Genomic DNA, 72,089 nt, shown 5'->3' on the forward strand with positions numbered 1-72,089 from the left:
TTACTTGGGCATTTTTTTTTCACCCAGAATACGGGTGCGCTGAACGGCTAATTTGAAGTGACATCGCTTTTTTTCGTCTTGCACGATGGCGGTTCACTTTTCAGCGATATTTCAAAACCACCAGTGCACAACTTTAGCCAATTTAGGTAAACACCTTTTTCCGTCAAAAAAAGCGAAATATCACAAAAAAAACGGGCGCAAGGCTGGCCAATTTCTAACCCCTAATATTTACTGAGTGAAAGGAACCTTAAAGGACGTTGGAAAAGTTTTCAGTTTGCGTGGAAAATGTGCGTTTGTAATGAAACTTACCGGTTGTGAAGATTTGGGGAGTTGATGGAATTTCAGTTTGTGTGAAAGTCTGTCTTTCAAAGAAAATGCTTGTTATGTTTCTATAGCTCCACCCACCTTTCTGTGCAAAAGCTGATTAACCATAACAAAGCAGTGTCTTTTAAATTTGGTTACTGAAAGTCCATGACACCCACTCTCTGAGTTTTGACAAGTGAGAAGTAATATAAATGAGATGTTCACTGTAAAGCTAAAAAATAAAATATGGGAATTCTAAGCATATATCATAGGAAAGTGTTAAAAACTGCAGGAGGCAACAGGTTTTGTTTGCAGAAAGAAAGGAGAAAGGGAACGTATCTGTCTTTGCATGGTGTCCCTTTAAAATAATCATTAAATTGGAGTTATTGAGGTTAATTAACCTATGAAAACCCGACTTTCATTGTGACCACAGTGAAATTCTGGTTATTTTAAGTTGTGAATGTCTCTAGTTCCAGACATGAGACTTTCACATTGAGGGAACAAGAAAAAGGAAGACAGCCAATGTTGATAATGATTTTTGCGAGGAAAAATAAAAAGACGGCGTTTGATTGTTTGGAAAAGTTTTCTTAAATTTACGTGAAGTGACGCAATGACATCAGATAATGCTGCCTTCTTATAAACCTAGAAAGAAGTTAACCCTTTCCGCTGACAGGTGTTTTCTTAATTCAGCAAGGAACAACTTTTGAATTGCTGAATGAAATTTTGAAGATATTGGACATTATTAAACAAAAGTTTCTTAATTTTAAGTGAATATTTGCCCATGGAGCAGAAGGAATTTTATGATTTGACAAATTAACCCCTTGGGCTCTTAAGCAGAGTCACAATGGATTCTCTGTTTCTTTTGTTTTAAGTAGGTGACCATCAGGAAGAAGGGGTGGAATTGGCAATGGGGGCTGAACATTTCAGACCAGAAGCAACTTGTAAGTGAGAAGACTAGGTGGGATGGTGGCCCCATTTGAGGGAAGATGTTGGGGATTACTGTAAAACCTGTTTGGTGTGTGCAGCTAACAATCCTGACCCACACAAAAGAAAAGTTCCCCGGGTCATTCCCGTCGACCAGAGGGAACGTGGTAGTGTGTGCAGGTGATTTTATCGGACATCTGCCCACCTCTAAGAAGGGCAATAAATACTGTTTGGTTTTAGTGGACAATTTCACAAAATTGGTTCCCACTTTAACTGACAAACAAAGTAAGGAAGTGACTCGGGACAAGTTCCTGAATGACGTTGGGAAACTTTAAAGAACTGAATCTCGGGACTACCCATAACATTGGGAGTACACGCCAACACAACCGACTACACCTGGCCCCGAGTAAGCCTCAGGAGTGGGAGGTAGGAAGTTAGGTAATGGTACAAACCTATGCAAAGGTGGGAGTATTTGAACTCCTGTACAAGAGACTATATAATATCATTGATAAAGATAGACCCATGGTATACACAGTCCGATTACCTTATAGAACTAAATGGTCTCATATTAACCAGATGCTTTTTCAGCCCACGAGCAGGTCACCAAGACAACAAGAAACGATTCTGAGCATGGTGAGCCGGATTCATCCTCTCCAGTGGGATGAGGGGGAAGGGATGCCCGATGGGATACCCCCACCTAATCAGGTACAGTATGATTCAAATGAAAGTGGACAGGACATGGGAGCTGTAAGAACCTCCCTGTCCCCAGATCCAGAACCACTTCCTAGCCACAGACAAGCCCCACAGATCCCATAACCCATGACACAGTAAAAGAAAGAGTAGGAGGTGTGGTGTATGCAGCACTCAAATCACTGACTCCACACAGTGTTGAGGTAACAGCTGTGACCTTGGTCCTTTATTGTGTAACTCCAGGGTACCTCTCATGTGTGGTGGACAGCCTTTTATACTCTGTCTTGCAGGTACTTCCATCTCTCCTACCATAGCGCCCTCTGTGGCGCACCATTGTAACCATACATTTAATGAACCTGGACAATACATAACATCTCACTCCTCCCCACCAGTTCCAAAAGCCATTGCCGGTAACCTCGGCCTTGTTCGTCCTGGTTGATTTGTGAGTGTGAGTCCATGACCATCCACTTCCCTCTTCTCCCCCATGTAGAGATTATGCTTGCGATCCGGTGCAAGCATATGGTATTTGCAGTCCTTACATGGGTGATAAAGTACACGAGCATAACCTCCAACAGAAAGCAGGTAAACATAGACACTGCATTTGTATGGTACATATAGATGCATTGAAGAATTATAACACAAGGTTGCAGGTACACTGAACAGTTATTTAATCCCAGCTCCACTGGGTGAGGTATGGTGGCGGTATACAGCCCCTTTTTGCCCGAGGTAATGGGCTGCGCTGAGACAGGGTATCGCAACTGGTGCGTTGCCTCTGTTCTCAGAAAGTAGTCGCCTTTGCGGCTCATCTGCCGCCGCTGAACCATTGCATGAATCACATAAAATCGGAAATCGCATTAGTCCAATAGTCATGTTAGTCACAGGTCCATTAACCCTTTTACTTGTACCTCGTGGTATTAACTCTTTTCGTAAATCGCCCATCATTTTAAACACAGTAATCATTTCAGCATCAAAATATTAACTCCTGTCTTAAATCACGTCATCATACAAATTACATTACTCATTCAGACTCGCTCTTGCCTTACAAAAGTCTCTTTGTGGGAACCGCCAATGGTGTAAGGCCCTTTTAGACTCCCAGGTACATTTCCCTTTTAAGACGCCATCTTGTTGTTCCAATGAGACTTCCACTGGGTGCCACCATTTTAGTTGCCCTGCTTGCCTTTCTCTGACTTCTGCTGCCATGAGGCTCGCCACCATCTTGAGCTCGCTGTGCCCCTTTACATTGAAACAACTCCGCTAACAGTTGCAGCCGATTACAGAAAGAGACGTAGTGTACCTGGAGAGCACTTCTTCCAGGGCCTGCTCATCTGTGTCGAGATTTAGACCACCGATGAACAGCTTTCCTTCTCTGGACCCTTTTGCGAGGTTGGTTTCCCTGCTGAACTCTAGCCTGTTGCTGCCTACCAGTTCGCTCTCAACTCTCTCTTGGGACCCACCACACTTCGACCGCACCCAGAAGCCACAACGCACCTGCCCCCGCACCGCCGCATCCTCCGGAGCTGGCCTCTGCCTGCGGGCCGGCGGTGCCTGCTGGAGCAGCCCGTCGAAGCCCTTCTTTCTCCTCCAGCTCAGTCGGCGTTGCTCTTTGGGAACCCCGGGGACAGCGGTCTGTGGAGGAATGAAGTCTTCCCAGCTCCCACGGACCTTCCCCATCCACCTCCTGCCGAGTAGCGTCGGCCCATCGCCTGCAATGATCCACAAAGGTAAACCGTGCGTCTCGCCACCGTGAGATACCTGCACATCCGCTCTGCCAAGAACAGGTATCAGTTCCTTGGTGTAGGTGTGCAGCTTCGCCGTGACCGGGACCAGCTTGGGTCGTGCAGCTGGGTTGATCCATAGTTTATCGAAAGTTTTCTGACTCATCAGCGACTGACCCTATCCAGTGTCCACTTCCATATTCCGTTAATCTTGACTTCCAAAACCACTGCGGCTGAATCGTCGGTACAAGTATACAGTACAAACGCCTCATCTTCTTCTGCCTGCTCCTCGCTGGATGGTGGATCCTCTACCATCTCCTCAGCCAGACGGTGAGTCAGGTTCCTTTTGCACATACACTGAAGGTGGCCTTTCGTGTGGCAGGTATTGCACGTATACTCCGCAAACCTGCACCGGTGAGCCCCATGGCTTCCTCCGCAGCGCCAGCATGGTGCTACTCGATTAGCCCCCCTCGGTGGACTCTGAGTTCCCGAACCCCGAGGTCTGTGCTCTCTGCCCTGGGCAGAGCCACGTTCTGCAGTTTTGTCCGTGACGGGTGCTATCCTGTGGACCTTGTCTGCCGGGTTCGAGACTGTGTGGGGGATCATTTGCTTGGTGCTGCAAGTCGAGGTCATAAATGCCCGGCTGATGGTGATGGCTTGCTTCAGGGTGACTGTAGGTTCAGAGAATAGCAGCTTGTGAAGGAGACCCTCATGGCCAATCCCCATAACAAAAACGTCTCGCAACGCCTCGTCAAGGTGTGTGCCAAAATCACACGACGCCGCAAGTCTCCTGATATCCGCAGCATATTTGGTGACATCCTGGCCCTCAGGTCTGCAGTGGTGGTAGAATTTATGCAGGCCGTGAGGATGCTCTCCTTCGGTTTCAGTTGGTCATGAATGAGTTCAATCAGCTCCTCATATGACTTATCCTTGGCGCTCGCGGGTGCCAGCAAAACACTGATGAGACAGTAAACCTCATCGCCACAACTGGACAGCAATATCGCCTTACGCTTCTCTCTCAGTGCGTTCGTGTCCTCCGTCAGGTCGTTTGCTATAAAGTAGTACTTTAGCCTTTCCGTAAAGGCCTCCCAATCATTGCCCACTGTAAAACCCTTTAGCAAGCACAGAGTAGCCATGGTTGCGTGAAGCTTGTCCGTGTCCTAGTCGCCAATGTGGTGTATGTAGCACTCAAATCACTGACTTCACACAGTCTGGTGTTGTAGTAACTGCTGTGACCTTGGTCCTTTATTGTGTAACTCCAGAGTGCCTCTCAGGTGTGGTGGGTAGCCTTTTATACTCTTTCTTGCAGGTACTTTCAGGTCTCCCACCACAGCACCCTCTGTGGCGCACCATTGTAACATACATTTAATGTACCTGGACAATACCTAACAGGACGCCCCTTAGATATCGTGAATGGGAGAAGTAGGGGTGGCCGGAGGTATAGGACCTGGGTACATTTCTACAGGTATGGTAACCGTATCACTGTAATCGTCCATTATATCAAGGGATGCCAGGAAGGGAGCGCAGTTGTACAAGCAGTTGTACAAGAATTAAAAACTCATCCAAAGGTTCCTCCTCCTATGAATTAAACAGATATGTGGGAAAAGCCGATTGTTTGTCCTAAACACATCCCAAGACTAACAAACAGGCTAGTGGGAATCCCAACTCGGACGATATTGTACCATGATGTGCATCATGAAGTGGTGCCTGTAACACTGAATCTGACCGAAGTGGGACTGCTTGGTTGGTGTAAGCCTGAAACAGCGTGGTTATATAGGAGAATGATACGGGAATTAATCAAGGGATGTTGGCAGAGGGCCAGTACAACCTTAACGGAATCAGAATTAGAACAGTTATATTACACCGAATCCAAGGAAAGTAATAAGCTCAATCATACCCTCAAAAAGAATGGTACAGAATCTAGTAAAGAGAATCCGAATAGAAGGCCTAATCAATAATGCCACAACTGTTTTTAATACAGGAACCTCCCTCGTTAGCATTCTGGATTTGGCTAGCCCAAACTGTCCGTAAGCACAGTCAGGAATCAATTAAAGAAAATTTTGAGTGAAATGAATGGTCAGGAGCAAAAGGAATTGGGGGAGGACCAAATCAAAACCATTCATTTGCAGGACGTTGTTAAACATTTAGAATCTCATGCTAAAAAAGTAAACCAGATTACAGAAGAGAATAAAAAGGGCTTTGATGAAACTGCTCGAAATGATAAGAACCTAAGAAATAGGAACAGGAGTAGGCCATACGGCCCCTCGAGCCTGCTCCGCCATTCAATAAGATAATGGCTGATCTAATCATGGACTCAGCTCCACTCCCCCGCCCGCTGCCCATAACCCCTTATACTCTTATCGTTCAAGAAACTGTCTATTTCTGTCTTAAATTTATTCAATGTCCCAGCTTCCTTAGCTCTCTGAGGCAGCGAATTCCACAGATTTACAACCCTCTGAGAGAAGAAATTCCCCCTCATCTCTGTTTTAAATGGGCGGCCCCTTATTCTAAGATCATGACCTCGAGTTCTAGTCTCCCCCATCAGTGGAAACATCCTCACTGCATCCATCTTGTCAAGCCCCCTCATAATCTTATACATTTCGGTAAAATCATCTCTCATTCTTCTGAATTCCAATGAGTAGAGGCCCAACCTACTCAACCTTTCCTCATAAGTCAACCCCCTCACCTCCGGAATCAACCTAGTGAACCTTCTCTGAACTGCCTCCAAAGCAAGTATATCCTTTCGTAAATATGGAAACCAAAACTGCATGCAGTATTCCAGGTGTGGCCTCACCAATACCCTGTATAGCTGTAGCAAGACTTCCCTGCTTTTATACCCCATCCCCTTTGCAATAAAGGCCAAGATTCCATTGGCCGTCCTGATCACTTGCTGTACCTGCATACTATCCTTTTGTGTTTCATGCACAAGTAACCCCAGGTCCCGCTGTACTGTGGCACTTTGCAATCTTTCTCCATTTAAATAATAACTTGCTCTTTGATTTTTTTTCTGCCAAAGTGCATGACCTCACACTTTCCAACATTATACTCCATCTGCAAAATTTTTGCCCACTCACTTAGCCTGTCTATGTCCTTTTGAAAATTTTTTGTGTCCTCCTCACACATTGCTTTTCCTCCCATTTTTGTATTATCAGCAAACTTGGCTACGTTACACTCAGTCCCTTCTTCCAAGTCGTTAATATAGATTGTAACTAGTTGGGGTCCCAGCACTGATCCCTGCGGCACCCCATTAGTTGCTGGTTGCCAACCAGAGAATGAACCATTTATTCCGACTCTCTGTTCTCTATTAGTTAGCCAATCCTCTATCCATGCTAATATATTACCCCCAACCCCGTGAACTTTTATCTTGTGCAGTAACCTTTTATGTGGCACCTTGTCAAATGCCTTCTGGAAGTCCAAATACACCACATCCACTGGTTCGCCTTTATCCACCCTCTTCGTTACATCCTCAAAGAACTCCAGCAAATTTTTCAAACATGACTTCCCCTTCGTAAATCCATGCTGACTCTATCTGACCGAATTTTGCTTATCCAAATGTCCTGTTACTGCTTCTTTAATAATGGACTCCAACATTTTCCCAACCACAGATGTTAGGCTAACTGGTCTATAGTTTCATGCTTTTTGTCTGCCTCCTTTTTTTAAATAGGGGCATTACATTTGCAGTTTTCCAATCTGCTGGGACCTCCCCAGAATCCAGGGAATTTTGGTAAATTACAACCAATGCATTCACAATCACTGCCGTTACTTCTCTTAAGAAGCTAGAGTGCAAGCCATCAGGTCCAGGGGATTTATCTGCCTTTCGTCCCATTATCTTACTGAGTACCACCTCCTTAGTGATTGTAATTGTGTTAAGTTCCTCCCCTGCTATAGCCCTTTGACTATCCACTGTTGGAATATTGTTAGTGTCCTCTACTGTAAAGACTGATACAAAATATTTGTTCAGAGTTTCTTCCATCTCCATGTTCCCCATTACTAGTTTCCCGGTCTCGTCCTCTAAGGGACCAACATTTACTTTAGCCACTCTTTTCCTCTTGCTATCTGTTTTTATATTTTGTGCTAGTTTACTTTCATAGTCTATCTTCCCTTAATCATTTCTTTGGTCCTTCTTTGCTGGCTTTTAAAAGTTTCCCAGTCTTCTGTCCTCCCACTAGTTTTCGCCACTTTGTATGACTTTTTTTTAATTGGATACTGTCCTTTATTTCTTTAGTTAGCCACGGATGGCTATCTTTTCTCTTACACCTTTTCCTCCTGACTGGAATATATTTTTCTTGAGAGTTGTGAAATATCTCCTTAAATGTACACCACTATTCATCAATCGTCCTACACTTTAATCTATTTTTCCAGTCCACTTTTCCCAACTCTGCCCCTCAGACTTTCATACTCTCTTTTTTTTTAAGCTTAGTACGCTGGTTAGAGATCCAACTTTCTCACCCTCCATCTGAATTTGAAATTCAATCATGCTGTACTCATTTTGAGGGAATTGTTTACTAGGAGATTGTTTATTAATCCTGTCTCATTACACAGGACCAGATCTAAGATAGCCTGCCCCCTGGTTGGTTCCGTTACATACTGCTCAAGGAACCTGTCCCTTATGCACTCAATGAACTACTCCTCAGGGCTAACCTGACCAACTTGATTTGTCCAATCAATATGGAGGTTAAAATCACCCATGATCATTGCTGTTCCCTTTTTACAAGCCCCCACTATTTCCTGGTTTATTCTCCAACCAACAGAGTTGCTACTGTTAGGGGGCCTATAGACTATGCCGAGCAGTGACTTTTTCACTTATTTTTCCTTATCTCTACCCAAATTGTTTCAACACCCTTATCATTTGAGCCAATATCGTTTCTGACTATTGCAGTGATTCCATCCTTTATCAATAGAGCTACCCCACCTCCTTTTCCTTTCTGACTGTCCTTCCGAATTGTCAAGTACCCCTGAATATTTAATTCCCAATCCTGGTCACCTTGCAACCACACCTCTGTAATGGATATCAGATCATACCCATTTGTCTCAATTTGTGCCATCAACTCATCTATTTTGTTACAAATGCTACGTGCATTTAGACAAAAAGTTTGTTTTTTTACCCTTTTTTCCTGCTTGTTTCCTCTCTCCTTCAAACTCACTTTCTTTATTTTTGCTTTCTAATTCCAGCTTTACTCCCCTCCCTACTGAATCTATTTTCAGTTTCCATCACCCTGCCAAGCTAGTTTAAACCCTCCCCAACAGCACTAGCAAACCTCCCTGCGAGGATATTGGTCTCGGCTCTGTTGAGGTGCAACCCGTCCGACTTGTACACGTCCCACCTCCCTCAGAAGCGGTCCCAATGTCTCAGGAAACTAAAGCCCTCCTGCCTGCACCATTTCTCCAGCCACATATTCATCTGCCCTATCCTCCTATTTCTGTACTCACCAGCTCGTGGCACTGGAAGCAATCCAGAGATTACTACCTTTGCTGTCCAGCTTTTTAATCTCTCTCCTAGCTCACTAAACTCTCCCTGCAGGACCTCATCCCGCTTCCTACCTATGTCATTGGTGCCGATGTGGACCACAACCTCTGGCTGTTTACCCTCTCCCCCCCAAAATGCCCTGCAGCTGCTCGGTGACATCCTTGACCTTGGCACTAGAAACATAGAAACATAGAAACATAGAAAATAGGTACAGGAGTAGGCATTCGGCCCTTCGAGCCTGCACCAGCATTCAATAAGATCATGGCTGATCATTCACTCAGTACCCCTTTCCTGCTTTCTCTCCACACCCCTTGATCCCTTTAGTCGTAAGGGTCATATCTAATTCCCTCTTGAATATATCCAATGAACTGGCATCAACAACTCTCTGCGGCAGGGAATTCCACAAGTTAACAACTCTGTGAGTGAAGAAGTTTCTCCTCATCTCAGTCCTAAATGGCTTACCCCTTATTCTAAGACTGTGTCCCCTGGTTCTGGACTTCCCCAACATCGGGAACATTCTTCCCGCATCTAACCTGTCCAGTCCCATCAGAATCTTATATGTTTCTATGAGATCCCCTCTCATCCTTCTAAACTCTAGTGCATAAAGGCCCAGTTGATCCAGTCTCTCCTCATATGTCAGTCCAACCATCCCGGGAATCAGTCTGGTGAACCTTCGCTGCACTCCCTCAATAGCAAGAACATCCTTCCTCAGATTAGGAGACCAAAACTGAATACAATATTCCAGGTGAGGCCTCACCAAGGCTCTGTACAACTGCAGTAAACCTCCCTGCTCCTATACTCAAGTCCCCTAGCTATGAAGGCCAACATACCATTTGCCTTCTTCACTGTCCGCTGTACCTGCATGCCAACTTTCAATGACTGATGAACCATGATGCCCAGGTCACGTTGCACCTCCCCTTTTCCTAATCTGCCGCCATTCAGATAATATTCTGCCATCATGTTTTTGTCCCCAAAGTGGATAACCTCACATTTATCCACATTATACTGTATCTGCCATGCATTTGCCCACTCACCTGACTTGTCCAAATCACCCTGCAGCCTTTTAGCATCCTCCTCACAGCTCACACCGCCACCCAGTTTAGTGTCGACTGCAAACCTGGAGATATTACACTCAATTCCTTCATCTGAATCATTGATGTATATTGTAAAGAGCTGTGGTCCCAGCACTGAGCCCTGCAGCACTCCACTAGTAACTGCCTGCCATTCTGAAAAAGACCCGTTTATCCTGACTCTCTGCTTCCTGTCTGCCAACCAGTTCTCTATCCACATCGGTACATTATCCCCAATACCATGTGCTTTGATTTTGCACATCAATCTCTTGTGTGGGACCTTATCAAAAGCCTTTTGAAAGTTCAAATACACCACATCCACTGGTTCTCCCTTGTCCACTCTACTAGTTACATCCTCAAAAAATTCTAGAAGATTTATCAAGCATGATTTCCCTTTCATAAATCCATGCTGACTTGGACCGATCCTGTCACTGCTTTCCAAATGCGCTGCTATTTCATCGTTAATAATGAATTCCAACATTTTCCCCACGACTGATGTCAGGCTAACCAGTCTATAATTATCCATTTTCTCTCTCCCTCCTTTTTTAAAAAGTGGTGTTACATTAGCTACCCTCCAGTCCATAGGAACTGATCCGGAGTCGATAGACTAGGGAGGCAACATACCATCCTGGAGTCACGTATGTGTATGTATGTGTAATGTATGGATCTTGGTTAGTGGAACAAGTCCAAGAAAACCTGCAGCATATTGCAGAGGGAAAACTCCCCTCGTGGGTAACTGATCGAGACCTGGGGGCAATGTCCACTTACCAACTTACTAAGATGCTGTACCAAGTCAGATGGGTGGTACAGTTGTTAATGGTGAAGCATGAGTGTCATCTACAGGAACAGAATTACATCACCCATGTTAGGGATAGTATTGTATTATGCCTGAGAAAATAACCCCAAGTCCTTTGTTCCAAGTATAGAACATAGGAGTTCTTCAGAGAGGCCATTTAGTAGGGTACAATAAACCCTTGAAGTATGTGACCCAGGTGGATGGGATAACGTGGGGATCCCCAGACCTAACTGGGTGTGCTCAAGCTCGGGACACATTCATTTGCCCCTACAATGTGAGAGAACATGCAATCCCTGCATGCAAGTTTAATTGGGATGGGATAGCATGGAACTGCACAGTGAAGGTAATTGCGGGACAGCATTTTCCCGTACTATCTGCATACAGAGGGAAGGGTGAATATTTTGTCACCACCATATACCGGGAATACCAGTATGGTACCAACCTGACTTTTTGCTTTAACCCAGTCCAAACTGTGAGACTTGGGGCGCGGCTTTTATTGAGCATTTATTCGCATAGGCAAGTAGATATTGCTGTAGAAGTTGAGTTAAAAGAGCAATTGCACCAGCATATGGCTCACGATTCAGCCATAAATTTTCACCTCTACCAGAACACTTGGTAGAGTTGATGAGACGTGTTAAACAGTCCCAAAAGCACTATTATACCTTGGCCCAGAAAAACCGTGAACTACGTAAAGAAGTGTCTAAGATTGGGGACATCGTCATAAATATCGAAATTCCTCCTTCGATACGGGTTGTCTCGCATGTGTTGGTCATTGTTCAGTTAGTGATTGTGTTGTATATCTTGATAATAACATGTGTTAACAGAAGATGTAGGCAACCTGAGTGGCTCAAGCTGTTACAGAAGACACCGAAGAAAGAAGATGCCTACAAGCTGTAAGTGTCTGTCATTCAAAGATTCGAGTCCAGTCACATAAGGATGGATTTGTAAGAATACACCATTTTAAAATGGCCAAACTTTAAAATTAACCAAATGTTGTAACCAGCAGACCTTGCGAAGCCAAGAAGCTACTGTGGTAATTGTTAGTTAAGCAAAAGCTGTGCTTTCTCACAGGTAGAAGGAGTAACGAAACTTGGACAGACAGTGCAGATATCCCGAGGAATTGATAAGACCATCTGTGGACAATGATGTCTTTAAAGGAACATTTTTAACAAATGGATTATTGATAAGGACATTGAAAAAACATCACACATTGAATTAACTATCTGCTGAAGAGACAAAAACAACTCTGGCCTTACAGAGTGGGCCGCTTGCCAATTTCTTAAGTATAATTACAGTGCGAGAACACAGTACCTGGCTGCAGTCGAGAAGGGCTACTTGGTCAGTTGCCAACCGAAGAGCCACTGACTAATTACTAGGCATTTGACCACCAGTAGTATTAGTTACGTGTGAGTTTTTGCTTAGAATTGCTTAAGTATAAAGTAAATAAACCATAAGTAAGACTTACAGGGTAGGTCTATACAGGAACTGTTATGTATTGATGCTATTAGATTGTTACTTGTACTCTGCTTGTTTGTATAGTCTTGTCTTGATAATGTTTATGTGTTGCAGTTACATTCGGTGCCTGGTAAGGAGCCTGCGGGCTACCCAGGTATGAATGGAAATTATGAAATTTCTATACTCTTCGGGAGTAAATTGTAATGCGTGACTTTGTTTGAGCTACCTAGTTGCCAATGAACATGCCTGCCCTGACTTTTAGTCATTAAAGGCATGTGAGGGGGGACATGTAAGATGGCTGCAATAATTTGGGACATGTAAGATTGATGCCATAATTTGAGACATGTAAGATGGATGCTATCATTTGGGACATGAACTGCTATAATGACAAAAAAGTGCTTAGAAAAGCAAAAGGTAAGAGCCTTGCAAAACTAAAGTCGGAAAACCCAACAAGAAAATACAAGGCCACAACATCCCTGAGAACTGCTGTGGGAGCAGGCTGATTAATGAAAGAATGTGCCTTGAGAGTTCCGTAAAACAAACAAGCAGTCTTCGGCCAAGGGGCCACTGATCAAGTGAGATTAGCACACAATTGACCATCTGATAATTCAGCACATAAATATGAGGGTAGGAATAAATAACTTTTACTGCAGTCAAGAACAAGCCTTGGTTGGTCACCAAGGTGAGGTTACCCACGACAAGGTAAGCCTGACCAGCACTTGGATCTGGGAAGCATAAAAAGGGAGCACTTAAGTATTTACTTTGTATATGTTGTGCTGAATTGTGTTTATCTAAGTATAATCATTGCCTCTATAAGATTTAACTTTAGTTATACAAATAAAAGTATTCACGGTTAATCCAACATTGTGTGTATGTGTCCATAATTCCCAGTGTCCCGAATACTGTAGGGTAAAGGCACATTCCTTTTTACCTACAGAATTGGCGACCTGCGGCAGGACTCTGAGATCAGATTATTATACAAAATGCCAGGCTTAAGCGGTAAAAGGAAGATTAAGGGGCCCACACCAGGCCATGAGCTGGTGGCTGTTATTACTGCAACAAAGGATGAAATTCATGTAAATATTAATGCTGCAAATAGGTGTTAAAGAGGTTGTGGAACTAGGTAAAATTACAGTGAGTTCTCAGGTTAGAGTAGTTGTTAAGGCTGGTCGGGTAAAGATAGGGTTAAGGTAATTGCCAAAACTATTATTAAGAGTGCAGTTTTAGCTATTAGGGCTGGGTTTAGGACAAATCTTGAGGATGTGGCAGGATGGATGTTGGGAATAGATAATTGGGGTTAATGTTTAAGATTTTTATTAGGATCAGAATTTTAGTTTAATTCAGAGCTAGGAATAGGAAAAAAGAGTCAGTGTTGTTGCTCCTGGTTGCTACACAGTTACTTCTGCTGGAGCATGCATGTACGTGGACAACGGGCACAGACAGCACAGGACTCAGATATGGTATCAGGCAAGCTGTCAACAGGCACTGTCTATATTGACACAGAAAGAATAGCCACTTGGGCAAGATACTGATGGATGGCCTGCACCATCATAATAACAACAACAACAACAATTTTCATTTATACAGCGCCTTTAATGTCGTAAAACATCCCAAGGCGCTGCACAGGAGCATAATAAGACAAAAATTAACACCGAGTAAAGAAGGAGACATTAGCAGAGGGCTTGGTCAAAGAGGTAGGTTTTAAGCAATGTTTTAAAGGAGAAAAGAGACGTGGAGAGGAGAAGAAATTTGGGAGGGATTTCCAGAGCTTATGGTCCAGACAGCTGAAGGCACAGCCACCAATGGTGAGGCGAAGGAAGTGGTGTTGCGCTAGAGGCCAAAGTTGAGGAACACAGTGTTCTCAGAGAGTTGTAAGGCTGGAGGAGGTTACAAGATAGTTCCGTGCCTTCAGGAGAGATGGGAAGCAATATGGTGGGAAGTGGGAAATAAAGTTAAATACATCTTTAAAAAATGTATACGTGAATATTTCTCACAGTTGAGTAATTTTAAGTATGGAACATTTGGGCAGAAATAATTTTTTTCAAACCTGTTTTTCAAGTTCTCTTTGTCTAATATATTCGGTTAAGTTTGGCTTGGTCGGGTTGTCATTTTAACTCTTGTGACGTAGTACATGACTATTGCCACTTCAAGTCTACTTATTGTTAACTTTATTGTCACCTACAATAATATATATTTCTAAATGGTCAGGATACATGTTTCTACGAGTGTAAATTCCATGCATCTAGATGAGTCATGATAGATGTTGAATCACACAGCATGCACATATGCATTTTTCTGTGGCACTGCTTCTGCTGCCTTCGCCACTTTGGGGCGATATTGATCTTGATGACAGAATGGATTAGGCAGTGGTCTGTCCAGCAGTCGTCAATTCCTGTCATGGCGCGAGTGATGCGCCTGTACTTGCAATCCCTGGCTCGAACGATGACGTAGTCGAGCAGGTGCCAGTGTTTGGAGCGAGGTTGTTGCCACTATGCCTTGTACTTGTCCCTCTGGAGGAACAAGGCGTTGGTGATGACAAGGTCGTGTTCTAGGCATTTTGTCAGGAGCAGGGTACTGCTGGAGTTGGTTTTCCCTACCCCCTCTCTGCTGATTACGCCTCCCCTGAGGACCCTGGCGTTGAAGTCGCCGAGGAGTTTCAGTTCGTCGTAGGACGCGGGACAGGGATTGTTCGAAGCTGGAATAATATCCCTCTTTGGCCTCATCTTTTGCATCGAATGCTGGAGCGTGCACACTGATAACTGTGGCGCACTGGTCCCAGGACAGAGTGAGTGGGAGAGTCATGAGACGTTCGCTAATCCTGCAGGGGGAGTCTCTGAGAGAGTTGACCAGCTCGTTCTTGATGGCGAAACTGATTCCATAGAGGCGGCATTCTTCCTCTGGTTCACAGTGTGGATTCCGTCCACTATGGGGTACAACGGACAATATATTTACGGTGTGACAACTGCAAGAGAAATGCAGGGAACAGCATCAACCCTTGTACATGGCCTTCTTTGACCTTACAAAGATTTTTGATGCTGTTAACCGTGAGGGACTATGGAGCACACTCCTCTGTTTCAGCTACCCCCAAAAGTTTGTTGACATCCTCTGCCTGCTCCATGACGACATGCAAGCCATGATCCTGACCAAGGGATCCATCACAGACCCAATCCACATCCGGACCGGGGTCAAGCACGGCTGCGTCATCGCGCCAAATCTCTTCTCGATCTTCCTCGCTGCAATGCTCCACCTCACACTCAACAAGCTCCCCGCTGGAGTGGAACTAAACTATAGAACCAGTGGGAACCTGTTTAACCTTTGTTGACTCCAGGCCAGATTCAAGACTGTCTCATCCTCTGTCATCGAACTACAGTACACGGACGATGCTTACGTCTGCACACAGAGGCTGAACTCCAAGTCATTGTCAGCACCTTCACCGAGGTGAACAAAAGCATGGGCCTTATGCTAAACATCTGTAAGACAAAGGTCCTCCACCAACCTGACTCCACCACACAGCACTGCCCCCGAGTCATCAAGATCCACGGCCCGGCCCTGGACACTTTCCATACCTCGGGAGTCTATTATCAGCAAGGGCAGACATCGACAACGAGGTTCAATACTACCTCCAATGCGCCAACGCAGCCTTCGGCTGCCTGAGGAAGAGAGTATTCAAAGATCAGGCCCTCAAATCTGCTACCAAGCTCATGGTCTACAGGACTGTAGTGATATCCGCCCTCCTGTATGGCTCAGAGACGTGGACCATATACAGTAGACACCTCAAATCGCTGGAGAAATATCACCAACGATGTTTCCGCAAGATCCTGCAAATCCCCTGGGAGGACAGACACACCAACGTTAGCGTCCTCGATCAGGCCAACATCCCCAGCATCGAAGTACTGACCACACTCGACCAGCTCCGTTGGACGGGCCACATTATTTGCATGCCTGGCACAAGACTCCCAAAGCAAGTGCGCTACTCGTAATTCCTACACGGCAAATGAGCCCCAGGTGGGCAGAGGAAATGATTTAAGGATACCCTCAAACCCTCCTTGATAAAATGCAACATTCCCACTGACACCTGGAGTCCCTGGCCAAAGACTGCCCTAAGTGGAGGAAGAGCATCCGGGAGGACATTGAGCACCTTGAATGTCATCGCCAAGAGCATGCAGAAAACAAGCGCAGGCAGCGGAAGGAGCATACGGCAAACCAGTCCCACCCATCCTTTCCTTCAACCACTGTCTGTCCCACCTGTGACAGAGATTGTAATTCCCGTATTGGACTGTTCAGTCACCTGCGAACTCACTTCTGGAGTGGAAGCAAGTGCAGCAGTTATCATGGGTGACTTTAATATGCATATAGATTGGGCTAACCAAACTGGAAGCAATACGGTGGAGGAGGATTTCCTGGAGTGCATAAGGGATGGTTTTCTAGACCAATATGTCGAGGAACCAACTAGGGGGGAGGCCATCTTAGACTGGGTGTTGTGTAATGAGAGAGGATTAATTAGTAACCTCGTTGTGCGAGGCCCCTTGGGGAAGAGTGACCATAATATGGTGGAATTCTACATTAGGATGGAGAATGAAACAGTTAATTCAGAGACCATGGTCCAGAACTTAAAGAAGGGTAACTTTGAAGGTATGAGGCGTGAATTGGCTAGGATAGATTGGCGAATGATACTTAAGGGGTTGACAGTGGATGGGCAATGGCAGATATTTAGAGACCGCATGGATGAACTACAACAATTGTACATCCCTGTCTGGCGTAAAAATAAAAAAGGGAAGATGGCTCAACCGTGGCTATCAAGGGAAATCAGGGATAGCATTAAAGCCAAGGAAGTGGCATACAAATTGGCCAGAAATAGCAGTGAACCAGGAGACTGGGAGAAATTTAAAACACAGCCGAGGAGGACAAAGGGTTTGATTAGGGCAGGGAAAATAGAGTACGAGAGGAAGCTTGCAGGGAACATTAAGACGGACTGCAAAAGTCTCTATAGATATGTAAAGAGAAAAAGGTTAGTAAAGACAAACGTAGGTCTCCTGCAGTCAGAATCATGGCAAGTCATAATGGGGAACAAAGAAATGGCAGACCAATTGAACAAGTACTTTGGTTCGGTATTCACTAAGGAGGACACAAACAACCTTCCGGATATAAAAAGGGTCGGAGGGTCTAGTAAGGAGGAGGAACTGAGGGAAATCCTTATTAGTCGGGAAATTGTGTTGGGGAAATTGATGGGACTGAAGGCCGATAAATCCCCAGGGCCTGATGGACTGCATCCCAGAGTACTTAAGGAGGTGGCCTTGGAAATAGCGGATGCATTGACAGTCATTTTCCAACATTCCATTGACTCTGGATCAGTTCCTACGGAGTGGAGGGTAGCCAATGTAACCCCACTTTTTAAAAAAGGAGGAAGAGAGAAAACAGGGAATTAATGACCGGTCAGCCTGACATCAGTAGTGGGTAAAATGATGGAATCAATTATTAAGGATGTCATAGCAGCGCATTTGGAAAGAGGTGACATGATAGGTCCAAGTCAGCATGGATTTGTGAAAGGGAAATCATGCTTGACAAATCTTCTGGAATTTTTTGAGGATGTTTCCAGTAGAGTGGACAAGGGAGAACCAGTTGATGTGGTATATTTGGACTTTCAGAAGGCTTTCGATAAGGTCCCACACAAGAGATTAATGCGCCAAGTTAAAGCACATGGGATTGGAGGTAGTGTGCTGACATGGATTGAGAACTGGTTGGCAGACAGGAAGCAAAGAGTAGGAGTAAATGGGGACTTTTCAGAATGGCAGGTGGTGACTAGTGGGGTACCGCAAGGTTCTGTGCTGGGGCCCCAGCTGTTTACATTGTACATTAATGATTTGGACGAGGGGATTAAATGTAGTATCTCCAAATTTGTGGATGACACTAAGTTGGGTGGCAGTGTGAGCTGCGAGGAGGATGCTATGAGGCTGCAGAATGACTTGGATAAGTTAGGTGAGTGGGCAAATGCATGGCAAATGAAGTATAATGTGGATAAATGTGAGGTTATCCACTTTGGTGGTAAAAACAGAGAGACAGACTATTATCTGAATGGTGACAGATTAGGAAAAGGGGAGGTGCAACGACACCTGGGTGTCATGGTATATCAGTCATTGAAGGTTGGCATGCAGGTACAGCAGGCGGTTAAGAAAGCAAATGGCATGTTGGCCTTCATAGCGAGGGGATGTGAGTACAGGGGCAGGGAAATGTTGCTACAGTTGTACAGGGCCTTGGTGAGGCCACACCTGGAGTATTGTGTACAATTTTGGTCTCCTAACTTGAGGAAGGACATTCTTGCTATTGAGGGAGTGCAGCGAAGGTTCACCAGACTGATTCCCAGGATGGCGGGACTGACATATCAAGAAAAACTGGATCAACTGGGCTTGTATTCACTGGAGTTCAGAAGAATGAGAGGGGATCTCATAGAAACGTTTAAAATTCTGACGGGTTTAGACAGGTTAGATGCAGGAAGAATGTTCCTAATGTTGGGGAAGTCCAGAACCAGGGGTCACAGTCTAAGGATAAGGGGTGAGCCATTTAGGACTGAGATGAGGAGAAACTTCTTCACCCAGAGAGTGGTGAACCTGTGGAATTCTCTACCACAGAAAGTTGTTGAGGCCAATTCACTAAATATATTCAAAAAGGAGTTCGATATAGTTCTTACTACTAGGGGGAATCAAGGGGTATGGCGAGAAAGCAGGAATGGGGTACTGAAGTTGCATGTTCAGCCATGAACTCATTGAATGGCGGTGCAGGCTCGAAGGGCCGAATGGCCTACTCCTGCACCTATTTTCTATGTTTCTATGTTTCCTCGATTTCAAGGGACTGCCTATGATAATGACATATGCATAGATACAAGTATATATAGATAGGTGAGTAGGCTTAGATAGGACTACAACATGCATGATTGAGAGTTCTGTTTAGCAGCTGAAGTGGATGCAGGCTGAATGGGGGAGACATTATTTGGCTTGGCCCTGCAAGGTCTCTCTTTAAGAACAGTTGGAATTTAAAGGCAAGTTGTAGACTTTCTGAACTAAAGAAAGGAAAGGATTTTCAGGACCTTCGAAAGTTCCAAAGCACTTTACAGCCCATTAAGTACTTTTGAAGTGCAGTCACTGGTGTAATACAGTATCGGAAATGCTGCTGCCAATTGTGCACAGCAAGCTCCCGTAAACAGCAAGAGATAATGACCTTGTTTTTTCGGAACATTGAGTGAAATGTTGCTCAGGAAATAGGTAGAACTGACCTGCTCTACTTTGGATAGTACCGTAGGATCTTTTATGTCTACCTGAGACGGCAGACAGGGTATTGTTTTAACTAAAAGATGGCACCACCAACAGTGCAGCACTCCCTCAGGTACTGCACTGAAGCATTAACCTGGAATGTGTGCTCAAGTTTCTGGAGTGGGGCTTGAACCCACAAGGTCTGACTCAGAGGCAAGAGTGCTAACTCTGACCCAAGGGTCACTCCAGACACTTGCCTGCACTCAAAGTGCTTTGGAACTTTCTGAGGTCCTGAAAATTCTTTCCTTTCTTTAATTCAGAAAGTCTACAACTCGCCTTTACATTCCAACTGTTCTTAAAAAGAGACCTTACAGGATCAAGCCAAATAATGTCTCCCCCATTCAGCTTATATCCACCCTAGCTGCTAAACAGAACTCTCAATCATGCATGTTGTCGTCCTGTCTAATCTTGCTCAACAATCGATATATGCTTGTATCTATGCATATGTGCATGCTGTGTGATTCAACATCTATCATGACTCATCTAGATGCATGGAATTTACACTAGTAGAAACATGTAACCTGACCACTTAGAAATATATATTATTGTAGGCGACAATAAAATTAACAATAAGTAGACCTGAAGTGGCAATAGTCATTTACTACTTCACAAGAGTTACAATGACAATCCGACCAAGCCAAACATAATCGAATATATTAGACAAAGTAAACTTGAAAAACAGGGATGAAAAAAATTATTTCTGCCAAAATGTTCCATACTTAAAATTATTCAATCTGTCAGAAATATATGAGTATACATTTTTTTTAAATGTATTTAACTTTATTTCCCACTTCCACCATATTGCTCCCAATCTCCTCTGAAGGCAGGGACCTATCTTGTAACCTCCTCCAGCCTTATAACTCTCTGAGAGCACTGTGTTCCTCAACTTTGGCCTCTAGTGCAACCCCACTTCCTTCGCCTCACCATTGGTGACCGTGCCTTCAGCTGTCTAGACCCTAAGCTCTGGAAATCCCTCCCAAACTTCTTCCCCTCTCCATGTCTCTCTCCTCCTTTAAAACATTGCTTAAAACCTACCTCTTTGACCAAGCCCTCTGCTAATGTCTCCTTCTTTACTCGGTGTTAATTTTTGTCTTGTTATGCTCCTGTGCAACGCTTTGGGATGTTTTACGACATTAAAGGCGCTGTATAAATGCAAATTGTTTTTGCTGTTGTTGTTATTATGTTGGTGCTTCCTTTCCACAGATGCTGCCTGACCTGTTGAGATTTGCAGCATGATCTGTTTTTATTCCAGATTCCAGCATCTGCAGTATTTTGCTTTTATATCAGTGTTCTACCTGCAGTAAGTGCTCTCAAGAAGTCAGTGCAACAAATATAGCAGTGAGGAGGGATGATATGTTAGAAGGATCATCAAATGAGGCTATATGGGATGAACTAAAGAACACCGCTGGGACTATAGACCCCCAAACAGATAGAAGAACAAATTTGTAGGCAAATTTCTGACAAGTGCAAAACAATAGGGCAGAAATAGTGGGGGATTTCAATGACCACAATATTAACTGGAATATTATCAGTGTAAAAGGTACAGAGGGCACAGAATTCCTAAATTGCATTCTGGAGAACTTTTCTTAGCTAATATGTAGCGAGCCCAACAAGATGGGGGGCAGTTCTGGATTCAGTGTTAGGGAATGAAACTGGGCAGGTAGAAGGAGCATTAGTGGGAGAGCATTTTTGTGGTTCAGTCAGTTTTAGCATAATTATGGATAAGGACAAATAAAAAACAGGAGTAAGGGTTCTAAATTGGGGGAAGGCCAATTTTCTAGGCTGAGAAATGATTTAGCAAAAGTGGACTGGAAACAGTTACTTGAAGGTAAATCAGTGCCAGAGCAGTGGGAGGTATTCAAGAGGGAGGTACATGGAGTTCAGGGTAAACATGTTCCCACCAAGAAAAAGGGTAGAACTGCCAAATTTAGAGCCCCTGGATGACAAAGTGGATAAGATAAGTCAAAAATGGGAAGCCTATAGCATGAGCTCAATACTGCCGAAAGCCTAGAATAGTAGAGAAAATTCAGGGGTGAAATTAAGAAGGAAATTAGGAATGCAAAAAGAGGGCATAAAAAAATGCTGCCAAGTAGAATCAAAGAAAATCCAAAGATGTTTTACAATTACATAAAGAGCAAGAGGATAACTAAGGAAAGAGTAGGGCCTGTTAGGGACCAAAATGGTGATCTATGTGTGGAGACGGAGGATGTGGGTAAGGTCCTAAGGGGTCGAAATTCGATACCGCCATTTTTGAGGTGGTAACACCAGGCGGTAGGTGCCGCCTCAAACTGCAAAATTCAGTTTTGTCGCCCAAAGATGAGAGAGCAGTGCTAAAAATGGCATTGCACATTCATCCTCGGGCTCCAACGGAGTGATATCTCAGGAGGCCTACAGAATTTCCCAACAGTCGGCTGCTGGAATGCGAGTTGGAAAAAATTAGGAAAAAAATTTTTGCGACAATTTCCCTCACCCACACCCCACACTTCACCATTGGTCCCATTAATATATAAATTCTAAAAAATAATAAACATAACCACTTACCTTGATCTCTGGACGTTACCGCGCCAGGATCCCCGATGTCCCGCTGGCTTTTCCAGGCTGTACAAACGCCTACCGGTAAGGCCACCATACTTAACTAATTTCGCAACCGTGGCAGCAAGGGGGCGTGGCACGCTCGATTACATCACCACGTGGGTGGAGGTAGAGCATGCAGCAGGACCTCCCCCACTTGGCGCTGCCCATTTATCGTGAGCCAAGGAACCTGGTCGCCACTGACAGTAAGTACTTAGCCGTCTGCTAGCCTCCCCTCTCCAGCATTAACAGGTGGCGTTGCCAACGGAATTTTGACCCATAAATGAATCCTTTGCAGCTATCTTCACAAAGGAGGGGGATGATGTTGACATTCAAGTTCAGGAGGAGGATAGTGAAATATTGGATGGGATAAACATAATAAGAGAGGAAGGTTTTAGAGGGGTTTAGCATCCTTGAAAGAAGATAAATCACCAGGACCGGATGAAATATATCTGAGGGTATTAAAAGAAGCAAGGGAGGAAATTGCAGAGGCTCTGACCATCATTTTTCAATCATCTCTTGCTACAGGAGTTGTGCCAAAGGATTGGAGAACTGTTAATGTTGTACCATTGTTTAAAATGTGAAGAAGGGATGCACCGAGCAATTACAGGCCAGTTAGTTTAACCTCGGGAAAATTACTGGACTCAATTCTAAGGGACAGTATAAACCTACATTTCGAAAGAAACACATTAATCAAGGACAGTCAGCATGGATTTGTTAAGGGCAGTTCATGTCTGACTAACTTGATTGAGTTATTTGAGGAGATAACAAGGAGGGTTGATAGCGGCATTGCATTTGTTGTAGTTTAGATGGATTTTAGCAAGGCTTTTGACAAGGTCCCACATGGTAGGCTGATCAAAAAAGGAAAAGCCCATGGAATCCAAGGGAGAGTGGCAAATTGGATCCAAAATTGGCTCAGTGGCAGGAAGCAAAGTGTAATGGTTGAGGGGAGTTTTTATGACTGGAAGGCTGTTTCCAGTGGGGTTCCATAGGGCTCAGTACTCCGGCCATTATTTTTTGTAGTATATATTAATGACCTAGACTTAAATGTAGGGGGCATGATAAGAAATTTGCAGATGAACCAAAAATTGTCCGTGTGGTTGACAATGAGGAGGAAAGCTCTCGACTGCAGGAAGGTATCGATGAACTGATCAGAGCAGAAAAGTGGCAAATGTAATTCAATCTGGAAAAGTATGAGGTAATGCATTTGGGGAAGGGCAACAAGGCATGGAATACACTTTAAATAGGAGGATACTGAGAGGTGTGGAGGAACAGAGGAACCTTGGAGTATATGTCCACAGATCCTTAAAGGTAGAAGGACAGGTCGATAAGTTAGTTAAAACACATAGGGAATGATTTCCTTTATTAGCCGAGACATAGAATACAAGAGCAGGGAAGTTATGCTAGAACTGTTTACAACACTAGTTAGAACACAGCTTGAGTACTGCGTGCAGTTCTGGTCACCACATTACAGGAAGGATGTGATTGCACTAGAACAGGTGCAGAGGAGATTTACGAGGATGTTGCCAGGACTGAAAAACTTTATGAGGAAAGGTTGGTTAGGCTGGGGTTATTTTCCTTGGAACAGAGAAGACTGAGGGGAGATTTAATTGAGGTGCATAACATTTTGAGGGGCCTAGATAGAGTGGATAGGAAGGACCTGTTTCCCTTAGCAGAGGGGTCAATAACCAGGGACATAGATTTAAAGTAGTTGGTAGATGGATTAGAGGAGAGATGAGAAAACCTTTCTTCAGCCAGAGGGTGGTGGGAGTCTGGAACTCACTGTCGAAAGGTTGGTAGAGACAGAAACCCTTATCACATTTAAAAAGTACATGGATGAGCACTTAAAGAGCCGTAATCTACAGGGCTACGGACCTAGTGCTAGAAGGTGGGATTAGGCTGGGTAGCTTTTTTTCGATCGGCACAAACACAATGGGCCAAATGGCCTCCTGCTGTGTTGTAATTTTTCTATGATTCTATGATTCTATGAAAGGTAACCCATGAGGAAGGTCCAGCTGCTCTCACAGGTGTTATTCCGTTGAGCTGACAGTGCAACCTTTGGTGTGAGAATGGCTTTGCCCATCCCCTTTATCACCATCTCACATACCAATGGATATATTAATACCAAGCAATGCTCACTTTGGCTGATGCTCCAGTGTAATGGCGAGTGATTTGTTGGCAGTACCATCTATCAAATGAGATGTTAAACAAAACCACCATCTGCCTGTTTGGATGGATGTTAAAGTTCCCATGATAGTATTTGAAGAAGAGTGGGGAGGTCTCCTGGTATCCTGGCCAACATTTCTCCCTAAATCAACAGCAGCAAATCTGGTTTATCTGGTCAATTATCGCAGTTGTGTTTGTGGGACCTTGCCATGAGCAAAATATCCACATTCATTCCACTGCAAAAGTGATTCATGGTCTGAAGCACTTCGAGGTGCTGTGATAAGATAAGGTGCTATATAAATGCAAATATTATTTTATTCAATTTATACTACATTTTCTTTACAGAGAGGGAAGTGAGAGGGATTCATAGAGATGATCCGCTACTCATTTCACTGAGGACCCTTACCCCACCTGTCCTGTAACAATATCTAGGCGTGGAGGTGAAAAGTGAAAGACTTTCTAACCCCCTGTACCAAATAGACTGGATTTAAACCCAGTTCCCCGAGGTGAGAAGAATTTATCCACAATGACGCTTATAGCCTCCAAAGATGTTATTCTCTTAACATGAAGGGACTGTAATGCTGACAAATCATTGTTGGAACCACTTTCAGTGGAATGAAGTGAATTTTTTTTGTGTGCAGTTCTGTGGTAATGATTTGAAATCCTTCAGAAGCCCATGTCCGTGACAGTGAACTAATCCAGCAGAAGAGGATTTGAGTGGCTCTTTCCGCACATCCCTGAGTGCCGACAGTGAAAATATTTGTCTAAGTGAGTACTCTGCACTGTTCCTTTTTGAACTGTAATTGTGTTGGCAGACATGGGTGCTCTGCTCTGTTCAGAGCTGTTAGTGCCTTTTTACCAGCCTTGCCTTTTCTAATCCCATCTTCATTCTCTTCTCCCTTCCTCTTTCCCTCCCACTTCACTTGAACGTCTTTAACGGTGTAACCTGCTTGTGCATCAGGTTTAATATATCCTCTTGTCTCCCCGCCACTCAACACTGAGCCTGAAGAGCGCTGACAGAGTTGCCCTATTTACCTGTCAGAGTCTGTCAGCATCGCTCTGGAGCTGTAAAGAATAAAAGACAGAGACCCACAGGAAAATGTGGTCATTACCACTCGGGTCAGGAGACCATCCCGACAGAAACACTGACCCGAAATGCAATTCACAACTCTAACTCTGATATTAACTTAAACACGGTGGGAACATATTTTAAGAGGCAATGGGGGTGAAATTCCACGGCGCCCCAATTAGGGGCAAGTCCCGACCCGGTTGCAAAATGGCGGTTACGGTCCCTCAGAGGAAGTGGAGCACAATCTTGATCCGCTCCACTTCCTCTTGGGGCAAGCTCCGGGGCGCTACTGGGGCATGTTGGTCAGCAATACGCAGCTGCTCCGCGTATCACTAACGAGTTTCAACACCCCTCCCCTTTGGTTAAAGGGGAGGGCTGCGGCGCACTCTGCCAGACCTTTGATGGCCTCAACTGAAGAAGTCAGGCCGACCAGTGAATCGGCCAAACCAGAAAGATGGCGGCGCGGGCCTCTCCTGACCTCCACTTTAACTTCCGCCCCGTGAGCAGAGGTTGGTTCGGTTCGTGACCAGCGAGGCTGGCACTGACACTGCTCGCAGAAGCCTCACGGGCCGCTGGCCAATTCCCGCCACAGGGCGGAAAGGGGTCAACTTGCGGCGCTAAAGGGTCGTCACACACGGCGGTAGTGCTGTGGCCCAGCGTGCTGCCGGCGGTTGCGGCGCAACCGTAGCAGCGCCTCTGCTAACTCCAGTGCAATTTCACAGGAGCCAGTTGCGCCCCCCCCACCCCCCCATTCGTAGCGAAAACTATTTCACGCCCCGTTAGCGATCCCCCCGGAGGAACCAACGGGGCGTTGCTAAACTGAGCAATTTGACCTCAATGGGGGTAATTTTGAAAGGACGATTTCAAGTCAGTTGTGATACCCCATATGGTTGAACAACCTCTGACAATAATTGTTCAAGCTCATACATGAAGAATAGAGTGTAGCCCAGTATGAGGTAAAGCATTCAGAAGAAAGAGAGAAAATTGGGGAAACAATAGCAAAAAAAAATCAGAATAGTATAGCACAGGACCAGTTGGCCCATCGTGCCTGTGCTGGCTCATTGAAAGAGCTCACCAATTAGTCCCACTCGCCTACCTTTTCAGGGTAGTGGCCGGCCATTTAGGACTGAGATGAGGAAAGACTTCTTCACTCAGAGTGGTGAATCTTTGGAATTCTCTACCCCAGAGAGCTGTGGAGGCTCAGTCCTTGAGTATATTCAAGACAGAGATACATAGATTTTTGGTTATTAAGGGAATCAAGGGATATGGGGATAATGCAGGAAAGTGGAGTTGAGGTAGATGATTGAATGACGGAGCAGGCTCCAGGTGCTGAATGGCCTCCTCCTGCTTCTAATTCTTATGTTCTTATGTTCCACATAGCCGTGCAAACTTTTCTCCTTCAAGTATTCATTCAATTCCCTTTTTGAAAGTTATGATTGAATCGGCTTACACCATTCTTTCAGACAATGTATTCCAGATCAAAACAACTTGCTATGGAGAAAAAAATCTCCTTGTCTCACCTCTAATTGTTTTGTCAATTACCTTAAATCTGTGTCATCTGGTTACAGACTCAGCTGTCACTGGAAAAAGTTTGTCCTTATTTACTCAATCAAAATCCTTCATGATTTTGAAAACCTCTAATAAATCTCTTCTTAACCTTCTTTGCTCTGAGGAGAACAACTTTCTTCCACTGAAATCGTACCTTCATCAACCTTCTCCATCACTTCATCAAGAGCTCAATCAAATTAATTAAACACGATTTGTCGTTAGCAAGTCCGTGTTGGCTTTCATTTACTAACCCATATTTTTACAATTAATTTTGTCTCGGGTTATTGTCTCTAAATGTTTCTCCACCTCCAGCATTAGGCTGACTGGCCTGTAGATGCCAGGTTTATCCTTTTCTGCTTTTTTGAACAGGAGTGCAACATTTACAATCCTCCAGTCCTGTGACACTGCTCCCATATCTAAGGAGGATTAAAAGATTGTCACTAGAGCATCTGCTCTCTCCACCATACTTCACTCAGTAACCTAGGATGCATCCCATCTGGACCGGGTGAACTTCTGTTCCGTTTTCAAGATGGCCTGGTTAGCTCGGGTGCACCCTGGGTCCGACATCAGTTTGACTGATTTTTTTCGGGTGGGTTTCCGGGCGGATGGTAAACATAGGAACATGGGAAATAGGAGCAGGAGTAGGCCATTCAGCCCCTCCAGACTGCTCTACCATTCTATAAGAATGATCTGATCTTGGGCTCAGCTCCACCTCCCTGCCCGTTCCCCATAACCCTTCACAACCTTATCTTTCAAAAATATATCTATCTCCACCAAAGTAGATAAGTTCACACTTTCCCACTTTATACTCCATCTGCCAAATGTTTGCCCACTCACTTAGCCTGTCTATATCCCTTTGTAGATTTTTTGTGTCCTCCTCACAATTTGCTTTCCCACCCATCTTTGTATCATCAGCAAACTTGGCTACATTATACTCAGTTCCTTCATCCAAGTCATTAATATAGATTGTAAATAGTTGAGGCCTCAGCACCAATCCCTGTGGCACTAGTTACCATTTGCCAACTGGAAAATAACCCATTTATCCTGACTTTCTGTTTTCTGTTAGTTAGCCAGTGCACTATCCATGCTAGTATATTACACCCAACCCTTGAACTTTTATCTTGTGCAGTAACCTTTTATGTGGCACCTTATTGAATACCATCTGGAAATCCAAATACACCACATCTACTGGTTTCCCTTTATCTATCCTGCTCATTACATCCTCAAAGACCTCCAGAAAATTTGTCAAACATGATTTCCATTTCAAAAAACCATGCTGACTCTGCTTGACAGTATTATGCTTTTCCAAATGTCCTGCTATTGCTTCCTTAATAATGGATTCCAGCATTTTTCCAATGACAGATGATAGGCTAACTGGTCTATAGTTTCCTGCTTTCTGTCTGCCTCCTTTTTTAAATAGGTGTGTTACATTTGCGGTTTTCCAATCCGCTGGGAGCTCTCCAGAATCCAGGGCACTTTGGTAGATTACAACCAATGCATCCGCTATCTCTGCAGCCACTTCTTTTGAGACCCTAGGATGAAAGCCATCAGGCCCAAGCGACTGTTCCACCTTTAGTCTCACAAAAACGAGCGATATCGCCGAATTTTCCGCCCGGGTGATAACGCAGCATTGCACGCCGATTGACGTCATCCAAACGGTGAAAACATCGGGCGGGTGCGAAGTTTTAGCACCCACAAAACCACCGCCGAAATTTCCGCCCAGGCGCAAAATGTTGTGCGACTTGTTTAGCGCCAAAAAAAATAGCTTTTGCGCTTTGCCCAGGCAGAAAACCAGTCGCAAACCTGTCGAACATCTAACCCTCTATATTCATAAGGAAATAAGAAATAGGAGCAGGAATGGGCCATCTAGCCCCTCGAGCCTGCTCCGCCATTCAATAAGATCATGGCTGATCTGATTTTGGCCTCAACTCCACTTCTCTGCACTCTCCCCATAATCCTTGATTGCCTTATCTTTCAAAAATCTGTCTATCTCCACCTTAAATATATTCAATGACCCAGCCTCCACAGCTCTCTGGAGAGAATTCCAAAGATCCATGACCCTCTGAGAGAAGAAATTCTTCCTCATTTCCGTTTTAAATGGGCGACCCCTTATTCTGAAACTATGTCTCCTAGTTCTAGATTCCCCTACAAGGGGAAACATCCTCTCTGTATCTATCCTGTCAAGTCCCCTAAGAATCTTATATGTTTCAGTCAGACCACTTCTCAGTCTTCTAAACTCCAATGAATATAGGCCCAACCTGCTCAATCTTTCTTCATATGACAACCCCTTCATCGCCATTATTGCCACTATATCATAATCCCATGTGGCAATTTGTGCTGCAGCTCACCAACCTAATTTACTATACTCTGTACATTTACACACATTTACTCCATACCCATCCCAGTCTGCCTCCCTTTATCCCCCTGTCTGATCCCTCCTATTTTTGAACTACTCTTTATTCTAATAAAATAAATGGCCTTTTAAGAACCATACCTCAATGTATATTGGTTAAATGTACATTGTGGTTAAATGAGTATTTTGCAATTAACTCAATGTTACAAATTCTGATTAACTACTCATTGATTTAAGCACATCTTGTTTGAATGCAAAATTTCACAGATTCTAATGGACTATTCTCTTACCTGTACAGATCCTTGCTTCATAAACTAGATCCACGATCGTACTGGGACCCCTCCTCCCACTGAAAGCCGGGGACCGTTCCCCTGTGGAAATCTATGGAACAAACTCCCTCGGAAGACAATGCAAGCAGATAGTATTGATTCATTCACATGCAAATTAGATAGATTTATTTCAGAAAATAACATTTTGTGATACGAGACACGACATGTGGTAAATGTAGCATGCTTGGGACGGACAGATGATTCGGACCTATAGGTTTTGTATCACTTGAGTTTTCCTTGTCATATGTCTGAGTCTGTTGTGGACAATTTGATAGAAATTGATAGCCATGATTAGTCAATAACTCCATTATTATTGCATCATGCGGCCCGAATGGTAGAAGGCAATTTAGATGGAACTTGGTCTCCTAATCTGAGGAAGGACATTCTTGCTATTGAGGGAGTGCAGCGAAGGTTCACCAGACTGATTCCTGGGATGGCAGGACTGACATATGAGGAGAGACTGGATCGACTGGGACTGGAGTTTAGAAGGAAGAGAGGGGATCTCATTGAAACATATAAAATTCTGACGGGACTGAACAGGTTAGATGCAGGAAGAATGTTCCCGATGTTGGGGAAGTCCAGAACCAGGGGTCATAGTCTAAGGATAAGGGGTAAGCCATCTAGGACCGAGATGAGGAGAAACCTTTTCACCCAGAGAATTATGAACCTATGGGATTCTCGACCACAGAAAGTTGTTGAGTCCAGTTCATTGGATATATTCAAAAGGGAGTTAGATGTGGCCCTTACGGCCAAAGGGATCAGTGGGTATGGAGAGAAGGCAGGAAAGGGGTACTGAGGTGAATGATCAACCATGATCTTATTGAATGGTGGTACGGGCTCGAAGGGCCGAATGGCTTACTCCTGCACCTATTTTAATGTTTCTATGTTTCTATGTTTTCATGTCTAGCAATTCCTATGTTCCCTGTTCAAGCCTGGTGATCTGCTGTCACTGATACAGCACTTCCATCAGGAGGTAGAGAGAAATCACCTTCTTCAGGCTGTCCTGAATTAACTTGCCATACTTTAGAGACTCACCAAGAAAGCAGCACTATGGTTGACGTTTGAAAAAAAAAACGTTCTCTCGGGTCATTTCTGCTCCTACTCCACCCCTCCCCCAAACAGACCTGTGACTGTCCTAACCCCACTCTGCTCTTCCCCCCATGGAATCTCTCTGCTGGCCACATTTTCTGCTCTGCTCTTTTTCTAGCTAGCTCATCAGCTGCTCTGTTTTCTCCTCAGGAGTCTCTCCCAATGACTAGCATTAATCTGCTCAGCTCCCCCAGGGTTTCTCTGGCTGCCTTTGCCCCCACTCTCACTCTGCTATCCAAAGTGTCACTTTTACAAAGTCTTACCTGTCCCACTTCCTAAGGACAAACCTATTTATAGCATTACTTTACATATCTCTTTACATCCTGTGTATACAAAAACACAGCATCTGCTTTTGCATCACTCATTGAAGCAGTATCCATTGATTTGAAGGACATACACAATCTGCACAATTTTAGAGAAAATTGTGGTGTCCCTGCACCTTACTACAAATTCACACGAGGCATGTATTGCAGACACAGTCACTCTGTGACCTTAACCTTTATTCCCCAGGACCAAGGAGTGCTGACCCTAGGTGGGTCAGGTGAGGAGTGTCTCCCACAAGTTCACCCCCTATGGTCAGGGTGTGCATTTCTAGGGTATAAGTACTGTGTACAGGAGTTGCATGAAGGTTACAGTTATATGAAGATTACCGTTGCATGATGGTTACATACATGACAAAAATGATACACCTTTAAATGGGCACTCTTTTTTTTGAGGTTGCACATCTTTCTGTTTTGTGATACTATTATTTCCAAGGTGCTGCCAGTGTCATTCATAGATGTACTGGCAGGGACACAAGTTGGGCCTGGTGATAACCTGCATTCCGGTTGAATTCAAGAGCTCAGTGAAGTTGGGATCGAGTACAGTTAATGGATGGAGAATCAAGTGGGGAGTGGTGATCGTATCCAAATTCCCGAGTATGTACTCCCGTCATGTGAAGCTCTGTCTGGGAGTGCTAATCCATAAATTATCGCCCCCAATATCCTTTCCACTTCTGTTCATCAATTTGAAGGATGTTGGTGCTGGGGAATGGAACATTTTCCATTTCAGACTCTGAGGCTCTGAAATTTGGGAGCGGTGGAATGGGATCTTCCATAATAACAAGCAGTGGTGGCTGGTGTGCAATGGTCACCACACGTAAAAAAAATCCTCGCACAGGCATCTTCCACTCTTCAAGATTTAGTTCGGGACCTGGAATTTTAGGTCCTTCATTGAAACACCTGTGAACTTTTTGACGTGGAAGCAAGTCATCCTTGACTCGAGGGACTGCCTATGATGATGATGAATAACCAGCAGAATCCTCCCCAAAAATGGCCAAAATCATAGTCTAACCAGTTAGGTCAGGGCTCTGCCAGTCTCCTGCAGGGTTGCGGAAGAGTGGGAGATCGCCCTCAGAATTTCAGAGCCTTATGTCAAGACCAAATCCTCCCAGCCCCAGTACAGCACGGTTCCATTTAGAGTAAAGCCCTCTGTCCTTCTCAAAACATCAGCGTTAACCTCAGAAGAACACTTCCTATCCTACATTTCCATTTTCCGCAAGCTATATTGTGGCTTGTCTGAGCAAGATTGAGAACTAATTCAGGGACATAAGAATCTATGAGAATGTTATGGCCCATTTGTCCAGGCCTAAAGTTCAAAAAGAAATGCACCATATTTTGCCTCATATACCCCACAGTGCCATTTAGCACCTATATGGGGCACTTCTGGGCTGGAAGGACATGGTTGAATCTTCCCAAACATATTTCATATACATCGTTTAGAGACTTTCATCCCATCCATCTTGGATAGATTAGACTCAGGTCCCAAGATGAATCCCTTCAATGTTATGGATCTCCAATAAATAATGTTGGGCAACCAGGTTAACAGTTGTCACCAGGATTTAACATTTGTCAAACAAGAGGGGGAGGTCAACATCATAAAACACCAGTGGCTGTTTAGTTTACATGCTATTCTCACAGTACTGTAACATTAAATAAAATCATATCACACATATATCCCCTATATATATGACTGGGATATTGAGTTACCAAGCTGTAATGCAATCTCAGGTTACACCTATGTAGCACACATTGTGCCCAGCCATTACTGTATATATCAGGAACATAAACTCAACCTTCCAGCACTGGATTCTGCTTAGCAAAAGAAATATATTTTTAGAAACAATTTTGATTCAGGTCACACAGTGCATAGAGTAGGTGAGAGGGAGATGATCATGTGACATTGAGTTCGCAAGCTGCTCTTTTATTCTTCCATCCTTTTTTCCACCAGATTTTTCTTCTCTCCCTGAAAAAAATGGCCTCTTTTCTGGACGACAGTTTCATGGGTCCAATGCTGGCTTAACAACAACAACAACAACTTGCATTTACATAGCACCTTTAATGTAGTAAAATGTCTGAAGGCACTTAACAGGAGCATAATCAGACAAAAATTGACACCAAGCCAAAGGAGACATTAGGACAGGTGGTCAAATGCTTGGTCAAAGAGGTAGGTTTTAAGAAGCGCCTTAAAGGACGTGGAGAGGCGGAGAGATTTATGGAGGGAATTCCAGAGCTGAGGGCCTAGGTGGCTGATGGCTCAGTCACCAATGGTAGGGCGAAGGAAGGGGGAGATGGACAAGAGTTAGAAGAGCGACTACACTTCAAGTCTAGATTGTGAGTCTATTCTACCATAGGGGGCATACATAAATAAGAACATAAGAATTAAGAACAGGAGTAGGCCATCTAGCCCCTCGAGCCTGCTCCACCATTCAACAAGATCATGGCTGATCTGGCCGTGGACTCAGCTCCACTTACCCGCCCTCTCCCCGTAACCCTTAATTCCCTTATTGGTTAAAAATCTATCTATCTGTGACTTGAATACATTCAATGAGCTAGCCTCAACTGCTTCCTTGGGCAGAGAATTCCACAGATTCACAACCCTCTGGGAGAAGAAATTCCTTCTCAACGCGGTTTTAAATTGGCTCCCCCGTATTTTGAGGCTGTGCCCATTAGTTCTAGTCTCCCCGACCAGTGGAAACAACCTCTCTGCCTCTATCTTGTCTATCCCTTTCATTATTTGAAATGTTTCTATAAGATCACCCCTCATCCTTCTGAACACCAACGAGTAAAGACCCAGTCTACTCAATCTATCATCATAAGGTAACCCCCTCATCTCCGGAATCAGCCTAGTGAATCGTCTCTGTACCCCCTCCAAAGCCAGTATATCCTTCCTTAAGTAAGGTGACCAAAATTGCACGCAGTACTCCAAGTGCGGCCTCACCAATACCCTGTACAGTTGCAGCAGGACCTCCCTGCTTTTGTACTCCATCCCTCTCGCAATGAAGGCCAACATTCCATTTGCCTTCCTGATTACCTGCTGCACCTGCAAACTAACTTTTTGGGATTCATGCACAAGGACCCCCAGGTCCCTCGGGCATAGAGCTCCGCAGGTCGGGCTATAAAAGAGCTGGAGAGGCGGGCCTGGGACATCATGGCCCCGCGACCTGTGAGAGAATAGCTCTGCAGGTCGTACTATAAAAGAGCTGGAGCGGCATACCACTTCAAGTTCCAGCGCGAGCTGCTCCAAGTGTGCGCCGATTTTGAGATGGGCAACTGGGTGACATCATCAAAACTCTGGTCGCCGTTTTGGAGCGTGGGCAGGAACATCGGCAGGGCCCAGGTACAGAGGAGTGGGAAGGTCGGGGCGGATGAGCGGCGAGAGATCGTGGTGGAGGTGCGACAGATGAGGGTACGGGGCCCAGAAGAACTGAAGGCCTGGGGCAGCACAGTCCAGCCCATACTGCGATATATGTGCGCGCTAGGTCCATGTAGCAGAGCAGGTCTGCAGTCGTCTTGGTTAATCCTTGCCACTGGACCAAGACCTAGCTCTGTCAAGCCCGTGTGATGGCTGGTGCGCAATGGTCACCACACGTTAAAAAAATTCACACACAGGCATCTTCCACCCCCTCAATTGGAGTTCAGGACTGGAACATCAGGTCCTTCATTGAAACACCTGTGAACTCGTGGAAGCAAGTCATCCTCGTTCGAGGGACCGCTTATGATGATGTTGAGGGGGCATTACTGCTAAGTCCAATCCTAGGTCACTGGAAAATGATTAGAAACAGGGACTGGAATCTTCCCAGCCCTGAGAGTGCGGGTTTGGAGCCAGGCCCGCTGTCAAAATGGCTTTTATTGACAGTGGGTCGGGATCCCGCTCTGAACCCACCTCTTTGTCAGTTTCTCAGCTGTCGGGTCAGCATTCAAATAGCCGACCCGACAGCAAGCAGCGGGACAGGTAATTAACATCATCAAAAGGTACTTAAATGCTCACCAAGAGGCTTAAAAGCAGGCACTTACAATTTTGCCAACCTTTTGATGACTTTGCCGTCCCTCGGTTTCACACCAGATAAGTGGAGTCGGGTTCTCAGTGACTCTCGATTGTTTTGGCTAGTTGACAGCTGCCGAAGTGGTGTAAAAGCTACTATTTCACAGCTGTTCACTTTCCAATGTCAGAAACTGAAGCCTTCAGATTTTGGAAAAGATTTGTGAGCTGTATGCACTCTGGAAGTGTTTGCAGTGAGTTCTCCATTCACTGTCACCTCCTTGGAGCAACCGCTCTCACCATTGACAAGGCGCTTCTGTGACCTCACCTGCCATCTATTTCAATAGCATCAGTGCCCTTGAAAAAATCTCACCTTGGTCCTCAGAATCCTACCACGATCAGCCCCAACATCAACATCACTAAACACACCAACATTATTACCAACAACAACAACCTTCTCCGCAATCACCTGTGCTGCACAGTACACAGGGCATCAGCACCCGATTACAATGCTGCCTGGGAGGGCAGTGATAGCCTCACCTTGGCCACTTTTACTTCACTTAATGCTGTACACCCTGACTGCCACATGATGCGCCAGGTTGGCCTCACCTCACACCAGCTCAATAAAGCATCCCTGCAATGTCCAACCCATTCCCTTCACACTCATCACCATTGTGGGGGTACCCTAATGTCTCACCATTCACTACAACTCACTAAACCACTTCTAAAGGAGCTCACAAATCTATCCAAGAACGAAATGTCATGAAAATAAAGATTTCAATGTTTGACAATACATCAACATTAGCCATACATGAACAGTAGCTAAAGGATCCAAGTGCCTACCTCTGTGTGTTGTTAGTTGATATGATTGGACAAGGATAAGGTGAGTGTGATCGGTGGCTAGTGAAATGGGGAACTGATAATGTTGATAGAGAGAGGGATGGGTGGAGGTGCAAGGTAAGTTAGTGTGAGTAAGGATGTTCAGGGGTAGAGTAGAGAAGGCAGAATGATGGGAGTGATGAGTGGTACAGCAGGATGAGGTTGAGTGTGGCTTTGCAGTAACGTTTCGTGATCTGCTGAGATCATTGAAGTGTTTGCGTCATGGCAGCCTGGTCCTCCTGACGACGTCTTTGCTTGTGTCCACCTGTGGCAATGTGCAATCAGGCTGCGTTGGTGTCCTGGGGAGGTCCCCTATGCCCATGGGAAGGGAAGACGATCTCCCTTCATGCTGTGACTCCCTCCATAAGCATCTGCAGGAAGTCATGGGAGAGCCTAGGTGCAGCCGTGCACCTTTGTGCAGTGCTTCTCAGTGTTTGCAGCTCCTCAATGCTGCAGGACACTGATAGAAAAACTGTCAAACCCATTGCGGACATGGTCCTTTAAGGAAAATGGCTGATGACACTGGCTTTCAAACGCCACCTACCCCGGCCGCATCATTCCCGCCGCGTGTGGAGAAATTGTGGCCAGGGGCTCTGGGTGATTTACCTCTCCTTAACTAGAGGTACTTGTACTTGTCCTGGTGAAGATCAACTAACGCAGCACAGAGCGTGGATTTGAACCTGGGACTTTCCTCGTCTGTTTGGTTCAGATATTCAAGGTAATGAGGAGTTAAAATATTGTAACTCAGGAGTTGGTAAGTTGGTCGGTAACTAAAAGGCATACATTTAAGATCAGCTCCATTAGAATGAAGGAAAATGTTAAGAGAAAGCTGTTCACACAGAGGGTTGTTAGGATCTGGGATGATTTTACTAGAAATAGCGGTAGAAGTCAAATTCTTAATAGCTTTTAAAACACTAGTGGACAAATAATGAAAGAAGAAAAATGTAAAAGGGTAATGGGAAAGGGGATGGAATTAAGAAGATCGCTTTTTCAGAGAGCCAGAATAAGCATGATGGGCCAAACAGCCTCCTTCTGTGCTATAAAATTCTATGATCTATATTCAGTGCCTTAACCAGCTGAGCCTGTGGGGGAGCAGGAGGATCCCATTTCATGATTTTTTAAAATTGTTTCTTTGCTTAGAGCAAATGTAACTTTGAACCACAACTTGCATTTGTATTGTGTGTTTTGAACAAGCTTTTAAAGGTGAGGAGACAAGAGTACCGTGGATGGGGTTGCAGAGATTAGGACTGAGATAGCTGAAGGTTCTACTTCTATGGATGGTGGAACGGAGAGGGAGTTTGGCACGGGAGATACACAGGAATCTAGAGTCTGAAGGACCAGGAGTGGAATGTGGAGCCAGAGGAGGTTGTAGATGTGGGGTGAGGCAAGGTGGCAGTGAATTGCTGCTGTAGCAGTATTGGGCCCCTTATTGAAATTCATGTTTCAATGATCCAAAAATTAATCAATAAATCTGGAATTCACAGCTTTCACGTCATTGCTGTGATTAGATTTCTCTTTCCTTTTTGTATGAATCATTCCAGTGGCTGATATCATGGGTTGAACAAATGTGGAGAGTAAACTTATTGCAGAATTTACTTGTAAGCCCTGCAATTTGCAGAAGTCATTTTAAACGCTCGCACTAAACACAAGAATTTTAGCCTTAGCTTTATACAGGTTTAATTCTCTCGGTAAGTTATTTTTAATACACTGTTTCATCATCATCATAGGCAGTCCCTCGGAATCGAGGAAGACTTGCTTCCACTCTTAAAATGAGTCCTTAGGTGGCTGAACAGTCCAATACGAGAGCCACAGTCTCTGTCACAGAGTAGGACAGACAGTCGTTGAAGGAAAGGGTGGGTGGGACTGGTTTGCCGCACACTCCTTCCGCTGCCTGCGTTTGATTTCTGCATGCTCTCAGCGATGATATTTGAAGAGCTCAGCACCCTCCCGGATGCACTTCCTCCACTTAGGGCGGTCTTTGGCCAGGGACTCCCGGGTGTCGGTGGGGATGTTGCATTTATCAAGGAGCTTTGAGGGTGGCCTTGAAACACTTTCTCTGCCCACCTTGCCGTGTAGGAGTTCTGAGTAGAGCGCTTGCTTTGGGAGTCTTGTGTTGGGCATGCGAACAATGTGGCCTGCCTAGCAGAACTGGTTGAGTGTGGTCAGTGCTTCAATGCTGGGGAGGTTGGCCTGGTCGAGGACGCTAACATTGGTCTGTCAGTCCTCCCAGGGGATTTGCAGGATCTTGCGGAGACATCGTTGGTGGTATTTCTCCAGCGATTTGAGGTGTCTACTGTACATGGTCCACGTCTCTGAGCCATACAGCGGGTATCACTACAGTCCTATAGACCATGAGCTTGGTGACAGATTTGAGGGCCTGATCTTCAAACACTCTTTTCCTCAGGCGGCCGAAGGCTGTGTGGCGCACTGGAGGTGGTGTTGAATCTCATTATCGATGTCTGCCCTTGTTGATAAGAGACTCCCGAGGTATGGAAAGTGGTCTGTTTACTGAGTTCCTATTTGCATTATCTTTCTAACGCTGTTATTTTAATGTAATTAACACAGTATTTAACCTACTGTTTTAACAGGCCACTGGCACAGGTATAAAGTTAATTTGAACTCGTTAACAAGTGTACTAAAACTTGCACACACAGAGGGAGTGGGACCCTCCACGATTACATTTTCCAGGTAAGCATTACAAAACAAAGGCAAATCCTGGGTTCGCGAATAAATCCTGAGGTTGGCGATACTGAGTCTATGAGAGTGAAGAGGAGCAGCTTTACTTCGAAAAACAAATTTGAAGATATTTAATCAAGATTCTCAAACGTTTAACATTATAATTATAGTTTTAAATTCACCTTGTAATATTAGAAATGTTCCATTCTGTTGACTTCTCCCCTCCCTCTTCCCTTCTCAGGCAGGAGTAGACTCCAATACATCACCCAGTTGCCATTCTTCATGTTAATAGTCAGCCTTGGCAAGACTTCTGGGTAGAGGGGGTAGTCAGCAGTCAAGTTGAAGCTGCTCATGGTCTACAGGGCTGTAGTGATACCCGCCCTCCTGTATGGCTCAGAGACATGGACCATGTACAGTAGACACCTCAAGTTGCTGGAGAAATATCACCAACGATGTCTCCGCAAGATCCTACAAATCCCCTGGGAGGACAGGTGCACCAACATCAGCGACCTCGCCCAGGCCAACATCCCCAGCATTGAAGCACTGACCACACTTGATCAGCTCTGCTGGGCAGGCCACAGAGTCTGCATGCCAGACACAAGACTCACAAAGCAAGTGCTCTACTCGGAATTCTTTCACAGCAAACGAGCCAAAGGTGGGCAGCGGAAACATTACAAGGATACCCTCAAAGCGTCTCTGATAAAGTGCGACATCCCCACTGACACCTGGGAGTCCCTGGCCCAAGATCGCCCTAAGTGGAGGGCGCTGAGCACCTTGCGTTTCAACGCCGAGGGCATGCAGAAATCAAGCACAGACAGCGGAAAGAGCATGCGGCAAACCAGTCCCACCCACCCCTTCCCTCAGTGACTATCTGTCCCACCTGTGACAGAATCGGTGGCTCTCATATTGGACTGTTCAGCACCAAAGAACTCACTTCAGGAGTGGAAGCAAGTCTTCCTCGATTCCGAGGGACTGCCTATGATGATGATGATGAACCCGGCCTCACCTGACCGTTACATATGCACGAGTTCCAGCAGACATCACTGGATAGCAATTAAAAGTGGGAGTCCTATTCCTCCAACTCTCTCTTCTCCTGCCTCAGAACACTGAGGCGCTGTTGTACCCCTGCCTGAGACTGGATAACTCAGCATCAAACTGAGGATCAAATCTGGAGCCTAACTGGCCTGAGTACTTCAGCACCACACTGTGCAGTCCTTACACCCAATGCATTATTGGCGCGAGTGTTATGTTGCCATGTTAATGTTGCCTAGGCAACTCCTAATTCGCATATTTTCAAATTACACAAAGTATTATACTTAAATATTGAACAAGGTTGAATCAACATATCTCGGATAGAACATGGCAGTGTTTACAAAAACTGCAATGGAATGTGATAAAGGAATTCTTTGTAAAACTATGCTCTAGGCTCCTTGCAATTATTGCCTTGATTCTCCACTCTGTGAGCTCAGCTCCTCACGGAAAGTTGCAGGATCACAGAATTACCTCTTATCATGGACTTTTGTAACTTGCATTTTGTAATGTGACAGCTCCCTCTATAGGCTGTTGCCAGAACAAGACACAGGTACAAGGAAAATGTGTTCATGCAAATTAATGAAGAAAGAATTCAGGTAATTCTGATCTTGGGCCTGTGGCTAACAATCTTGCTTTCGTATTTTTTTTTTGCCATTTTCTCTACCAATGTTTCTACCCTCCCTTCCTCTTCTAAAATTTTACTAAGCTATAACAACCTTCATTTATATAGAAACTTTAACACAGAACATATGCCCAAAGATGTAAGGAAAAAATTGATGCCGAGCCAAAGCAGGTATTAGTTGACCAAACGCTTGAGTGTTAGAGAGGTTTTTAAATGAGCAAAGGGAACTGGGAAGGTGGATCAGTTTGGGGAAGATAGGTGGCTGAAGGAATGGGCGCCAATGATGCGGTCAATCACAGTCAGAATATCTCGAACAATTGTTTTGTTTCCTATCTCTACACCGACACCTTGGGGGTCTCAAAAAGAACCATGCCTGGCCCCCCCACTTGCTCATCTAGATACTGCACCTTAGTGACATAATTCACAGACACTAATATATAAAATCTAAGACCGCGATTTCCTACGTCGGCAGGTCCACAGCGGGCGACTTCAGTGCTGGAGGTCCCGGCCTCACTGTTGGCTCCAGCCCCCTGTCCAAAATGATTTTCCCCGATTGGACTTGTTAAGCCCGACAGTGCGTTTGTCAGCCATTTGAAAGAAGTGGGTCTGATGATGTCATTTGATGACTTGTCATCAGCCGGTTTCCTTAAAGGAACCATGCGCAAATTAATTTTGACAGCGTGCTGTCAAATGTTCTACAGCATTGAGGTGCTGCAAACACTGGCAAGAACTGCACAAAGATGCATGACAGCACCCAGACTCTTCCATGACTCCCTTCATCATCATCATCATAGGAAGTCCCTCGGAATCGAGGAAGACTTGCTTCCACTCTTGAAAATGAGTCCTTAGGTGGCTGAACAGTCCAATACAAGAGCCACAGTCCCTGTAGCAGGTGGGACAGATAGTCGTTGAGGATAAGGGAGGGTGGGACAGATTTTCCGCATGCTCTTTCCGCTGCCTGCGCTTGATTTCTGCTTGCTCTCAGCGGAGACTCGAGGTGCTCAGCGCCCTCCCGGATGCACTTCCTCCACTTAGGGTGAACTTTGGCCAGGGACTCCCAGGTGTCGGTGGGGATGTTGCACTTTATCAGGGAGGCTTTGAGAGTATCCTTGTAACGTTTCCGCTGCCCACCTTTGGCTCGGTTGCCGTGAAGGAGATCCGAGTAGAGCACTTGCTTTGGGAGTCTCGTGTCTGGCATGCGGACAATGTGGCCTGCCCAGCGGAACTGATCAAGTGTGGTCAGTGCTTCAATGCTGGGGATATTGGCCTGGTCGAGGACGCTAATGTTGGAGCTTCTGTCCTCCCAGGGGATTTGTAGGATCTTGCGGAGATATCGTTTGTGGTATTTCTCCAGCGACTTGAGGTGTCTACTGTACATGGTCCATGTCTCTGAGCCAAAAAGGATTGCAGGTATTACTACAGCCCTGTAGACCATGAGCTTGGTGGTAGATTTGAGGGCCTGATCTTCGAACACTCTTTTCCTCAGGCGGCCGAAGGCTGCACTGGAGGCGGTGTTGATCTCATCATCAATGTCTGCTCTTGTTGATAAGAGGCTCCCAAGGTATGGGAAATGGTCCACATTCATATGCTTATGGAAGAAGTCACAGCACATAGGAAGGTCCTCTTCCCTTCCAATGGGCGGAAGAACCCTCCACAGGACACCAACGCAGCCTGGTTGCACATTGCACAGGAGGGCATAAGCAGGAATGTCATCAGGCGGACCTGGCTGCTGAGGTGCAAACCTTTCAATGATCCAGTAGATCACGAAACATTACTATAAAGCCACACTCAACCTCATCCTGCTGTGCGACTCATCACTCAGCCTTCCCTACCCTACTCCTGCACATGCTTACTCACACCAACTTACCTTGTCCCTCCACCCATCCCTCTCTATTTACATTATCAGTTTCCCATCTCACTCGCCACCCCTCACACTCACCCTCATCCTGGTCCAATCATACCAATCAACAACACACAAGGGTAGGCACGCGGGTGTTTTTTTGCAATGTTTCTGTTAATGTGGTGTCAAATATTGAAAGCTTTATTTTGAACACTTTGCATTCTTGGACAGATCTGTGTGCACCTTTGGAAGTGGTTTAGTGAATTGTAGTGAATGGTGAGACATAATGGTACCCCTCGCAATGACGTGAAAGGAATGGCTTGGGCATTGTCGGGATGCTTTATGGTGTTGGTGTGGGGTGGTGCCAACCTGCTGCATCATGTGGCAGCCACGGTGTCCAGCATCAAGTAAAGTTAATCTAACCATGGTGTGGCCATCCCTGGCGTCCCGGGCAGCAATGTGGTCGGGTGCTGATAGCTCTGTCCTGTACAGCATCAGGTGATTGCAGAGAAGGTTGGTGCTGTTGTTGGTGGGGCTGATTGTGGTGGGACGCTGAGGACCAAGGCAATGACGCTGATGTAATAGATGGCAGGTGAACTTGAAATTACAGAAGCCAGCATCAAAGCATTGACCACGCTCGATTAGCTCCGTTAGGCAAGCCACATCGTCCCCATGCCTGACGCGAGACTCCCAAAACAAGCGCTATACTTGGAGCTTCAACATGGCAAGCGAGCCCCAGGTGGGCAGAGGAAATGCTTCAACGACACCCTCAAAGCTTCCTTGAAAAAGTGCAACATCCCTACCGACACCTGGGAGCCCCTGGCCTAAGACCGCCCAAAGTGGAGGAGAAGCATCCGGGAAGGCGCTGAACACCTCGAGTCTCATCATCGAGAACAAGCTGATGCCAAGCATCGACAGCGGAAGGAGCACACGGCAACCCAGGCACCCCATCCACCCGATCCGTCAACCACCATCTGCCCCACCTGTGACAGAGACTGCAGGTCCCGCATTGGACTCATCAGTCACCTGAGAAATCATTTTTAGTGTGGCAGCAAGTCATCCTTGACCCCGAGGGACTGCCTATGATGATGATGACAGAAGCCATCTGTTAATGGTGAGTGAGGTTATTCCAATGGCTGATTGTTATCAAGGTTTTTACCAATTCCTTTATTAATAGCAATTTGTACAGCATGCTGTGTAACTTTTTAAAATGTATTCATTCACAGAATGTGGCATCACTGGCAAGGCCAGCATTTATTGCCCATCCCTAATTGCCCTTGAAAAGGTGGTGGTGAGCCACCTTCTTGAACTGCTGCAGTCCATGTGGTGAAGGTACTCCCACAGTGCTGTTAGGTAGGGAGTTCCAGCATTTTGAGCCAGCGACAATAAAGGAACAATGATATATATCCAAGTCAGGATGGTGTGTAACTTGGAGATGATGGTTTTCTCAGGTGCCTGCTGCCCTTATCCTTCTATGTAGAGGTGGCAGGTTAGGGAGATGTTGTTGAGGATACGTTGGCGAGTTGCTGCAGTGCATCTTGTAGATGTACACATTAGCCACGGTGCACCAGTGGTGAAGGGAGTGAATGTTTAAGGTGGTTGATGGGGTGCTGATTAAGCGGGCTGCTTTGTCGTGGTGGTGGTATGTAAACATCACCAATGTGTAAGACTTGCCATCAGGGGCACACCTGTGGGAGACCCAAGGGTCACCTGCACACCCAGGGCAAGCAGTCTACCATGCTGCCTCTTCACTCTGGAGTTACAATAAAGAGACCAAGGTCACAATAGTTTGAGCTTAAGATATACAGTCTTGTGGAGTTATTCTAAATGTACAATTGGCGACGAGTAACAGATCACGACCTTTCACATAGTCATGGCTGCCGTTGGTATTCTTGAGAGATTTGTTGAGGGAGATAATTGGGAAGCCTTCGTTGAGCGTCTTGACCAGTACTTCATGGCCAACGAGCTGGAAAAGGAAGAAACCGCGATCAAGCGCAGGGCGATTCTCCTCACCGTTTGCGGGTCCACGATATATGGCCTCATCAAAAATCTGCTAGCACCAATGAAACCAACGGACAACACATATGAAGAGTTGTGCATGCTGGTTCGGGAACAGCTCAAGCCAAAGGAGAGCATCTTGATGGCCAGGTATCGCTTTTATACGCACCACCGCTCTGAGGGCCAGGACATGGTGAGCTATGTCGCCGACCTAAGACGCCTTGCAGGACCATGCATTTTTTGGGGGAAGTGTTGCGGGACTTTTTTGTGTTTGGAATCGGCCACGAGGTCATTCTTCCCAAACTGCTGCCTGCCAAATCCCTAGATCTGAGCAAGGCTATCATGATAGCCCAGGCTTTTATGTCCATGAACGATAACATTAAACAGATATCAATGCAGCATCGGGACTCACCAGCAAGTACTGTGCATAAAATAATGCCTTCAGCAGGCAGAACTGTATATGGCAGGACCTACACGCCCACAGAGGCCAGACTTAGGATGACTCAGAGTCTGTCGTGGGGTGTGAATGTGAATCCATTAGCACCATGTTGGTGCTGCGAGGGTCTGTGGAACAATGGGGCACCTGCAGCTAATGTAGACGTGCTGCGACTCACCACGTGGCAGAGTCGGCAGAAGATGACCAATTCAGCGTGGATCACACTGAACGAGTAAGAGAGGCAACTCAACCCGAGGCTGAAGAGGAAGTGTATGGGGTACACACCTTCACCACCAAAAACCCTCCGATAATGTTAAAAGTCAAATTAAACAGCATTCCAGTTTCCATGGAATTGGACACGGGGGCGAGTCAGTCAATTATGAGCCAGAAGGCTTTTGAGAAACTGTGGGGCAACAAGGCACAAAGGCCAAAACTAAGTCCGATCCACACCAAACTGCGCACTTACACCGAAGAGCTCATACCAGTCATTGGCAGTGCGGCAGTGAAGTTATTGTACGATGGAACTGTGCATGATTTATCACTATGGATTGTACCAGGTGATGGCCCAATGCTGTTCGGCAGAAGCTGGCTAGGAAAGATCTGATGGAACTGGGACGACATCAAAGCACTATCTTCGGAGGATGATGCCTCATGCGCCCAAGTGCTAAACAAATTCCCGGCATTATTCAAGCCAGGCATCGGCAAATTCACAGGCGCCAAAGTGCAGATCCATCTAGTCCCCGATGCATGACCCATTCATCACAAGGCCCGAGCGGTTCCTTATATGATGCGAGAGAAAGTCGAGATCGAGCTGGACAGACTCCAATGAGAGGGGATCATATCGCCAGTCGAGTTCAACGAGTGGGCCAGTCCAATTGTTCCAGTGTTGAACAGCAATGGGATGGTCAGAATCTGCAGGGACTACAAGGTAACGATCAACCACATCTCGTTACAGGACCAGTACCCACTACCCAAAGCGGATGACCTGTTTGCAACCCTAGCAGGGGAGAAGTCATTCACCAAGCTGGATTTAACCTCTGCTTACATGACACAGGAGCTGGCTGAATCTTCGAAAAAAATTGACGTGCATCAACACCCACAGAGGAGTGTTCATATACCACAGATGTCCGTTTGGGATTCGTTTGGCAGTGGCCATCTTCCAGAGGAACATGGAGAGTCTGCTGAAATCGGTTCCGCGGTGTTCCAAGACGACATCTTGATCACTGGCCGCAACACCACCGAACACTTGCACAACCTGGAAGAAGTTCTCAAGTGACTGGACAGAGTGGGACTCAGGTTGAAATGCTCCAATTGTGTTGTCCTGGCACCAGAGGTCGAGTTTCTGTGGAGAAAGATTATGGCATCAGACCCACAGACTCCAAGATGGAGGCCATCAACAATGCACCCAGACCACAGGATGTGATGGAGCTGCGTTCGTTCCTGGGACTCCTCAACTATTTTGGTAACTTTCTACCGGGGTTGAGCATTTTGGTGGAACCATTGCATTTATTGCTAAGTGTTAATTCCTGACTCTAATGTACTAACTTACACGAGACACATGCTGAAGTCAAGGTCACTCAGGACCTGCACCTTTAATTCCAGCTCTCCAGCGCTGCACTTGCCTGAGATCTTCCTTTATATACCACAGTGGGACAGGTATGGAGTGTCTCCTGCAAGTGCACCCCTGATGGTAAGGTATGCTTATTGTTACAGGTCATATCCAGTTACAGTCATATATAGCATGGTAAGGTACAGTTACATATAGTAATGTGAGATACATGACATCACCCTCCCCCAAGATCATATTGCCTTTATAGATTTAGTCTCTCAGGTGGTCTGCGCTCTGGCGTGGAGCGTCTTAGTTGTGGTTCAGTTGTTTGCCTTGGTGCCTGTTTTTCATTCGGTGTGATTGCTGGTATCTCGCCTGGGCTGTCTGTTTCACTCGGTGTGATTGCTGGTATCTCGCCTGGGCTGTCTGTTGAGACTGCCCTTTCCTCAGGTTGTTCCACCTGTCTGTCCACCAGGTGTTGTGTGAGTTCCACATTGTAGTCTGCCTCTGGTTCTTCAGTGTTATCAGTGAATCTACTTTTTACTTGGTCTACATGCCTCCGGCAGGTTTGGCCATTGTCCATTTGTACAACCAGTAGCCTGTTTCCCTCTTTGTCTGTTACTGTCCATGCAAGCCATGTGGGACCTCGGCCATAGTTTAGCACAAACACTTTGTCCCCTTTCTCATTCCACCTCCCCCTCGAATTTCGGTCATGGTACTCAGTTAGCTTTTGACGCTTAGCCTCAACAATTTCATGCATGTCTGGGAGGAATAATGAGAGCCTGGTCTATAAGGTTCATTTCATCAATAGTTGCGTGGGGGAAACCCCAGTCAACGAATGCGGACGAGATCTGTATGCCAGCAGCAGTCGCGACAGGCAGCTCTGCAGCGTGGGACCTTGGATTCTGAGCATGTCTTGCTTAATAATCTGCACTGCTCGCTCTGCCTGGCCATTGGAGGCCGGCTTGAAAGGTGCTGTCTTAATGTGATTTATACCGTGGTCAACTATAAAATCGTGAAATTCTGCGCTGGTGAAGCAAGGACCATTATCACTGACCAATATGTCAGGAATGCCGTGCGTTGCAAACATGGTTCTAAGACTCTCCACAGTGGTGGTGGTGCTCGAGTTTAAAATGGTGCACTCGATCCATTTTGAAAATGCATCAACGACTACGAGGAACATTTTGCCCATGAATGGGCCCGCATAGTCTACATGCACCCGTGACCACGGTTTGGTGGACCAGGGCCAGGGACTTAGTGGGGCCTCCCTGGGGACATTACTGAGTTGGGCACAAATGGTGCGCCAACGGTCGCAGAGCTCCAAGTCCGCATCAATGCCAGGCCACCAGACATAAGATCTGGCTATGACCTTCATAAGGACAATCCCCGGGTGCTCGCAATGGAGCTCCCGGACAAACGCCTCCCTGCCTCGTAAGGGCATAACTACTCGGCTGCCCCACATCAGGCAGTCTGCCTGGAGTGAGAGTTCATGCATGCGCCTATGGACCAGTTTGACCTCCTCGGGGCAGGCATTGCGAGCCTTTGCCCAGTCACCAGTTAAAACGCATCTTTTAACTAGAGATAACGTGGGGTCGCTGGTCGTCCAGGCTCTGATTTGGCGAGCCGTCATGGGCGAACCTGTGGATTCAAAGGCATTGATTGCCAGGACCATCTCACAGTCCTGTTCGTCGGACCCTTCTGTGGTCACCAGGGGTAGCGCATCGGCACAGTTGTCTGTGCCTGGTCTGTGCCTTATCGTGTAGTCGTAAGCCGCCAGCATGAGTGCCCACCGCTGAATTCGCGCCGAGGCGTTGGCGTTGATTGTCTTGCACTCGGATAGTAGGGACGTGAAGGGTTTGTGGTCGGTTTCTAACGCAAACTTGGCCCCGAAAAGGTATTGGTGCATCTTTTTGACACCGTACACGCACGCGAGCGCCTCCTTCTCAACCATACCGTACCCGCGCTCCGCCCGCGAAAGTGACCTGGAGGCGTAAGCAACGGGCTGCAATTTACCCGCATCATTGACATGCTGTAAAACGCACCCGACCCCGTACGCTGATGATATACAGTCTTGTGGAGTTATTCTAAACGTAACAATGTCGAGCTTCTTGAGCTGCAGTCTACGTTGGAGCTGCATCCGGGCAAGTGAAGAGAATTCCATCACAACCTTGACTTGTGCCTTGTAGATAGGGGAAAGGCTTTGGGGAGTCAGGAGGTGAGACACTCACCACAGAATACTCAGCCTCTGACCCACTCTTGTTACCACAGGATTGATGTGAATGGTCCAATTAAGTTTCTGATCACTACTAGGATGCTGATGGTGGGCGATTTGATGATGATAATGCAATTGAGTGTCAATGGGAGGCAGTTAGACTTTTTCTTGTTAGCGATGGTCACTGGCTGGCACTTGTGTGGTGCCAATGTTACTTGCCACTTATCAGCCGAAGTCTGGATGTTGTTCAGGTCTTGCTGCATGCTGGCACGGACTGCTTCATTGTTGGAGTAATTGCGAATAGAACTGAACACTGCAATCATCAATGAACATCCCCAATTGGTTGGGCCTAGGACACTGCCCTAAAGAATTCATGCAGCGATGTCCTGAGGCTGAGTTGATTAACCTCCAATAACCACAACCATCTTCCTTTGTGCTAGGTATGATTCCAGCCAGTGGAGCGTTTTCCCCTTGATTCCCATTGACTTCAGTTTGATTAGAGCTCCTAGATGCCACGCTTGGTCAAATGCTGCCTTGATGTCAAGGGCAGTCACTCTCAAGTTACCTCTGGAATTCAACTAGTTTGTCCATGTTTGAATGAAAGCTGTAATGAAGTCTGGAGCTGAGTGGTCCTGGTGTAACCCATACTGAGCATGGATGAGCAGGTTAGTGATGCTTGATAGCATTGTTGACGACACCTTCCATCACTTTGCTGATGATTGAGAGTAGACTAATGGGGCGGTAATTGGCCAGATTGGATATAGTGCTTTTCATGAGCACCTGACGTCCCAAAGCACTTTACAGCCAATGGGGACTTCATGGGGTCCAGAGTTGATGTTGAGGACTCCCAGGGCTACTCCCTCTAATCTTTGTACCACTCTGCCGCCAGTTCTGGTGGGTCTGTCCTGCCAGTGGGAAAGACCATACCCAGGGATGGTAATGGAGGAGTCTGGTATGCTGGCTGATAGGTATGATTCTGTGAGTATGACTATACCAGACTGATGCTTGACTAGTCTGTGGGACAGCTCTCCCAATTTTGGCAAAAGTCCCCAGAGGTTAGTGAGGAGGACTTTGCAGGGTCATACCTTCGTCATGTCCAAATCCGATTCCTAGGTCAACATCCATCTTGTTAAGCCCTCTCAGAATCTTATAGGTTTCAATGAGATAACCTCTCATTCTTCTAAACTCCAGAGAGTATAGGCCCATTCTACTCAATCTCGCCTCATAGGACAATCCTCTCATCCCAGGATTCAATCTAGTGAATGTTCATTGCACCCCTATAAGGCAAGTATACTAGTATTACTAGTCCAATAATATAACCACCATGCCCATACCTGTACCAAATGGCTGCCAAAGCATACTAAAGACCTGCTCCATCAGTAGCCTGGTCTAGGAATGGGCTAACTTATACCACAGCTTAGCATTGGAACATGGGTTGTGTACAGGCATCATCAGCTATAATCATAATACACAGTCTTAATTTCCCAGCCATTCATTGAGCCTTCCCTTAAAAGGGTTTGGTAATGTCAAACATTGCAGTGCTTATCACATTGGTTATTATCATATTGTTGGTTGCGGGACCCTGCTGTGCACAAATTAGCTGCCACATTTCCTACATTATAACAGTGACTACACTTCAAAAGAGCTTCATTGGCTGTAAAGTGGTTTGGGACATCATGGGGTGATCAAAGGTACTATATAAATGCAAGTTTTTACTTCTTTCTTTTTCTTACTTTTTAACTTTTTTTTCTATCTTTGAACCACTGGCACTATAGCACTTTTGCTCAGTTTACACTTTTAATGCCAATGTTCATGGGTATTAGTGACTTATAAACCAAGTTTTACCCTCCATTCTCTGAGAAAACACAACTCTCCTCCCCATTCCGCTCCTCCTCCTCCCCCACCAAAAAACCTGATCAGAATCAGGAATATGTTACAGCTGGAAATTTCATCTGTAGACACAATTCCTGCTGCTTGCCTCTGATATGCCAAACTATTGGTTCCCTATTAGCTGCTATTATATATAATTAATATAACTCACCCCTGACAATTAATCTTTGATGCCAACACTGAAAAGTGATTTACCTTAAAGGAACCTCTGGAGTATTGATGTTTGCGTGAACTTCCTGGAAATTTTGAAAACATCAGTCCATTTAATTTTTTGACTTTGCCTCAGTGTCTTATGGAATGGATGCCTTATTATTTAAGGCTTTTAATTATTTTTTTCATGTTATTCCCCTTATCTTGGTTGTTTACCTCCAGCCATGTCTGGTTTTGCAATTAGAACAAGGTAAAGACGGTACTTGTGAAGGAATTAAAAACAACTCTTGACAACCGCCAACCAGGAGCACTGATACAGCGCTGTTGCTGGGCAACTCTGTAAAGCATGAAGGAACATCTCAGTAGTAGAGAACCCAGCAACTGCTCATTTGTCAGGGCCCTGTTGCATCACTGTTCCAATATTGTAAGACAGTCGATAAACTAATGGTTCCTATGGGGCCTACAACCCAAAGTAAGTACCTTTATTTTCTTTTTTATGTGCATCATCAAGGAGTGTGCCAACAAATTGCTGAGGTGTGAATAAAGGCCTCATATGTAAACACTTTAGATTAATAATTCATAACACTTATTATTAACTTTATTTTTGTTTAACCTCATTAATCCCACGAATACTGCTTTTTACTCACCAATTCTGCTAATGGTTGCAAGCTGGCGTGTGCCATTAAAGGAGTTAGTTTTAACCAGCTCTGACAGCAACATCGCCTGTGACGGCAACTGAAAAGCAGAGGTGGAGGCAGTTATGTTCTTGGGTCTCTGTTTGTCAGGAGCCGCCACAGTGTTTTTACCTACTCTGTAGAGATCAGCGAAGAGGCTTTTGCAATCCTAGCCGAAGGCCTTTCTTAAATATGGGAAATGTACCGCTTCCAACTAATCAGTAATTTTTGGGGGATGAATTTTGTACTTATCAGTTTTATTTTCCCACTAATTTTCTGTCCCTCTCCTGCCTTGATATGCAGTCCCGTCATCGCCTTCTAATACCTCATCCAAGTAGCCATTATTCATGTGTGAGCCTCGATAGTGAGTATTAGTAAGATATTCAACCATGGAAGGCATCTGCTGTCATCTTCCCATTTTTCTATTGTCAATCTCCCAACCATTGCAATTAATCTTTTACTTGGAATCATAAAATCAGGAATAGGCCATTCAGCCAAGTGAGCCTGTTCTGTCATTCAATTAGATTGTGACTGGTATGTTCCTCATCTTTGCTCCATATCTTGATACACTTACATAACAAAACTCTATTGATCTCAGTCTTGAAAGTTGACCCAGCATCTACAGCCTTTTTTGAGGGAGAGAATTCCTGAATTGCAATAACTCTTGTGTGAAAAGTGTTACTTAATTATACTTCAAAATGGCCTAGCTCTAATGTTATTATGCCCTCTTGTTCTGGATTTCCCCATCAAAGAAATATTTTCGCTGTATCTACCCTTACGAATCCTTTATAATTTTAAAGGTCTCGATTAGGTCACTACTCAATCTTCCAAACTGAATGGAGTACAAACCAAGTTTATGAAACCTTTCCTCATAATTCAACCCTTTAAGGCCTGTTATCATTCTGGTGAACCTGTGCCATTCCCCCTTCAAGGCCAATATATCTTTCCTGAGGTTTGGTGCTCAAAACTGAAGACAGTACTTCAGGTGGAGTCTCTCCAAGGATCTCACGTTTGTATTTCAACCCCCTTCAGATAAAAGCCAACATTCCATTAGCCTCTTTGATTACTTTTTGTACCTATACCTGTGATTTGTGTACATGGACACCTAAATCTTTTTGCTCTTCCAGAGCTCCTAGTCTCACATCAATAAGAAAATATCTTAATTTGTCTTTCTCAGATCCAAAGTGAATGACCTCACACTTCCCCACATTGAACTGCTTCTGCCATAGTTTTGCTAAACCTGTTTATGTCCATTTGCAACTTTTTGCACCCATCTACATAACTTACTGTGCCTCCTAACTTAGAGTGTAATTTTCAAACTTGGATATACAACTCTCTATTGCTTCATATAATTCAACAACAACTTATATTTATGTATATATATGGTGAAAGGTTGAGAACCTAGTACAGATCCCTGGAGAATACCACTTGTCACATAAGAACAAAAGAACATAAGAAATAGGAACAGGAGTAGGCAATACGGCCCTTCGAGCCTGCTCCGCCATTCAATAAAATCATGGCTGATCTGATCATGGACTCAGCTCCACTTCCTCGCCCACTCCCCATAACCCCTTATCCCCTTATCGTTTAAGAAACTGTATTTCTGTCTTAAATTTATTCAATGTCCCAGCTTCCACAGCATCTCTGAGGCAGCTAATTCCACAGATTTACAACCCTCTGAGAGAAGAAATTCCTCCTCATCTCTGTTTTAAATGGGCGGCCCCTTATTCTAAGATTATGCCCTCTAGTTCTAGTCTCCCCCATCAGTGGAAACATCCTCTCTGCATCCACCTTGTCAAGTCACCTCATAATCTTATACATTTCGATAAGATCACCTCTCATTCTTCTGAATTCCAATGAATAGAGGCCCAACCTACTCAACCTTTCCTCATAAGTCAACCCCTTCATCTCTGAACTGCCTCCAAAGCAAGTATATCCTTTCGTAAATATGGAAACCAAAACTGCACGCAGTATTCCAGGTGTTGCCTCACCAATACCCTATATAGCTGATGAATCAGAGATGATGAATAAGAATATAAGAACATAAGAATTACGAACTGGAGTAGTCCATCTAGCCTCTCTAGCCTGCTCCGCCATTCAACAAGATCATGGTTGATCTGGCCGTGGACTCAGCTCCACTTACCCGCCCGCTCCCCATAACCCTTAATTCCCTTATTGGTTAAAAATCTATCTATCTGTGATTTGAATATTCAATGAGCTAGCCTCAGCTGCTTCCTTGGGCAGAGAATTCCACAGATTCACAACCCTCTGGGAGAAGAAATTCCTTCTCAATTCGGTTTTAAGTTGGCTCCCCCGTATTTTGAGGCTGTGCCCCCTAGTTCTAGTCTCCCCGACCAGTGGAAACAACCTCTCTGCCTCTATCTTGTCTATCCCTTTCATTATTTTAAATGTTTCTATAAGATCACCCCTCATCCTTCTGAACTCCAACGAGTAAAGACCCAGTCTACTCAATCTATCATCATAAGGTAACCCCCTCATCTCTGGAATCAGCCTAGTGAATCGTCTCTGTACCCCCTCCAAAGCTAGTATATCCTTCCCTAAGAAAGGTGACCAAAACTGCATGCAGTACTCCAGGTGCGGCCTCACCAATACCCTATACAGTTGCAGGTGGACCTCCCTGCTTTTGTACTCCATCCCTCTCGCAATGAAGGCCAACATTCCATTCGCCTTCCTGATTACCTGCTGCACCTGCAAACTAACTTTTTGTCCTTATCCTTTATCCTTACTCCATTTCTTACCTCCCAACCAATTGCCAACCCATGTCACAAAGTTACCTCTAATTCCATGTGCTCTCATTTTTGCTAATAATCTCATATTAATTCCAACATGTTGCTCCCAAAGATTTATTTCTAGGTTCCATTGTACCACTGGTATTTTGTCCTCTACCTCCACTGTGAAAATGAATACAAAATACTAATTTAACATGTCTGCCAATTCTTTATTGCCCATGATAGTATCACCTGCATCCATCTTTAATGGGCCCACATTCCCCTTTACCACTTTCTTTCTCTTAATATTTTTATAAAAGTTTTTATTGCTTGTTTTAAACATAGAATTATGGAATGATTCAGCACAGAAGGAGTCCACTTGTCTATCGTGCCTATGTTAGCTCTTTGAAAGAACTATCTATTAGTCCTACTCCCCTGCTCTTTCTCCATGGCCTTATAATTTCCCCCTGTGAATTACTGTTGAATCTGCTTCCACCATTCTTTCAAGGAGTGCATTCCAGATCACAACAACTCGCTGTATAATAAAATGTTTCCTCATATCGTCTCTGGTTGTTTTGCCTATTACCTTAATTCTGTATCCTCTTGTTGATGACCCTTCTGCCACTGGAGACAGTTTGCCCTTATTTATTCTATCAAAACCCTTCATGACTTTGAACACCTATATCAAATCTCCCCCAAAAGTTCTTGGCTCTTCGGAGAACAATCTCAGCTTCTCTAGTTTTTCCACATAACTGAAGTCTTGCATTCCTGATACTATTCTAGTAAATCTCCTCTTCACCCTCTCTAAGATCTTGACATCCTTCCTAAAGTGGTGCCCAGCATTGGAGACAATACTCCAGTTGGGGCCTAACCAGTGTTTTAAAAAGGTTTTGTTGTGTTCCTAACACAGATGAGACTGCACTCAGGGAGGTTAAAGTAACAGTGACCTCAGTCTTTATTAAGACACTCTAGAGTGAGTAACAGGCCTTAGGGGCCGGCTTATGTACAGTGCTCCTAAGGGATGCTGGGATCTCTTGGGACTTCAGGGGATGCGCTCCCTGGTGGCGGAACATGGGAGTGCATGCTTTACAGATACACAACAGGTTTAACATAACTTCTTTGCTTTGGTACTCTATGCTTCGATTTATAAAGCTAAGGTTCCCATGTAAAGACGTGATAAAAGAGCATCTAGGGACAGAAAATATAATAATCAGCATGGATTTTGAAACGTTAAGTCATGCCACAAGGTAGGCTCAGGAAATGTAGAGTCAGGGGATAAATAGCTGAATAGATAGTAAATTGGCTAAAACAAATAGAAAGCAGAGTTAGGGTTAAAAGTAGTTATTGATATTAGAGGAAGATAGAAAGCATTGTTCCACAAAGATCAGTGCTGGGATCACTGTTCATAGAATCATACAATGAACCAGCACAGAAGTGGCCATTCGACCCATCGTGTCTGTGCTGGGAAGTGTCTCATTTGCAGAATAAGAGAGGAAATAATCAACCTGGTGGGATAGAGTGACCAGGCAATGCTCAAACCTGCTGTTCACTCTTCAATCAAAATGTTCAATTATGAGCTGCCGACGAAATCTCCATGATGCCTCCCCTGTGATTGTGGTTTTGGTGATAGCATGGGTTCCACACCAGGCTCCTCTTCCTCATCTTCCTCCTCCCCCCCCCCCTCCTTTCTCCTGAGGTGGTCCTGCAATCTCCATTGGCAATTCCTGTCCCCTCATGATGACTAAGTCGTGTAGCATGCAGCACACCACAATGAACTCAGAGATCTGCTGAGGGGAGTATTGCAGGCAGCCTCCAAAGTGGTCCAGGCATCAGAAGTGCTGCTTGAGCAGTCCAATTGTCTGTTCGACGATGTTGCATGTGGCTGCATGGCTCTCATTATAGCAATGCTCGGCTTCTGTCTAAGGGTTTCGGAGGGGTCACGAGCTAGGTGGTGAGGCCATAACCTTTGTCCCCGAGCATTCAGCTCCGGCCTTGTGGTTGATGCTGGAACATGCATGAGCCACTGCTCGCTCGCAAGATAAAAGCATCATGGATGCTCCCTGGATATTTGGCATTGACTGCCATGATGCGCTGAGTACGGTCGCAGACAATCTACGTTCATGGAGTGGAATCCCTTTCGGTTTTGGAAAATCTCTGCATTCTGTAAAGGTGCTGGCAGGGTGATGTGTGTATGGTCAAGGGAACCCTGAACCTTGGGGAAGCCAGCAAATCATCCAAAACCTACAGGCCTCTCATTTTGGGTCTCCCTGGTCATTGGGAAGTTTATGAAGTCCATTCTGCGTGCGTACAGTGCATTAGTCAGCTGGCGAATGTCGTATGCTGCGAGATGTAGGAGCCGGCTGCATAGAAGGAGAATGCCACAGTCACCTTCATCTCGACGGGCATTGCAGTCCTGTTGCCGCTGGTAGACTATGGATCTGCCTGTATGAGCTGGCATATCTCTGTGACCACCTCTTTTCGGGAGCGCAGCCTTTTAACGCACTGTGCCTCCGAGAGCTGGAGGTATGAGCGATGATCCCTGTAAACTCACTGGGGGTAAGGCCTCCTCCCCATACATCAGCAACCTCTTCGATTATGCTATGCTCATCATAAAGGATGAAACTGAGTAATGTGTACAATGAGCAAGTGTGACCTTAGCTCCTTTAACAAGACTCCAGAATGCAGGTATCTTGTGGGTGGCCTGCTTATATATCGTGCTGCTCCCAAGGGATGCTGGGATCCCTTGGGACTCCAACAGGTAGGCCCACTGGTGGTAGTGTAATACATTTTACAAGGGGTTAAATACATAACAACACTCCCCCCGTGAAATCAACAGTACATGTATTTACAGCGTGAGACGATCTGGAGCTTTTCGCTCCCTTGTCGTTCGTCTTGGTACAAATGCGGGTGTGGGTGAGTTGGTTCGTTCTTCACTGTGCTGTTGGGCAGCCGACCTTGCCGGGATGGTGAGTTCGGCTTCCTGGTCAACCATGATGTTAGTTGCCACTTGTGTGCGTGTCGGAGGGTCAAAGTTGGTGGTGTTTTCTTCGGGTTGTTCATAGCTGTTGATGAACCGCAATTTGATTTAGTCCAAATGTTTTCTGTGCGTTTGTCCATTGGCCAATTTGACCTGAAACACCCTACTCTCCTCTTTGGCTGTGACTGTGCCAGTGAGCCATTTGGGACCATGTCCATAATTGAGCACAAACACAGGATCATTGATCTCAATATCGCGTGACAAATTTGCGCGGTCATGGTATACACGTTTGCCCTCCACGTGATCATGGAGATCTGGATGGACAAGAGAGAGCCTTGTTTTTTGCGCCCTTTTCATTAGCAGCTCGGCTGGGGGAACCCCGGTGAGTGAGTGGGGTCTTGTGCGGTAGCTGAGCAGCACTCGGGACAGCCGGGTCTGCAGGGAGCCTTCCGACACACGTTTCAAGCTTTGCTTGATGGTCTGAACTGTCCGTTCTGCCTGGCCGTTGGATACAGGCTTGAACGGAGCAGATGTGACGTGCTTGATCCCATTGTGGGTCATGAATTCCTTGAATTCAACACTGGTGAAGCACAGCCCATTGTCGCTGACTAGGACACCAGGCAGGCCGTGCATAGCAAACATGGCTCGTAGGCTTTCAATAGTGACCGTGGACGTGCTTACAGACATTATCGCACATTCAGTCCATTTTGAGTAAGCGTCCATGACAACCAAAAACATTTTGCCAAGAAATGGACCCGCATAGTCTACGTGGATTCTCGACCATGGTTTGGAGGGCCACGACCACAAACTTAGCAGTGCCTCTCTGGGTGCATTGCTCAGCTGAGAGCAAGTGTTGCACTGGCGCACGCATAACTCTAAATCTGAGTCGATGCCAGGCCACCACACATGGGATCTGGCTATCGCTTTCATCATTACAATGCTTGGGTGGGTGCTGTGCAGTTCACATATGAACATATCTCTGCCTTTCTTGGGCAAGAATACGCGATTGCCCCAAAACAGACTGTCCGCCCGCAGGGACATTTCGTCTTTGCGCCTGTGGAACGGCTTAATCACCTCCTGGATCTCCGCTGGGACACTGGACTAGCTCCCATGGAGGACATCGTTTTTTAAAGGACAGTAAAGGATCCTGGCTGGTCCAGGTCCTGATCTGGCGGGCCGTAACGGGGGACTTTTCGTTCTCGAATGCCTCCATAGAAACATAGAAAATAGGTGCAGGAGTAGTCCATTTGGCCATTCGAGCCTGCACCACCATTCGATAAGATCATGGCTGATCATTCACCTCAGTATCCCTTTCCTGCTTTCTCTCCATACCACTTGATCCCTTTAGCAGTAAGGGCCATATCTAACTCCCTCTTGAATATCTCCAATGAACTGGCATCAACAACTCTCTGCAGTAGGGAATTCCACAGGTTAACAACTCTCTGAGTGAAGAAGTTTCTCCTCATCTCAGTCCTAAATGGCCTACCGCTTATCCAAAGACTGCATCCCCTGGTTCTGGACTTCCCCAACATCGGGAACAATCTATGCTATCCCGTCCCGTCAGAATCTTGTATGTTTCTATGAGATCGCCTCTCATCCTTCTAAACTCCAATGTATAAAGGTCCAGTTGATCCAGTCTCTCCTCATATGTCAGTCCTGCCATCCCGGGAATCAGTCTGGTGGACCTTTGCTGCACTCCCTCAATAGCAAGAACGTCCTTCCTCAGATTAGGAGACCAAAATTGAACACAATATTCCAGGTGAGGCCTCACTAAGGCCGTGTACAACTGCAGAAAGACCTCCCTGCTCATCAAATCCCCTAGCTATGAAGGCCAACATACCATTTGCCTTCTTTACCGCCTGCTCTACCTGTATGCCAACTTTCAATGACTGATGAACGATGACACTCAGGTCTTGTTGCACCTCCCCTTTTCCTAATCTGCCACCATTCAGATAATATTCTGTCTTCGTGTTTTTGCACCCAAAGTGGATAACCTCACATTTATCCACATTATACTACATCTGCCATGCATTTGCCCACTCACCTAACCTGTCTAAGTCACGCTGCAGCCTCTTAGCATCCTCCTCACAGCTCACGCCGCCACTTAGTTTATTGTCATCTGCAAACTTGGAGATGTTACACTCAATTCCTTCATCCAAATCATTGATATATATTGTAAAGAGCTGGGGTCCCAGCACTGAGCCCTGCGGCACTCCACTAGTCACTGCCTGCCATTCTGAAAAGGACCCATTTATCCCGACTCTCTGCTTCCTGTCTGCCAACCAGTTCTTTATCCACATCACTATATTACCCCCAATACCATGTGCTTTGATTTTGCACACCAATCTCTTGTGTGGGACCTTGTCAAAAGCCTTTTGAAAGTCCAAATACACCACATCCACTGGTTCTCCCTTGTCCACTCTGCTAGTTACATCCTCAAAAAATTCCAGAAGATTTGTCAAGCTTTATTCCCCCTTCATAAAACTATGCTGACTTGGTCCGATCCTGTCACTGCTTTCCAAATGCGCTGCTATTTCATCCTTAATAATTGATTCCAACATTTTCCCCACCACTGATGTCAGGCTAACCGGTCTATAATTACCCGCTTTCTCTCTCTCTCCCTTTTTAAAAAGTGGTGTTACATTAGCTACCCTCCAGTCCATAGGAACTGATCCCGAGTTGATAGACTGTTGGAAAGTGATCACCAATGCATCCACTATTTCTAGGGCCACTTCCTTAAGTACTCTGGGATGCAGACTATCCCCTGGGGATTTATTGGCCTTCAATCCCATCAATTTCCCTAACACAATTTCATGCCTAATAAGGATATCCTTCAGTTCCTCCTTCTCACTAGACCCTCGGTCCCCGAGTACTTTCGGAAGGTTATTTGTGTCTTCCTTCGTGAAGACAGAACCAAAGTATTTGTTCAATTGGTCTGCCATTTCTTTGTTCGCAATTATAAATTCACCTGAATCCGACTGCAAGGGACCTACGATTGTCTTCACTAATCTTTTTGTCTTCACATATCTATAGAAGCTTTTGCAGTCAGTTTTTATGTTCCCGGCAAGCTTCTTCTCGTAGTCTATTTCCCCCCTCTTATTTTCCACCTCCTAATCAAACCCTTTGTCCTCCTCTGCTGAATTCTAAATTTTTCCCAGTCCTCAGGTTTTCTGCTTTTTCTGGCCAATTTATATGCCTCTTCCTTGGTTTTAACACTATCCTTAATTTCCCTTGTTAGCCACAGTTGAGCCACCTTCCCCGTTTTATTTTTACTCCAGACAGGGATGTACAATTGCTGAAGTTCATCAATGTGATCTTTAAATGTTTGCCATTGCCTATCCACCGTCAACCCTTTAAGTATCATTTGCCAGTCTACTTTAGCCAATTCACGCCTCAAACTTTCGAAGTTACCTTTCCTTAAGTTCAGGGCCCTAGTTTCTGAATTAACTGTGTCACTCTCCATCCTAATAAAAAATTCTCACATGTTATGGTCACTCTTACCCAAGGGGTCTCGCAGAACAAAATTGCTAGTTAGTCCTTTCTCATTATGCATCACCCAGTCTAGGATGGCCAGCTCCCTGGTTGGTTCCTCGACATATTGGTCTAGAAAACCATCCCTAATATACTCCAGGAAATCCTCCTCCACCGTATTGCTACCAGTTTGGTTAGCCCAATCAATATGTAGATTAAAGTCACCCATGATAACTGCTGTACCTTTATTGCATGCATCCCTTATTTCTTGTTTGATGCTGTCCCCAACTTTACTACTACTGTTTGGTGGTCTGTACACAACTCCCACTAGCGTTTTCTGCCCCTTGGTATTCCGCAGCTCCACCCATACCGATTCCACATCATCCAAGCTAATGTCCTTTCTTACTATTGCATTAATTTCGTCTTTAACCAGCAATACCACCCCGCCTCCTTTTCCTTTCTGTCTATCCTTCCTAACTGTCCATGACCATGAGCAAGTCCACTGGCTGTGCCATTTCCACCCTGGTGGTGGACAATGGTAGCCGACTGAGAGCATCTGCGCAGTTCTCTGTGCCCAGTCTGTGGTGTAATACATAGTTGTATGCCGACAGCGTGAGCGCCCATCTTTGGATGCGAGCAGAAGCATTCGTGTTCATCCCTTTGCTCTCAGAGAATAGCGGTATGAGTGGCTTGTGGTTGGTTTTATGCTCAAAATTGGAGCCAAATAAGTACTGGTGCATTTTTTTACCTCGTAAACGTATGCCAAAGCCTCTTTTTCAATCATGCTGTAGGCCCTTTCGGCCTTGGACAAACTCTTGGATGCATAAGCGACCGGTTGCAAGAGCACCGATTCGTTAGCCTGTTGTAACACACACCTGACCCCGTATGACGACGCATCGCAAGCTAGCACTAATCGTTTACAAGGGTTATACAGGACAAGCAGTTTGTTTGAACACAACAGATTTCTGGCTTTCTTAAACGCAGCCTCATGTGAATTCCCCCATTTCCCGTCGTCTCCCTTGTGCACAGAAACACAGAAAATAGGTGCAGGATTAGGCCATTCAGCCCTTCGAGCCTGCACCACCATTCATATCATGGCTGATCATTCACCTCAGTACCCCTTTCCTGCTTTCTCTCCATACCCCTTGATCCTTTTCGCCGTAAGGGCCATATCTAACTTCCTTTTGAATATATATGTGCAGTAGCGCATGTCGGGCTTCTAGCTGGGTGCTTAATCCAGGTAGGAAATTACTGAAATAGTTATGAATTACTGAATAGTTAAGGAGTCCCAGGACCGACCACAGCTCCGGAACATTCTCTGGTCTTGGCGCATTCTTGATGGCCTCCGTCTTGGCGTCGGTGTGTCTGATGCCGCCTGCCGCGATTCTTCTTCCCAAAAACTCGACCTCCTGCGCCAGGAAAGCACACTTCAAGCATTTCAATCTGAGCCCCACGCGATCCAACCGACTAAGAACCTCTTCCAGATTCTTCAAGTGCTCAATGGTGTCCCGACCTGTAACCAGTATGTCGTCCTGGAAAACCACGGTGCCAGGAACCGACTTTAGCAGGCTCTCCATGTTCCATTGGAAGATTGCCGTGGCCGACCAAATCCCAAACGGGCACCGGTTTTTGATGAACAGACCTTTGTGCGTGTTGATGCAGGTGAGGCCTTTCGAAGATTCCTCCAGCTCCTGCGTCATGTAGGCCAAGGTCAGGTCCAGCTTGATGAATGTCTTCCCTTGCAGCCAGGGTCACGAATAGGTCGTCAGCCTTGGGTAGCGGGTACTGGTCCTGTAACGAAAAACGGTTAATCGTTACTTTATACAAATTCTAACCGTGCCGTCCTCTTTAAGTACCGGAACAATTGGACTAGCCCACTTGTTGAATTCCACCAGTGCAATGATGCCTTCTTGCCGCAGCCTGTCCAGCTCAATTTCCACTTTCTCACACATCATGTACAGTACCGCCTGTGCCTTGTGGTGGATGGGTCGCACACCGGAAACCAAATGGATTTGCACTTTTGCCCCCGAGATGCTTCCAATGCCTAGCTTGATGGGAACTTGCTCAGAACCTGGGCACATGAGGCATCGTCGACGGATGAAAGCGCTCGGATGTCGTCCCAGTTCCAGCGGATTTTTCCCAGCCAGCTTCTGCCAAACAACGTGGGGCCAACCCCTGGCACAATCCACAGCGGGAGTTTGTGTACTGCTCCATCATAGGAGACTTTGACTTCTTCAGTGCCAATTACAGGGATTAGTTCCTTGGTGTAAGTCCTTAGTTTGATGTGAATGGGGTTGAGCTTGGGCCTGTGTGCCTTATTGCCCCACAGCCTGTCGAAGGCCTTTTTACTCATTATGAACTGACTTGCACCCATGTCCAGTTCCATAGATACTTGAATACCGTTCAGTTTAACTTTCAACATTATTGGTGCACATTTCGTAGTGAATTTGTGTACCCCGTACACTTCTGCCTCCTCGGTACGAGTCTCCAATTCAGCCTAATCCACAGTGGATCGATCTTCCTCTGCAACGAAGCAGGACAGGGAGAGGGACAGGGAGAGGGACAGAAAAATGTGGCCAGAGAGAGAAGGCCCAACAGCGCTGGCAACAGGAGACATTAGACTCCCAGGGTATTCCGACAGCAATTCTCCCACATCAATTTCACTGAGGAAGACGAGGCTTCAGCAAGGTCACAGAGCTCTGCCAGCTGCTGCAACCGGACATCGAGCCTCAGGCCAGAGTGAGAATGGATCTTACAGTGGCAGTCAAGGTCACCATCGTGCTCAATTTCTAAGTAAATTAATCATTTCAGCATGCGACAGGAGATATCTTCAACATCTCCCAGTTTTCCATCCATCGCTCCATCCGTGAGGTCACAGATGCTCTGTGCAGAAGGAAATGGGACTACATTTCCTTCCCCATGAGCAGAGAGAAGCAGCACGAGCATACATGTGGCTTCATCAGGAGAGCAGGCTTCCCAAGGTGCAGGGCACCATTGACTGCACCAACGTCGCTTTGCGGGCACCGCATAACAATCCTGAGGTCTTCTGTAACCACAAAGGCTATCACTCACTGAATGTACAACTGATGTGTGACCATACACGCAGAATCCTCACCGTCAATGCCCACTATCTTGGCAGCATCCTGCGCCAGACCATTGTGCCAGATCTCTCCAAGCCCCCAAATAAAGCTCACAGCTGGTTGCTCGGAGACAAGGGTTATCCGCTCTCCACCTGGTTCATAACTCCCCTCCTGCCCAGCTCATACAATCAGAGCCATGCTGCCACCAGGAACATCACTTGAGCAGACCAACGGAATACTGAAGCAACAGTTCTGCTGCCTTGACCGCTCGGGTGGAGTCCTCCAATACTCGCCTGAGCGGGTGTCCCTTCTCGCCGTCATCTGCTGCATGCTGCACAACTTGGCCAGCATGAGGGCACAGCCATTGCCACCACGCATAGCTCCACCACCTGAGGAGGAGCATGAACAGCAACACCACTGATGGAGGACGCAGCCAGTCAATCGCAATTCTGCAAGGGCGGTTCGTGACCATTTCATAGACTTCGGTTACAGTGAATTCCATCCCACTTCCTGGTTCCTCTGGATGTCTCCATCACCACCTCAATTTGCCATTCCATACCAAAGCCCTAAAATTGAAATGAGAGACAAAGCAAAGATGAAACATTTCAATCAAAATTTAGATAAAAATAATAAACGGTTTCATAATTCATGCATTTCCTTATATCTCCTCTTTGCTTTAATTATTCTAGTGCTCCTCCATAGTGTGTCTCCTGTGACTGCAGCACGGCTGGTGGAAGGCTGCTGTATGTCAGGGCCAGCGACTACAGATGGTTTTGCAGGACGCCCTCGATCAGCTCTGGGCCTGGAAGGCCTGGCTGTAGACTGCACCACCTCGGCGGGCTGGGCGGCGGCAGTCTGGGCTGGCTGGGTGACAGGCAGCGACAAGTGCAATGGCGGAGTGGCAGTGGTGGGATCAGGAATGCTGTCATCATGAAAAAGAACAACAGGTTCCTGCTCCACTGACCGAGTGCTACTCCCCCGGGGCAGCACTTCAGCATCCCCACCATCTACTGGAGCACAGTTTCGTGGGCTGCTGCGACATTGTGAGATCCCTGATGGACTGTGGTGGACCCAGTGGGGATGGCAGCAGTCAGAGCACGCATGGCATCCTGCTGAGACTGCATAAGAACAGTCTGATACTCGATGACAGCAGTCATTGACTGCATGACAGCAGTCGGAACATAGAAACATAGAAACATAGAAAATAGGTGCAGGAGTAGGCCATTCGAGCCTGCACCGCCATTCAATGAGTTCATGGCTGAACATGCAACTTCAGTACCCCATTCCTGCTTTCTCGCCATACCCCTTGATCCCCCTAGTAGTATGGACTATATCTAACTCCTTTTTGAATATATTTAGTGAATTGGCCTCAACAATTTTCTGTGGTAGAGAATTCCACAGGTTCACCACTCTCTGGGTGAAGAAGTTTCTCCTCATCTCGGTCCTAAATGGCTTACCCCTTATCCTTAGACTGTGACCCCTGGTTCTGGACTTCCCCAACAAACATTGGGAACATTCTTCCTGCATCTAACCTGTCTAAACCCGTCAGAATTTTGAACGTTTCTATGAGATTCCCTCTCACTCTTCTGAACTCCAGTGAATACAAGTCCAGATCCAGTCTTTCTTGATATGTCAGTCCCGCCATCCCAGGAATCAGTCTGCTGAATCTTCGTGCACTCCCTCAATAGCAAGAATGTCCTTCCTCAAGTTAGGAGACCAAAACTGTACACAATACTCCAAGTGTGGCCTCACCAAGGCCCTGTACAACTGTAGTAACACCTCCCTGCCCCTGTACTCAAATCCCCTTGCTATGAAGGCCAACATGCCATTTGCTTTCTTAACCGTCTGCTGTACCTGCATGCCAACCTTCAATGACTGATGTACCATGACACCCAGGTCTCGTTGCACCTCCCCTTTTCCTAATCTGTCACCATTCAGATAATAGTCTGTCTCTCTGTTTTTACAACCAAAGTGGATAACCTCACATTTATTCACATTATACTTCATCTGCCATGCATTTGCCCACTCACCTAACCTATCCAAGTCACTCTGCAGCCTCATAGCATGCTCCTCGCAGCTTACACTGCCACCCAACTTAGTGTCATCCACAAATTTGGAGATACTACATTTAATCCCCTCGTCTAAATCATTAATGTGCAGTGTAACAGCTGGGGCCCCAGCACAGAACCTTGCGGTACCCCACTAGTCACTGCCTGCCATTCTGATAAATCCCCATTTACTCCTACTCTTTGCTTCCTGTCTGCGTGGCATTAAGCCGAGACTGTGTGAGAGCAGTCTGAGACTCAATGCCAGCAATCACTGACTGCATGACAGCACCAAGACGTTGCGTGGCATCCAGCTGACACTACATGAGAGCAGTCTGAGCTTCCATGCCCCTAACCATTGTCTGCATTACAGCACCAAGACATTGCGTTGCTTCTGCCTGTGGAAGCTGCCATATCGGCCATGACATGTGTCATGAGGTCTGGATCCGCACGGTCTCTCTGGGAATCTACCATCGTCTGCAGACTGGAAATGATGGGCTCCATGGTGTGCACAGAGTTCTGTGAAATGCTGTAGGCGGGTTCTTCCAAGCTCCTTACCACTGCCGAGAGGCTCTCGGGCACCCGTGCCATTGCACCTATGATGTCAGAGTGCATGGCTATCATCCTTTATATGATTGCTTCACCATCGAGGTCCTCATCGGTATCCTGTGCTGCAGAACACTCACATGAACTCGCCCTCCGGGGAGATGACTGCCGAGGTTCCCTTGTCCCTTGGCCTTGCTGCTGCCCGCTTGACCCCAGTGCATCATCTAATGCACACCCCTCTACTAACCTAACCCCTAACGAACACATAGTGCCAGTATCTGAGCTGGTGCCTGCGGGTGACAGAAGCAATGATGCAGCTCTTGGCTCCTCCTTCTCCTGCTCTTCCTCCTCTTCCTCTCCCTGAAGATTGTGTTGGGGGTGGGACTCAGGTGCAGGCTCCACAGCTGCTAACTGGTTATCTGAAAGCATAAATGGCATAAGACTCACATTAAGGTGAGGGAAGTGGGGCAGGAATGGAGCAAGAAATGCAAACAATGTTGGGAGATGGAAAGTGAGAAAACCTTCTGGTGTGCTATGAGAAAAGGAGAGGGGATTGGAAAGTGATAAAGCCCCAAATGGGGCACTACTGAATGTCTCCCCTTTGTCTTCTCCTTATTTTCCATTTACAACCAGATCATATCTATCCTCATCGTCTTCATGCCTATGGGCTAGATTTTCCATTATTTTTGCATACATACCGCCCACTTAACATCCATTTTAACACTGAAATGAGGTGTCATGCCCATATATCGCCCATTTAGGCACAAAATGGAAACTGACGCCCATTTCTCGGACAGTTATTGCTGAGCGTTACTTTCGGCATGTACCTAACGCCAAGAAAAAATAATACCGCCCGCCCACTTTTTTTGGGCGGAAAAATCAGAATGGGTGAACCCAATGCTCATAATATCAGCCAGTGTTACTTTCGGCATGTAATTAAAGCAGAGATTCAATAATACCGACCACCCACTTTTTTTTGTCATAAAGATCACATTTGCCGAAACTAACGCCCAGTATATCGCCGAGCATCACTTTCAGCACCTCGCATACATCTGGCCCACAATCTCCCTCACCGAAAGAAATGCTCGGAAAAAGTGGAACTGATATGACCTAATAGCAGCGTGTGGACGCCATTTTGTAAGTCGCAGGTTGCTTCATTGAAAAGGCTGCTTCAACTTCGGGGGAGTTTTGATGTACTCTGGAGTTCTTCTCAGGTGATGTGACTGATATGTCCTTACTATACAGTACAAATGCACACGAGGCCCATACTTGAGAGAAGGTCACTCTGTGACCAGTAACCTTTATTCCAGCACTGAAGTGGTGAAGGTAGGTGGAGCTTCCCCTTTTATACCTGAAAGTCCAGGTTAGGAGTGTCTCCCACAAGTTCACCACCTAGTGGTCAGTGTTCTCACGGTGTACAACTTAGGTCAGTTTATACATGGATTACAATGACAGTTGAATGCATGACATCACCTCCCCCACAAAGTCTTATTGGGATCACAGGTTAAGTCTCTCTGGTGGTTTACGCTCCCTTGTAGAGCGCCTGAGTTGGGGCTCCGGTTGTTGGGCGCTGGCCTGAGTGTCTGCTGTTTGCGGTGCCTCAGGTCTGTCCGGACTGCCCACAGTGACTGGGCTCTCCTCCACTTGGTTCCAGTGTTCGGTCACCTGTGGTGGAGTGAAGTCTACATTGTGTTCTTCCTCTGCTTCTTCTATGGGGTTGCTGAACCTCGTTTTTGTTTGATCCACGTGTTTACGACAGATTTGTCCAATGGTAATTTTAACTACCAGAATCCTATTCCCCTCTTTGGCAATCACAGTGCCTGCGAGCCATTTGGGCCCTGCAGCGTATTTGAGGACAAAGACAGGGTCATTGACATCAATACATCGCACCTTCGCATTCCCGTTATGGTAGTCACATTGTGACCGGCGCCTGCTCTCAACAATTTCTTTCATGGTGGGTTGTATGAGGGATAACCTGGTTTTGAGCATCCTTTTCATTAGCAGCTCTGCGGGTGGAACCCCTGTGAGTGAGTGTGGTCGGGACCTATTGGCCAATAGGAGGCGTGATAAGCGGCTTTGTAGGGAACCCCCTTGGATTCTGAGCATCCCCTGTTTGATTATCTGCACTGCTCATTCTGCCTGGCCATTTGAGGCCGGCTTCAACGGTGCCGTTCTGACATGGTTGATACCATTTCCTGCCATGAAGTCCTGGAACTCAATGCTTGTAAAGCACGGGCCATTGTCGCTGGCTGTCCAAGGTGTCCGGTAGACCATGGGTGGCGAACATTGCCCGTAGACTTTCTACCGTGGCAGAGGGTGTGCTTGAATTGAGAATGTCACACTCGATCCATTTGGAGTAGGCGTCCACTACAACCAAAAACATTTTTCCCATGAAGGGACCTGCGTAGTCCACATGGATTCATGACCATGGCTTGGCGGGCCAGGACCAAGGGCTAAGGGGGGGCTTCCCTGGGCGCATTGCCCAACTGGGCACACGTGTTGCACCTGCGAACACAAAGTTCCAGGTCTGCATCTATCCCTGGCAACCAAACGTGTGACCTGGCAATTGCTTTCATCATGACGATGCCCGGGTGCTCCTTGTGGAGTTCTCGGATGAACGCCTCTCTGCCCATCTGGGGCATGACTACTCAGTTTCCCCATAGTAGGCAATCGGCCTGAATCGAGAGTTCATCCTTGAGCCTGTGAAATGGTTTAAATTCCTCAGGGCATGCCCCGTACGTGGCTACCCAGTCCCCATTCAGGACACATTTCTTGACTAAAGACAGTAGCGGGTCTCTTAGTCCAGACTTTGATCTGACAGGCTGTTACGGGTGAGTCTTCGCTTTCGAAAGCTTCAACAGCCATGACCATCTCAGCAGCATGCTCGGTTGCCCCCTTGGTGGTGGCTAGTGGGAGCCTGCTGAGTGCATTGCCGCAGTTTTCAGTGCCCGGTCTGTGTCGAATTGTATAGTCATAGGCGGCTAACGTGAGTGCCCACCTCTGTATGCGGGCCGATGCATTTGCATTTATGGCCTTGTTGTCGGCCAAAAGGGATGTTAGGGGTTTGTGATCTGTCTCCAGCTCAAATTTCCTGCCAAATAGGTACTAGTGCATTTTTTTTAACTGCATATACACATGCAAGCGCTTCCTTTTCTACCATCCCATAGCCCCTTTCTGCCTGGGACAGACTTCTGGATGAGCTACCGGCTGTAACTGACCCTTGGCATTAACATGCTGCAACACACACCCGACTGATGGTGGCCTTGTAATCACCACATATCCTGACCGACCCATCCGCCTTGAGCACCGGCATGATCGGGCTCGCCCAGTCACTGAATTCGACTGGCGAGATGATGCCTTCCCTCAGCAGGCGGTCCAATTCACCTTCTATCTTTTCCCGCATCACGTACGGCACCGCTCTGGCCTTGTGGTGTACTGGCCTGGTGTCCAGGTTTATATGAATCACTACCTTGGTCCCCATGAAAGTGCCAATGCCGGGTTGAAATCGCGAGTCAAATTTGTCCAGGACCTGTGAGCATGATATTCGCTCCACAGAAGAAATTGCATTGACATCGCCCCATTTCCAGTTCATGACAGCAAGCCAACTCCTCCTCAGCAGTGCGGGACCATCCACCAGGACAATCCAGAGTGGCAACCTGTTCTCCGAATCTTTGTGGGTCACGACTACCGTGGCGCTGCCTAGCACCGGAATGATCTCCTTTGTATATGTCCGTAGCTGTGCGTCAATCGGCAATAATTTTGGCCTCCTGGCCTTGGACACCCACAACTTGTCGAACTGTTTAATACTCATCAGGGACTGTCTGGCCCCCGTGTCTAGCTCCATTGACACTGGGATGCCATTGAGGAGCACTTTCATCATTATCGGTGGCGTCCTGGTGTATGATCTGTATTTGTGCTCCACATGAACTCGCTGAACTTCAGCTTCCAGCGAGTTCCCCCAGTGTCCATTTGGCCTCGTAGGGCTTACATCGGGCCCGTCCTCCTCGTACATCAACCTGGCTGCAGGCTTCCTGCACATACGTGCCAAGTGACCGCTGACGGTGCAGTTTCTGCAGGTATATTGCTGATACCTGCAAGTTCTGGTTGTGTGTTTGCCTCCACACCTCCAACATGAGCCGTTGTTAGAAACAAAAGGTCTATTACCAGTTGATCATCTCTGACTGTCTCTGTAACTATCCTTAAATGCACCATTGACAGGTGTTGATGGCCCCATTACTGGCCGCATTGTCCCTTGCGATGGCATGAATCGCCGTTCAACTAGCCATTGTCTCTGTTGAATTCCCCCTTTGGTTCGACTACATGCTCGGGCATGTCCGATTGCCCCTGTCTGCCTGGAGAACTGTGTGCCACATTAACAATGTTGATTCCCTATCCATTTGCTGCATTTAAACCAAGATTTTTGTCAAACATCATTCTGGTCTCTTCCTCCCCGAGTTGAATGTCTGGGCTATCAAAGCCGCCATTTCCAGGGTCAAGTCTTTGGTCTCAGTTTCCTGAAAACCCCAGTGTGCCCGATGCCCACAATAAAAAATCTCGCAGCATCTCCGCTCTGCATGCATCTGGGAACTTACATAGGCTCGCCAGTCACCGGAGATCTGCCACGAAGTCTGGAACGCTTTGCCCTCTCGCCGCCGGTGCGTGTAAAACCGGTGTCTCGCCATGTGCATGCTGCTTGCCGGTTTAAAGTGTTCCCCGATCAACTTACTGAGCTCTTCGAATGTCTTCTCCGCCGGCTTCTCTGGCGCTAGAAGGTCCTTCATCAGGGAGTACGTCCTGGATCCACAAACCGTCAGGAGATGAGCCCTGCGTTTGTCGGCCGAATCCTGTCCCAGCCATTCCTTAGTGATGAAACTTTGCTGTAGTCTCTCAATAAAATCTTCCCAATCATCACCAACACGGTACCTCTTGTCTGTGCTGCTAGTGGCCATGCTCGCATGGTTTAAATCCCAGTTTCTCGTCGCCAATGATATGTCCTTACTATACAATACAAATGCACACGAGGCCCATAATTAAGAGGTCACTCTGTGACCAGTAACCTTTATTCCAGCACTGAAGTGATGAAGGTGGGTGGAGCTTCCCCTTTTTATACCTGAAAGCCCAGGTTAGGAGTGTCTCCCACAAGTTCACCACCTAGTGGTCAGTGATCTCACGGTGTACAACTTCGGTCAGTTTATACATGGATTACAATGACAGGTGAATACATGACAGTGACCATCTGAATAGACATCTTATCATACTGTGGATGATTGGATTTTACTGGAGGTGTCTTAGTGGGGAAATTTATTGTTTGTGAACAATCGACATTATACTTTTATTGGAATGGGGCCAGCCATTTCTCAGCCTGCATCGATTACAACGCAGATGCCGCAAAGTGCAAATGGCACAATGTATAATCCACAGCATTATGTGCCAAATCTAAGATGTTCCAGACTGATGAGGAGGACCAGACCATACACCCCCCACATTTACAGGGAGAAGCGGTCTTACCTCAACTTATCCAAGAACACCTGCCTTCGGAGACTGTGCTTCCACAAAGTGGTTGTCAATGAGATATGCCAGCTCATCAGGGCAGATCTGCAGCCTGCCAGCACCTTCAGGACATCACCGCGGCAATGTCGTTCTACACATCGGATTCCTTTCAGGCCTCTGCGGTCGACATTTGCACTATATCTCAGCATGCCACACATTGCTGCATTCGACAGGTCACTGAAGCCTCGTACGCACGTAGGATGGACTTTATCAGCTTCCCTATGACCACGGAGGCTCAGACCGACAGGGCTCGAGCATTCTACCAAATTGCTAACTTCCCCAAGGTGCAGGGAGCAATACACTGTATGCGGGCACCTTCTCAAGACGCAAAGGTTTTTCGCAACCGAAAAGGATTTCACTCCCTGAAGGTCCAACTAGTTGTCGACCACAAACAGATAATTATGGCAGTGAATGCCAAATTTCCGGGCAGCTTCAATGAGGCTCACATCCTGCATGAGAGTGCTGAATCAGACATGTTTACCAGTCAGCCACAAGGACAATGCTGGATGCTTGGTGACAAACGATATGGCCTAGCCACCTCGCTGATGACCCCCCTGCATGACACACACACCGAGCCCAAGAAGC

This window comes from Pristiophorus japonicus, chromosome 1 (assembly GCF_044704955.1).
Source record: "Pristiophorus japonicus isolate sPriJap1 chromosome 1, sPriJap1.hap1, whole genome shotgun sequence".
NCBI lineage: Eukaryota > Metazoa > Chordata > Chondrichthyes > Pristiophoridae > Pristiophorus > Pristiophorus japonicus.